Below are 71,138 nucleotides of genomic sequence, written 5' to 3'. Positions count from 1 at the left end.
TGCTCAGCTCAAGGCTATTTTGAACCTGTCTGATGCTTGGCCGACATTCCTGTGAGCTTCTGTCACAGAATCATCTTTGTTCTGTTTCAGCTCATCCTCGATGGCAACCTACAGCACCCTCCACCCCAAGACCCTGCTCTCTTGATTTTTAATTAGGTCTAAGTGCGATGTGGTTAAGAACAAGTAATGCTCACACCCAATTCTGGATAAGTTTCACATTTGTACGTTTAAAGAAAACTGTGGTAAAAACCACATAAGGTAAGGCATACACTCAACTAATTTTTAAGTGTACAACACAGTACTGCTAAGTGCATGCACACCATGGTCCAGAAGATCTGCAGAGCTTTCATCTCTTGTGCTGAAGATCTAGGGTCACTGATCAGCCACTTTCCACTTTGCCCATCCATTGGCCCCTGGCAGCCCCGATTCCATGCTCTGCTTCTGGGGCCCTGGCTGCTTTAGATATTTCGTGTAAGTGGAATTGTGCTGTATTGTGGGATGTTCTCCTCATTTCGCCGAGCATAATGTCCTCAAAGTTCATGGTGTAGCAGGTGACAGGGTTTCCTTCTTTTTAAATGCTGGGTAACAGCCCCTGTTCTTCATCTGGTCATCCACTGACAGACATTCAAGTTGTTTCTTCCTTTTGGCTATGGAGAATATGCTGCTCTGAACACGGGAGTGCACAAACTTCTGAAATCCTGGTTTTCTGTTCCTTTGGACAAAATATCCAGAAGTAGGGTTAAAGCATCACACAGCAGTTGTGTTTTCTGGTTTTGAGAACACGCCATACTCTTCAGTGTTGTAGCTGCTCCATTTTACCATCCCACCAACAGTGCACAAGTGTTCTAATCTCTCCCAGCCTTGTTGACGTTTGTCATTTCCTGCTTTTTGAGACAGTGGTCATCTTAACGGCGGGGGGGGGGGGGATAGGTGGTATCTCATTGTGGTTTTGATTAGCATTTCCTTGGTGATGAGTCATGTTGAGCATCTTTCCATGTCTCTGCTGGCCGTCAAGATGATATGTCTTTGGAGAAATGCCTATTCAAGTCCTTTCTCATTTTTTAGATTGGGTTGTTTGGTTTTTTTTTTTTTTTTTTTTTTTGCTATTGACTTGTAGGAGTTTCTTTCATTCAAATTTGTACTTCATTGCTGCCTTCATGCATCCATTCAGCCTCTGGGGGGAGTGACAGGAGGTGACAGCTAAGTCCCACAGCCAGCACCAGGGGCTGGTGCTCTGTCTCCTTCCCTTGGAAGTCCAGGGCAGTCCTCCGGTGAGCACATAGAAAGACCAAGTGGCCAGGGCCAGGGTGCAGCAGGTGGGGCCAGCTGTGCTGGTCTGGGGCTCTGGTTGACATTGATGGGCCTATGATCAGAGGCAGTGGGTTTTATATCCTAGGGGCAGGTGCACTGTGCCTGGTGCTGACACACTGGAAGCTTTGCGGGATAAAGGCAGCAGCTGTGGAGGAGGGATGACAGAAACTGTGATGACACCTTCAATTCCTTGAAAATAAATGCCTACGTAAGAGGGATGTGTGAAATTCTCAGAGGAGCATATGGCTGGAGGTTGGGGAGCAGGGTTGGGGGCGCAGGGCCCGAATTAGAATACATAGCCACAGCAGGGGGGTTTTCAGGGATGTCGGGGTAGTTCCCTTCTTCATATTGGAAAAGGCAGCTCTCCATCCAGCCTGATGGCACCTCACACTTGAAATGCTACCATATAGGCAGTAACTTACTAGACTAACATCTCACAATGGCTAAGTCCTCACTGAGCACCAGTGAGGACCTCACGGTGTCATGGATTTGATCAGAAGGTTTTCTGATAATAGGTTTGGGGAGAAGGAGCAAAGAAGAGAGTGCTGGAAGAAGGAGGGTAGGGAAGGGAATTCCTTGTTTAGCAGAAGGTAGTGATACAGATATTATTTCCCCTACAACATGTATATTTGGTTATAAAAGTACATTGATTCACTGTAGAAATACTGGAGAAGACAAAGAATGATAAAGAAGGAAATAAAAGTCTCCCATAAATTGTATCTCAGAGATAACTGTTATGGAGGCTTTGGTGTATATGGGGTCTGGAATCAGATAAACTTGCATCAGAGTCTGGTTCCAGTAACTACTGTCCTCTTTCTTCCCAGAACTTTGCCATAGGGCCTCTGGGAATCCTGTTTCCAAGGGGTAGTTGTCATTAGTGCTGGCGTCCAGATGTTGCTGGGACTTCTGTCTGCAGACACACTTCACAGCTCCCTTGCCATTAAGTGGGACCATGTATTTAGTTTTGACCAGTGAGTCGTGAATGGAAGTGACGTGTGTCATTTCCAGGCTGGAGCTGTAAATTGCCAATGTAAGGCTGTCTAGAATTTTCTTCTCCTCTATAAGGTTTTGAAGCAACACACAGATGGAAGCTCCTCTGTCACCTGGACTCTGTGAGCAGGCTCCCCTGGTAGCCACATAACAGAAGCAAAAATTAATAATCATCTGTGTTCTCAAAGCCCTGAGCTGTTGGGATTGTTTGTTATAGCAGCAGAACCTGGTTTACACGGACTGGTAAGCCAGTTTCTCTAATTTACATCTACTCTCTAGAACTTGGTTCAGCTGGAACAACTGAGTGGCTTGATTCCCGCTGCTGTCCCTGGGCTGTCTCTCAGCAGCCTCTGCTCCCTTGGCTCGACTCTACTGTCTACTGGACTGCCTTGCCTACATGCCCCAGGGACTTCTCAGATACTCTGGCCTATCACCCACTCACCTCTTGCCCAAGGAGGCAGCATCTCTCAGGCTTTCCCATCTCAGTAAATGGTACCTCCATCAATCTAGCTGATCAGATCAGAAACATGGCCATCATTCCTTTCATCTCTTCTTGACCATGATATCCAATCAAACACCTGGCTCACTCATTATGGCTCTGTAATATCTCGATCTGTTCACTTCTCCCAGGACTACTTCTGGGTTAGGATATCTTCGTCTTTCACCTAAAGAGACTACAGCCTCCTTGTTGGCTCCTTCCTTATGGCCACGTCCTCCTCAATTTCTGTTCCACTCTGCAGACATAGCTGTACGCCATGACTTTCCCCTCCCCAGGGCCAAGCCCAGATTCCTTAAAACATCATTCAGAAACCTTTGTGGTCTCACCCTCTCCTCACCACATGTTCATCTTTCCTGCCCCCTGCCTTCCCTTCCCTGTGTGCTCCGGACACAGACTCTGGTCCAGGTGCTGAGGTGCAGCTGTGGGGCACACCCACCGGTGTTTTGTGAAGCCTGCCCACATAATTGTAGTGGCAGCCATTGCTGAGAACTATTGCTCCAGCCAAACCACACCATCTCCATTCTTTTGTAGACATCACAGACTTTTTCAGAGCCCAGCTTTTAAACATGACAACTGCCCTGTCTGTTGGAAACATTCATCTCTTCTTCCATCCCAAAGTCCAAACCCTGACCCTGTCATGAATCCCAGTCACACCTCAACATTCATTTAGCAACACCTGATCACTTGTCCAATGACAAGCCCAGGTGGTCTTCGCAGAGCCCTCCACTTACTCAGACATATTGCCATGTCTCTGTCTCCCCCCTTCTCATGTGCCATAATCCCAGAAACAGAGGTTGCCCCTCATTCAGCCTCTTAGAGCTATGTTCAGCATGGTGTCTAGCACATACAAAGACTTAGTATATTTGTAAAATGTATAATTGAAGAAAGAGGTTAACCTTGCGTGGCCTGTCCTTGATGAGCCTGTCCTTGGGTTCCTAGTCAGCGTCTGAAAGTGCCCCGGGGCCACTGACCTCTCAGTTAGCTTTGGAATCTAGCCTCAGATTGGCACCACATTTGCTGGCACCCACATATGAGTTTTTTTGGGAGGTAGGACCACCACTTAGCAGCAGGGTGGCTCAGGGAAAATTACTGAGCCCCCTGTACCAAATTTCTTTCTGTGTAAAATAAGGATGATGATAATATCTGCCTTGTAGTGTTCCTGAAAGGTTTATGTAGCATAAACCACAAAACCCCTTGGCAGTGTGTCTGGCCCACAGGAAGAGCCCGTGTTGGTTTGCAAACTGGCCCCACATATGGAGGGTCAGGAAAGGCTGAGGAATGAGGTGACCCACACCAGATTGGCAGGGATCGAATAAGCCAGGGAATTTGCATACGAGGCTTGTCTGGGGCGGCCACATGATGAGTAGGTCTTTGTGTCCACCCTCCAGAATCTTAAAAGTTCATAGAGACACCTCACTGGGTCCATCGTACCTGCCATCCAGATGGCCCCAACCCCACATCACCATGTCACGTCTATGTCCTCGGACACGGCTTCCACTGTGGGGACAGCCGGCAGAATGTCTGTTCTGGGGGCAGGAGCGGGTGAGGAGCCTTCAGCTGCCTGGGTCTGGCTCACCATGGGCGGGTGGTGTGTCCTACCGCCGACCACCCCCCACAGCCCGGCCGGTGCTGCCTGTGTTGTTACTGACCCCTGAGGAGCTTGGCCATCTCACTTGCAAAGGTTCTCAGTTGCAGTCACCAGTTGCTGAGCTTGTTCTCGGAGTTAGGGGTTGTGTTAGTCAGGGGGACGAAGGCTTCTTGTCCCACAGGGATGCCTCCAGAGCAGGGGCAGCTGTATGTGTAAATGCCTTGATTTCCAAGCAGGTGGTGAGTTCTGGGGCAGAGAAGTAAACAGACAGAGGCTAGGAGCAGAATCCAGATTCCCCGGCCCCACGCTGGGCGGGGTTCATGTAGCGTCCACCTGCCTGGCTCTTTACTCGGCGATCCTTGTGTGTCTCTGCTGACGGAGCTGACGTGCAGCCAAGCTGCAGCTCACCAGTTCATCTGGGCTATTTTTGGCGTGGCTCTGTAATCGTTTTGCTTCTAGGGGTGCAGGGAAAGCTTCACAAATGTCTTCCCTACCCGACACTGTTCCTCCTGAAGTACCCAGTGACACTAATTGGATGCCAAGTGTTCTCTTTCCTGCTGAAGGAAATGTCAGTTTCTAATAATATTCTGTTATTAGGCCACATAAGTTCCTGCCTGGACAATTTATCACTGGCCTTCCTGCTTCAAATGCTCTCCTCAGTGGCCTGTCCTCAACACCGCCACTTTAGAATTGCCATTTGTCCACGCTGCTGGCCTCACTGGCTCCCTGGAGATGGGCCAGGAACCAGGATGGGAGAAGGAGCAGTCTTGTTGATGTTACTCCCACTGCCCCCCTGGGGGATGGGTGTGTCCCCTTCACACAGCTTTGGGCTCTTGGTGTAGAGACCTTGCCCTTTGGGTGGGGGCATTGATGCTACCAGGGGCTGTGACGAGTTTCATTAAAGTTCAGACTGCTGCTTGGTCCCTGGGATCGTGATGCTGACAGGGAGAGAATGAAGTCACCGTCCCAGCACGAACCATCAGGTGAATACAGGCTGCCTGCACCCAAAGGGATAGAGGAGATCATGTTTGCCCCAAAGCGATCAGCTTCAGTAACCCCCATCCAACTTTGATGGAGAATGGTCAGGTGGTGGAGCCACAGCCTGAGAAGGGCTCCGACCACAAGGTCACCCACGGGAGAAGCCACTTAGGTCAGGGAAGAGGCTCACTCAGACGCTCAATGGGGGAAGCCAACGCTGAGTCCAGCTGTGGCCTCCAGACAGGCTGCAGTGGCAGAACCATATTCACCCCATTCACCCTCACTGTGTAAGTCCCCCCGGAAACCGTGCAGGAGCTGCTCTCAGGACTTGCACACAGCAACAGGTGTGAGTAACACGGGGCCTCTCCTGCCTGCAGGGCTGAAGCACGGACACCAGAAATGCCATATCTCAGCTCAGCCCCTCTTCTCAGGGACTTTCCTGGGCTGGAAAGGAGCCACACTACACCCAAAGTCCCATCTCGTTCTGGTGCAGCCTGTGTCTAATGACTGGGTGACATGGGGCTAAGAAAGTCTGGTCCCCTTGCCCCAATTTGGGAAAACTCTGGAGGGACATCTAAGCTGCAGAATTTCCCATAGGACCGGCTAGAGTCTTGTTTGGCGTCACAGTCCAACTCTTCCTCCTGCCTTCCTCCCCACACGTGCTGACCTGGAGCTCCCGTCCCAGCAAATTCCTGCATGCAAGTATTCGTCTGCAAGTCAGCCTCCTGGGCACTTGACAAGCAACAGCTCCTCCATCCCACCTTCCTTCCTGCTGCTTCGTGAACTCAGTTACGTTGGGGGGGCTCCCCCTGGTGCCATGGGGCTGAAGGCCACGCCCTGAGTTTGTTGGAGAAGGAGTCTGGCAAAGCCTGCTTCCTAGATGATGGTGGAGCTGCCATATTGGCCACAGATGGCTTCTATCCTTTTAAAGTTACTGTTATTTGGGGTCTTCGTTACTTGCAACTGAATGTTAATTCAGATGCAGATACCCGAGAGCACCCCAACACCCATCGTAGCCACACCTGCCCCAGGCTTTCTGCTCCTGCAATACTGAACCGCTATTACCACTTCAGCGCCCACCACGCTGTTCTGGCTCATGTGTCCCCCTCTGCCAGGAATGCCTTCACCATGTTCACCAGCTGACTTCTACCCACCATCGTGTGCAGCTTCATTCTGGTTTCCCCAGGAAGCCCTCTCTGACTTCTCTGGCCCTGCTCCATCTCCCAGGCAGTGTTCGGAGCTCCTCCTTTGCATGACCATCAGATCTCTCTCCCAGGGCCCATGACACTGCTTTGAAATTGCATCTTCCACCAAGAATCGTGAGCCTCTTGGTGGCACAGAGTGGAACACTAGTCCCTGTACCCTGAGTGGTGTATGAAACCCATGAGGTGCCCTATAGTCATTTATGGAATAAGCAATTGTTCACCACAACTTATATGGCTTATTTAAATCTCCATCTAGTTAGGAATCCCATAATCAATCCCTTTATTAGGCAGTCCTGTGTATTTACCAATTTTACCTAAAATGCTGAACCCACAGAAGTTCTTTGCAAGCCATAAGCTATCTGATGCGCTTGAGGTCGTCATGGGGTCAGGATAATGGCGTGGCCACTGCGGGTCCTCTCTGGGCTGGCCGCTGAGCCTCGTCCCAAACTGACGCGGGTGGCTGTCCCGACACCTGCCAGCTCATCCCCATTCCTACCACAAGAGCACCTACATTCGGTGTTCCTCATCCCCCCACCCACACCTTTGAAACCTCTTCTTGGGAACAGCAGACTCTGCCTCCCACTCCAGGCAGGTTTCTGTGCTAATCTTAATTTGGAAATAATCACTACAAATTGGATTTCTATTCAGGATCTCCCACGCTTCCCTATTAACTCTAGCACGTTAACAAATACCAAAATATTCCTGTAAAAATATTTCTCCCTCAGCGAACATTGTTCCTCATTCCAGATTCCTCTGTTTAATGCCATCTGATCCGAGCTGAATCGACTTAATTATACTTTTACTGAGACCTGCCGTGTCTCTCCCTGTCAGACACGTGGTGAGAAGAAGCAGAGCCGGGCCTGGGAGACAGGTGCACAAGGCGGTGCAGAGGAGCAGAACCTACTTCTCCGTCAACATAGTAAGACACAGTGAGGGAAGACACATCAGCAAAGGATAAGGTGGTCATGTCCAAATAAAGGGAGGATTGCAACCTCCAGAGGTGTAGCCAAAGATGGAAGTTTCTCGAATTCAAAGCTGGGGCTTTCTCCACCACTGAGAGCAGCATGTCTGCCACACATCTCACTCTGACACCTCTATTTGGAGGGAACAGATGGGGATCGGTGGGTGGGAAGCCCAGAGAAAGGTGTGGAATGTACCTTCTAGATCAGGGATTCTAAGCGGGGGAGATTTTGTCCTGCAGCAGATGCACAACAGTGTCTGGAGACATTCTTGGTTGTCGAACCCCGGGGGATGGAGAGGGTTGGGAGGGGAGATGCCACTGGCATCTGGAGGGGAGAGGCCAGGGATGCGGCTCAACATCCTGCAGTGCCCAGGGCGGCCCCCACAGAGGATTATCTCTTCCAAAATATCACTGGTGCTGGAGTTGAGATCTTGCTGCAGATGCTCTGACCTTCCTCCCACAGATAAGTTGTATTCACTGGGAGCAGAGGAACAATTCTGTTTTCCTCTGACCATATCTCTGTGTCTAACTGGTTATTGAAACAATATACATTAGCTCAGTGAAAAACCAGTGATATGCTATTTACAAAAAAAAGAAAAAACAAAACAACAAAAAAACCCCCAAAAACCTCATCTAGAAATGGCCATTAATTCAGGTCAATAAATGCAAACAAAACCAGAAGTTGTATATTAATACCAATAAAAGTTTAATCTAAGGTGAAAAGAGAAAGACTGAAAGGGGGATACTTTACAAAGATAAAATTTACAATTGCCCATGAACATATAGCTTTTCTAAATCCTTAAGTACTAATAAAATAATATCAGCATAAAATTCTTTTAAAGCTAAGAAGAGGCACAGAACAAAGATAAAATTTACAATTTATTGTAAATTTTACAAATTGTAAAATTTACAATTGCCCATGAACATATAGCTTTTCTAAATCCTTAAGTACTAATAAAATAGTATCAACATAAAATTTGTTTAAAGCTTTTAAAAATTCTTTTAAAGCTGCAAAAGGAGGTGGGAGCCTGAATAGAAACAAAATAGAGGCACACCTCTTCTTTTATTGTGTTTTACTTTACTGCATTTCACAGATATCATACTTTTTACAGACTGAAGGTTTCAAACTATTCATCATTGTTATATTTGTGATGGTGATTCGCAATCCATGATTACCACTCACTGAAAGCTCAGGTGATTTTTTAGCGATAAAGTATTCTTCTAAAAGATTTTATTCTTTTATTTGAGAGAGAGAGAGAGAGAGTTAGAATGAGAGTGAGAGAGAGAGAGAATGAGAGAGAGCGTGAGGGGAAGAAAAGGCAGAAGGAGGAGCAGACTCTCCGCTGAGCAGGGAGCCTGATGCCAGGCTGAATCCTGAAACTTCAGGGTTGTGACCTGAGCCAAAGGCAGATGCCCAACCATCCAAGTCACCCAAGTGCCCCAACAATAAAGTATTTTTAAATTGAGGTTATGTACTTTTTTTAGACATAGTGCTATTGGACACTTAATAGACTACAGTGTAGTGAAAACATAACTTTTAGGCACTGGAAAACCAAAAAAAAAAAAAAAAAAAAGAAATTTCATCTGACTTGCTTTACTGTGAAATTTGCTTTATTGTGGTGGTCTGGGACCCAACCTGCTACATCTCTGAGGTATGCCCACAGTAAGAGGAGATGTTCATGTAGTTCACGGTAGGTGGCTTTGCAGGTGGATCCCATATCGATGGAAAATAGGGAGGCATGATCTTTTAAAGGTTGTAAGGTAGAGAAATCAATTCAGAAAATTATAATAAAGCCACTTTCATTATGAGTCTGTAGGCTTCATAGGTAACTTCTTTCAAATGTTTAAGGTACAGATAATTACTGTTGCTTACTGTTTCCAGACACAGGAGAGTCTCACCCAATGTCTGAACAAACCTGATACAAAATGGAGAAAGAGAAAGAAAGAGAAGCATCTATAGGTCAGTCTCCATTGTGATAACTCACACAGAAGCCCTAAATAAGATATCAAAAAGAAGAACACAGAAGATATTAAAAGAAAGATACACAAAGAGAAATGAATCCCGAGCATGCAAGGATGGTTCAATCTGAGAGCCTCTTATGCATACGGATGCACTGCTATCAACCAAGCTTCATTTTAGTCTCCTTAACTCAGTGAAATAGACACTAGTGGGACTTCCTTTACACAAGAAGACATTATAATCCCTCGCCCAGAAAGCTAGTACGACTTCATGTAGGAGGTCGAAAGTCTTCCCATTGAAGCCAGAAGTAAAAACTCCCACTGTCATGTATTAGAATGACAGAAGAGGCACAGAACATGTACAGGAAGATGTATAGGGTTTTTACATTTATGCCAAGATCAAACCTTTACTATATTATGAGAAAACCAGTGAGAAAATCTGATATCAGAGAAGATGCCCTTTACAATAGAAACAAAAAAAAACCTAATGACAAATGCACTAAATTTTAGGGCTCTGTGCTATAAACTTGAAATTCCTACTGAAAGCCATTAAAATGGTTTTAGTAAGTAAAAGCTTCCCTTGTCTCTCTTTGGAAGACACTGCAGGGGGGAAACTTTCAACCCCTGAGTTTAATCTCTGAATTCAGTGTGTTCCCCATCCAATTCCAACAGAATGTTGTTTGGAATATGATAAATTAAAACTAGATTTTATCTGATGGAATTAACCCAGGATTAGGATCAGATAAAGGTCTGACAGAGAAGAATAATCATTAGACCATGACACTATTGGGTATTAAAACATTGGTTAAGGCCACAGACATTTTAAATAATATAATTTTAGAGCAGGAGAAACAGAGAGATCACATAGGAGAACAGGGAGTCTAGAAATGAATCAAGTACGTCTGGGAATTGAGGATTTGATTAAGATGGCATTGCTAAATTTGTCTCCAAGAATGGGTTATTTAATAAACCTTTGGGGAGCCTCATTAGTTATTTGAAAGTAAAAATTTGTATTTCTTGCCTTATTCTTTGTGTGCAAATAAACTTTACATAGATCCAAAAGTTAAATATAACAAATAGAACCATAAATGCTAAATTAATTTTTTAAAAAATTTTTAACGATTTATTTTTGTTTATGATAGAGAGAGAGAGAGAGAGGCAGAGACACAGGCAGAGGAAGAAGCAGGCTCCATGCAAGGAGCCCGATGCGGGACTCGATCCCGGGACTCCAGGATCACGCCCTGAGCCAAAGGCAGGCGCGAAACCGCTGAGCCACCCAGGGATCCCCCCTAAATGCTAAATTAAAAGAGTGATTACAGAGGACTCTGCATCACTCCATGCAAACAGATTTGAACACAGATTAAAATGAAGGTGGAGTTACAGTCTTAAAAGGGAACCCCTCCAAAAAAAGGGAAACCCATTTCAGGTGTGTGGTGAAAGCACCAGGGGGTGATTGTCTCAGAAGCCTATGGGGTCAAAGGCCTACTGCCAGGTGAACTCTGAAGCCCAGCTGAGGTCAGGGAGTGGGCAGGTGGGAAGTGTGCTCCAGGACAAGGCCAGGCTCTGAAATGCCCTCCCTTCCATCACCCAGTGTCAAGGCCACCTGAGCAGAAAATGCAAATAATAATGATCAGGTCCCCAAACTTGGCAGTATTCATATGCAAAGACACCTTAAAACACACAAACAAATCAGCTGTCAGAAATTACTAGAAATGAAGTGGTTAGGAAAGTGGTCACCGATGGACGCTCAGGACACTGGACGACCACCACGGTCTGGTAGGAAATCCACAGCAAGTGAGATCCCAAGCGCGGTAACAGAACACAGCAGGGGCTTTGGAACAGAGCCGACATAAGATGCCTGGGACCTGGGCGGAGACTGCTGGTCATCGAAGGAGCCGGGACAGAGGGAGGCAAGCAGGAGTTCCCTCCTGAAGATATGGGTTCTCCAGGACACCTGAATGGCTCAGTGGTTGAGCGTCTGCCTTCGGCTCAGGTCCTGATTCCGGGATCCAGGATCGAGTCCTGCATCAGGCTCCTTGTAGGGAGCCTGCTTCTCCCTCTGCCTGTGTCTCTGCCTCTCTCTCTCTCTGTATCTCTCATGAACAAATAAATAAAATCTTTAAAAAAGAACAAAAGATACTGGTTCTCCTTGCATCAATGCCTGGGTGGGCGGGGTCTGGTCACGACACATATGGTTTTACCGTTGCTGTTCTACATCTGGAGCACCCTTCCAGCTGCTTCCACGCAGCCGACCAGGCTACCAGCACACCTATAATCCAGAAATGAGAAAAGGTCACCTTTGAGCAAATCTACGCTTCCTTAGTCCAGTAGTTTTCAAATTTGGGTGTGTGCCAGAATCACCGGAAGTTTCTGACTCAGACCTGGGCCAAGCCCAGGGATTGGCTTTTCTAACAAGTTCCAAGAACTGCTGAAGCTGCTGGGCGGGGGGCTCCACTCTGAGACTTACTGGATTCATCAAGTGTCTCAGGGCCCAGTGTAGCCAGAAGCTGGCAGAGCAATTCTAGCTCTGGGGGTCCCCTGGACCTGCCCATCACTAGACCAGTTTCCAGCTTCATCCCCAGGACTTTCCTTGGGAGGCAGGCCTGGCAAGGGATTGTATGTGGGTGACAAGTGGCTGCCATTCTTTACTGCCTTCTTCCTACACTTTATTTGTGGGTGGTGTTGGAGGGCAAGAAAGCAGGAGGGTTGGCCCTGTGAGTACACGTGTGGTCTGAGTCCTGGAGATATCAAAGCTCATGGGATCTAGACACAAGTTCCTAAAAGCCAGTGTTAGCCCAGCAAATCCTAATCTGAAATTCCAAACTTCTTTTGGAACTTAACAAAAGAGCACAGCTAGAAGAATAAATGGCAAGAATGATAAAGAATTGGGGGAGGGGGGCACGGGGGGGGGCGGAGATTTATCTGCCTTGCACAGAAAATGATTTTAGAGCAATAGTGATAAAACACTGGAGTGCAGTTATGGAGAGAAACCACCTGCCAGCCACATAGAAGATGGTCAAGAACGAGATCAAAGAACCAGAAAGATGATTGTGTGGTGGACCCAGCACCAGTGAGCAGCACGGAAGGGAAAGGTTAACAAACTGTCCCATCAGGAACAGAGGATTGAGTTTGAAAGAGGAATTAGATTCATACCTTCTTCTACTCACCACAAAATTAAATCTCTAAGAAATCACAGAGGAAAAAGGAACAGTCAGAAATTGCCCTTGGCCAAGCTTCTCTGGAAGTAAAGGAGGAAGAGGGACCTGCACCTGCTGAGCCCCCCTGTGCACCACAAGGATGTTTCCCTGTCTGGTGATTGCTTACAACAATCCTGGGAGATGGGTGCTATCCCAAGCTTTCAAGAGAGGAACTGAGGCACAGAGAAACCCAGGTACTTTATCCAAGTCAGATGGGGAGCAAGCAGTGGCACCTCACCCTGTCTGACTCCACGCCCTGTGCTGCCCGACGACTGCCCTCTGCCCAGGCTGCAGGGGAGATGGGGCTGCCCCATTTAGAAGACTAAGTTCAGTGCTGGTCTAATCCTAGACGGTCCTGGGATGGTGGCAGTGCCACAAGTTAAAAGCGAGCTCCAGCACTGGTCCAGCTGCCCCATGGTACAGACCTGATGAGGCTGGCCAGGAGAGGAGTGGCAGTATGTGCATCCCAAGGCCACCCGCCTGGAATGGGGACAAGGACCAGTAGCTGGGTCCCAGGAAAGGTTGGGATGGTTGATGCCAGCACTTGCTCTTGAAGCCTCCAATCCCATCTGCCACATGTAGCCCTCGCTCTGCTTCCCAGGGAGCCTAGAGAAGTGTCGTGGTGTTATTGGGGTGAGGACACTCGGGTTACCTGTGGTCCTGCCACCTCCTGTCCAGTAGCCTCACCCCATGAGTCTTAGTTTCCTCACTTGTTTCAGGAAGGCAAAGCCCACCTCACAGAATTCATGTGCGGATTAAACGAGACAGGTCAACCCACTAAAGTGTCAGGTATGACGGATGGCGCAGTGTAGGGAGTCAATCGGGACCTGTTGAGTGAGTGGATCTTTTGATTTGCTCAATGTCTGTATTTACTTGTTGGCTCTGAAGAAAGCTGGAAGCCCATAGAAGGGAGGTCTATGCAGCTTGTTCTGCTAGGAAGACAAGAATTACACATTTTTCATCTGTCGTCGTTGAAACCTTCCAATTTGGGAAATTGGGTCAAGCCACATCATCATGCATTAATTATAAGTTGTGGTTCTAGCAACCTGTGGAAAGACGGGAACAGAGTCCAACGGCTGCGGTCTCCAGCAGCAACAGACGGACCTTGGGCAACAGCTTCATAATCACCAACCCCTCCAGCTGCATGGGTGCAGGCAGCTCACAGAGAACGGCTTAGCCTGTGACTGCAAGTGACACGCTTGCAAGGAAGGCTGTGCTATCCCATTTTCTGGGTGAGGAAACTGAGGCTCCAGAAGGTAGCACACAGGCTGGAGGTAAAGCTCCTCCTTTACTTCCAAATTTGCCTTGTCAGATTTGAAGGACAAAGCCGTGGGGTGTCCTGCCTGGTTCCATCTGCCTGTCTTCCCTGAAGCCCTTGGGTGAGGTTCTGAGGTTCCATAGGTAGGATGTACCCCATCCCCATTTCAGAGCCGGTCAGAAGACAAGGAGCTCAGCAAACTTGATCCCATAGGCTCATGAGGCTGTGGCAACTATGCCCATAAGACCCTTGCATCCCGGGATGCCATCACTTCCTCGAAGCTGTGGAGATCTGGCCAGAGAAGGTAAATCCAGTCCAGCCCAGGGCTGGAGGTGACGGTGTCTACCTGAAGGGACAAGATGTTGCACATGTGGGGGAAGATCCTGCTCTCTATTGATCACCTACTTTGTGCCATGTCCGTACATGATCCATGAAGCCTGTGGCATTTAGCGATACCATTACTATGGTTCCCTTTACACCTTGGGTGACCAGAAGCTTGGACAATGACGCCTCACATGGCATCTCAGAGTCTCAGACAGCCCGCTCGGTTTACTATGATCCCAGGCCTTTCTCATCAAGGCTTCTGTGACAAGATGAGTCACAGCCTTTGTTTGGGGCTGCCCCTGGGAAAGCAGGAGTTAAGCGGGATGCTCTGGGTCCAGTAAGGGAATTCTGCTTGGTACCGAGTTCCCATAGATGGCCCATGTGGATGGAGGAGGGCCACTTCTGGATCCCTCATGTGTGTAGAGGGGAGGACTATCAGGGAGTCTGGAGCACCAGCAACTGTCAAGACCCTGTGGGGACCCCACATGAGACCCTGCACCTGCGATGTCCAGGGACAGGGTGCCATGGGCTCTTTGCTCCCAGAGGAGCTTCCATTGCTTCCCAGCCTGACCCTCACTCCTACTCCTGCAGAGGGCAGAGGGGAGAGGCTGATCCACTGGTGATTCACTGGTGACCCACTGGTGATCCACTACTGGCCCTTCCCAATGTCTTCCCTTGGACCCTCTGGCATATGGGCACATGCTTTCCTCCTGGTGCCATCTCTCCCTGCTGCTGGCTGTGGCCGGCTGTGCCCTGGGTAAGACGTGCTGGTCTACAGTTTGAGGATGGTATGTCCAGTTCAGAGAACAGAAAAGAAGAGGGAAGCCAGACAACGGCCCCCTGGGCCAGAGCCTCTCCCAGCTGAGCACTACTAGCTGGACAGCTAGCTGGCACTCCCAGGGAGAGAGGCCCAACTGGCATCCAGCTCTGTGGCCAACAGAAGCTCTGACAGCCCCACGTGGGCAATGTGGGAAGAGAGAAGGAGCCAGAGGTGGTGCCATCAGGCATTCAAATCCTGTGGTTGGCCCTAGCTCCCTGCTCTGAAACCCTCACGGCTTCACCCACCACGGTGGGTGAAGCAATGAGAGAACCCAGGGGAGGTATAGGACATGAGCCCTGGTGGGAAGGGTTGTGGGGGTGAGGATGGAAGGGTGGGGTGGCCACTGGGCTCCACGTGGTGGTCACTTGGCTCCAGGCCAAGAACTCTCTCATTGCCCTGGGAAGCCATGAATGATGTCACGAAGAGCAGAGCCATAGTTGGATCAGAAAGTTCACGGGGGTGAGTTGTGGACAGCTGGTGAGGGTGGGTGTCCCAGAAGCCCAGATTGAAGTTGGAAGAGGGTTCAGGCACTCTGACTGTACAGGTAAGCACTACACAGGTGAGTGCAGGTGAGCTCTATGCAGGTGAGTGAGGGTGAGCTATACCCAGGTGAGGAGGGGGAACATTTAGGAGGAGACAGGGTCAGGACTCAGTGTTTAAGGGTGATGTGTGGCTAGGGGAGGATGCCACCCATTAGGCTCTGGATACAGGGACAGTCATGGAGACGGGGATCTCAAGAGGAGAGTGGCTTTAGGGGAAAATGCTGGGTCTGGTCCTGGATGTACTGTTTGGGTCCAGGACCTCCAAGTAGAGACATCTCCAAGGCAGAGGGATACAAAGGTCTGGAAGCCAGGAGAAAACGTGGTCTGGGGAGAGATATTTGGCCATCATTCCCTGCCAGGTGGGTGCCTGAAGCGGGCAGATAGAGGATGTGAGTGGAGAGGGAGGCTCCAGCCCTGGGGTGGGGCGGGGGGCGGGAGGCAGGGCTGATTTTCCACTTCCCAGAGGAGGGGTCTGTGGTCTGGGGACTCCACCAGAGCCTTGGCCGGGGTTGCGGTCCTCAGAGTGCATGAGCAGTTGGATCCCGGGGAGCCATCTGGGAGGCCTGTCCTTTCTTATGTGACCCAGTTCTAGCTAAGATGACACTAATAATACCCAGTCACCTCTCAGGACTTTGAGGCACTGGAGCAAATATATGCACTGAGCTCATCATGCAAATGCCCTGTCCGCAGGCCCCAGGACTCTGGAGTTTTCTGCAGCTTCAGCAGGAGCCCGTTCTTCCTCCAGGTATCCCAAAGCCTGTGTCCTAGCTTTTCTTGTAAACCATGATCTTAATTGGCAGCACTGTCTTCAGACAGTTCTGGCGATGGGAATGCTCATTTAGTCTATTTCTATCTCTAATGAGAAAAGCTCATAGAGAGAAAGCAGTGCCCGGGGCCTCTGCAGGTGGCCGCTGTGTGACTTAGGATGTCTCTGTCTCTGAATTTCTGTAAAATGGGAATGTCTGTTGGGCAGGATGAGCTGTCCAGACCCAGCCCATCTGATTCTAGTCAACACCGGCATACCATGGTCTGCCAGTGCATGAGTCAGAAATATTAACATGTACTTCAAAACAAGGAGTTAAAAATGATAATTTTCATGAGCTTGCTTATTCATTCAATAAATGTGTCTGGAACACCCACTAAAGGTCGGGCACTGTGCACGCTGCGGGGGAAGCAGCGGGGAAGCAAACATTGGACAGGCCGTCCCTCTGAGGACTCAAGGGGGACAGGACAGGCAGGAGCTGACAAGTGTGAGGTGAGACAGAGCAAGAAGGAGGCAGGGAGGCTGAGGGGAGGCTGTCCCAACTGTCCCAGGCCCCGGGCTTGCAGTTTTCCTGAGGACATGCTGAGTCTACCTCTACGTGCAGAAGAAAACCTGCAGAATGCCTGGAGGGAGGGTGTGCTGCACCCTGTCCCTGCACCGGGAGCACCTGTCCTGGGAGGGAACGTGCCTGCTGCTCATCCTCCAGCCTCGCCAGGAGCTTTCCCAGCGTCAGTGAGCATTGACTCCTCAACTGGCGCCTGAACTATTTTTAACTGCCCGTCGCCATGGCAGCGTGAGAACCGCTGGGAGAGATGTGGCCTCTGTGACAGCACTCAAGACGCCTGCTGCCCTGTCGTCTGGAGCCCCTGCATGCCAGCGCCCAGGGAATCTGTATTAAACCCTGCCTACAACTGGCAGAGCTAGAGCAGGACTTCTCTGCGCTTCTGCATCTGCAAAGGGGCGCTTTTAGTTCAAAGGAGCCCAAACCAAATACAGCTGCCTCCCTTCCTGAGTCTGGGCTGGGGGTCACATTGCCTCATTAATGCCAAATCTTGTGGCAACACCAGGACCCACTCCGGCCCTTCATGTCTGGTTCTGGAAACACAGACAATATCAGGTACTTCCTGACAGATGGTGATGTCCTTGCCCACATATTTGCCCTGTTTCCAGACCGCTGGGCACCCCTGCACCAACTCCTGCATCTGCCTCCCCAGGAGAGGTGGGCTTGGAGCCCTGGCCCCACCTGGTCCTGACATCCCCAGCATCCCTCCCTCCGGGAGCAGGGACTGCAGTCTCCACCCTCCCCAACCCCCACCCCCACCCCCACTCTGCCCCAGCCTGAGGATGGAGACACACACTTGGTTCTGTTCACTGTCAGAAGAAGGGAGGGACACCAGGGCCAATGGGAGTCAAAGGTGGTATGTGATTTATGATGAGAAATACATATTTGGTCTTTGTCCTGTTCCCAGCACAGAGCTCCTAAAACCCTTGGAATTTCCTAAGTGGTGGGCATGATAAAGCATCTGTTGTTGTGTTAATGAGGTGACCTCTGTGGGTTACCTACAGATGGGGGCAGTCACCCGAGAGACCCAGCGTGATTGGAGGATGTCTTCCCATCCCCACTTCAGAGAGAAGGGGCTAGAGATTGAGCCCAGTGACCAGTGGTCAGTGATGTAATCAATCCTGCCTACTCAGTGAAACCTCCAGCACAACCCAACAAGGACAGGATCCTGAGAGCTCCCTGCTTGGGGAACACCTGGCACTGGGGGGGTCACAGAAGCTCTGCCCCCCTCCCCACACCTGGCCTCTGCACCCCTTCCATCTGGCTGTTCCAGGGTGGCAATTTTTATAATAACCCAGTACTCTAGTAAGGGAAATGTCTCTGGGAGCTCAGTGAGCTGCTCACAGCCCCGGGGTGGGGCCAGGGGTCAGAGGCACAGGTAACTACTGGGACATGCAAGTAGTGTCTGAGAGGGGACAGTCTTGGGGGACCGAGTCCTTCCCCTGTGGAATCTGATGCTGCCTCCAGGTGGGCAGTGTCAGATCTGAGTTTGGCTGTGGGGAGCTGCACAGAACACAGAACAGCCCCCCTGCTGGGACAGGGCACAGAACCATAGCAAGCCAGGGAGGCTGTCTCTGGGAGATGCTTCCCCAGAGAGACAGGACTTGAGTCAGGGTGCAGAGGGTGGAGGGAGAAGGAGGAACCGCTGCCCCAGCACCTCTGGTTTAATCCTCACCATGTCTGTACTTCACAGAACAGGAGGCTGAGGCCAGAGGGCATGAAGGGGTGGCTCCTCCTTCTCCCTCTATCCTCCAGCCCGGCCACTGGCTGGCTGGTCAGCGTCAGTGAGTGGCTGAGAGACGTGTGCAGTATTTGTGCTTTGGCTCCGAAGCTCTGGCTCTATTCTCTCCACTTGGCCCTCTGGGAGGCGAGGAGGCATTGCCAGAGGAAGGAGGACAGGAGTCCAGCTTGGCCATAGCAAGCACCACCTTGAGTGCAGCAGCCTCCCTGCTCAGCAGTGCTCCTTGTCCTGGGCACAGGATCATGGGCATGTGTGTAGCAGGTGTATCTTGCAACGGGCCTTCACCGGGTGCTCTGAGGAGTCCTGGAGCCTGGAGAAGCACCCTCACTCTGTGGGCAGAGCATCATGGGAAACCCCATAGAGCCTGGCTCAGAACAAAGATCACAAAGTTGTGATGTGCATGTGTCTTGGGTCTTGTGCCCTCCTCCTAGTGTGAGGACGCCTCCCCCTGCACAGCCAGGTGTCACATCTCTCCTCCCACCTGCTTCCCACTGGCCTCTCACTTGCTCAGATGGGCCTACAGCGGGTCAGTTCTCATACACCTGTGTTTTGATTTTCTAGTTCTCTCAGAGGACAACCAGAAATTCCTTCTTTTCAAAAATTTTTTGCTGGTAGAATTATCCTTTAAGATAATTATTAATAATTATCGTTATTAAAAAATAATATTTGAGCAGCAGCAAAGGCTTACCTAGTAGCTCACTCTAAAATTTCCAGCTACAAAGATCGGCCTTAGAGGTGATGGATGGAAAGAAGGAAGAAGCATTTCTGACCTGGCCTCTCCCAGATGATTGCAAATAGGTGGAAGGCGGGGTCTGGGAGCGCGCACCTGCTTTGGCAGGAAGTGAGGGCTTCCTCGAGAGAAGGAGTACTACCTGGGAGCACAAGCCTGGGGTGGAGGGGCTGCAGGTGTGGCGTCATGAAGAACCCTCTGGCCTGAGAGCTGGGATCACCACGGCTGAGCCCCCTGGAGGGGCCCAGGAGGCCTTTGATCCTGGTCTTGGTTCTGCAAAGGGCCCAGGAGGCATGTCCCCAACCGAATGCAGGAGCACATCCAGAGGGCATGCATCTTCAGTGGCTTCTGGGACACCACGGGGATACCTGGTGGGATAGATTGAACGGGAGAGGCTGAGACCCTGTGTCAGGTCCCCTCGGAGACGGGACGGAAGACTCAGACCCCAGGGAAGATGCTCCAGGCTTCGGCGGGTACCTCAGAGATGGACTCACCCCAGTCCCAGGGCTTCCCAGGATGGCTGCACTTGAGCAGTGGTGTTGTCAGATTCACGCTTCAGCCTGGCCTCCCCCAGGCCTGTTTTTAAAAATAACTCCTATACACAAGTAATTTACCCATTGGAGGAAATTTAGAAATACAGAAAGGCAAAAAGGAAAGAACCAGCTGTAATCCCATCAGCCAGAGATAACCGTTCTTCACATTTTGGTATCTAGTCTTCTCTGTGAATATCACTATGTACTGTACATGCACACGTATGTGTATTGACATGCACTAATTATGGAAATGCACATTTATGCAGTGTTTTTTTTAGCAAAAAGCCATCATATAATGGCTGAGAGCTCCGCCTGCAGCCAGACAGCCTGCAATCTGATGCTGATTCTGTCAGGTGCTGGCTTCATGGTCTTGATCTTAACCCATCTGTGTCTCAGTTTCCTTACCTGTCAATAGCTAAATTGAGGGATGAAAACTAGAATCTCATCATTGGCTGAAACTGTAGTTTGGCCGGTTGATTGTGTTTCTTGTAATTTCTTGCTCATCCCGTCCCTCTGAGGGTTTGTGTCCTGTGTGTGAGACCCCGCACGATTTGGCCATCCCCCAGCCTGAGGCTCGAACCCCAACCTGTCTGCTTCCTCAGCCTCTGGTTATCCACCACCTTCGCTGTCTCTTCAACTTCTTTCCATGCATCGGCTCCTTTCTACCCATCAATATAATCAATTAACATGCTGACTTTAAAACATGCTAAGTCTTTCCCATTTAAAAAAAAGAAACACGAACTCTTCCTGAACATGGTGACCTCCTTCCTTTGTTGGCCAGACTTGCTATGAGCCAGTTGGACCCACCATCTAACCACTAGGCTAGTGTGGTTGCTGCCTCACCACTGACCCAAAGTGCCCGGGCAAGGTTACTGGTGGCCTCCTGGCTGCCAGGTCCAGCAGACACTCTTCCATCCTCGCACTTGGCTCTATACCTGCTCCCTCTCTCCTCGTCCTCCTGGACTACACACTCTCCTGCTCCCTGATCTCCCGCCCTCCCCTCCGCATACACTGTACTAGTTTCTTTCTTCCAATGGGGTTGGTGGGGGGAGTTCCTTCTGCTCCCCAGGAACCTGACCAAATTCACTCACACCCATCTCCTCACTATGGTATAAGTGGACGATTCCTGAATCTCTCTTCAGTCAGACCCCTCTCCTGAACTGCAGATCCATCTACCAAACTGGACGCTTCCATTAAGACGTGCCCAAGCCATCAACCTATGTGTCTTAAATGAAATGAAACACCTTTCCCCCAGACCCATTCCTTCCGTTTCACTTCTATCTCCAGAAAGGGTAAGACTCCTTTAATAAAGTGTCAGGGACTCATTTCCAAAGGAATCAAAGCAGTGGTGACATTCATGGCTGAATTTTTGGAATAAGAAGATGGGGGGTGGAGACCAGTGTCGCTAAAATCACAAATGCTGCTGTGCTTTGTATTCTGTAGGAAGCAGCCCTGGTGCTTGCCAGACAATCAACACTTAACAATTATTAAACCAACAGTTCATGGAACTAAGAGTCATCGTGTTTTACAAAGCGGATTAGCTGGAAGCTCACAAAGATGATTGGGTCCAACTGCAGCTGTGGGACCCAAGGAATTTAACAAAAATCCCCTACCCCTGGACAAGCAGAGCAGGACTAACTCCATTTTGTGCTACACCCGCCATCTCATGTAAAACCCCCACATGACCTGCTTATTGCTTAAGGCACTCCCCCACCCTAGTCAAGCCACTGAGCACACCCTTACCCCTAACCGCCAAAGAATGTAAACCCCGCCTTTTGCCCGCCAAACCTGCGTGCCAATTCTGACCAGAGTGATAGGCTAGTTCAAACGGTCACTATAGGGTAAACTGTAATTCAATTGGCCACCTGCGTGGACCCACATGACTATGCAACTTTCTGTGTGTGTTACAATCTCATTGGCCACTGGCCCCTGTAAAACTGCTACGCCTCTTAACCTCGGGGTCCAAGCCCCTGCTCCGGTGTGTCAGGTATACTTGGACCCAAGCTCGAGCTTGCAAATAAACCCTCATGCACTGTGCTTGCATGGGTGTCAGCTCCTTGGTGGTTTCTCAGATTCACAATCTTGGGACATATGATGACAACACAGCCAGAGAGGGGTCTGTGGTCCGCAGTGCATTTCCAGTGGTGCAGAGAGGCATCCTCAGACCTCCCCACATCCTCAACATGGTGATTGCTCTGGGGCGACACGAGGCCATCAAGGACACCCTGCAATTAGCTGAGAGTCTTGGGCCAGGCTGTAGGTTTTGACCAGAGACTGTTCCTCTCACCCTCCAGGTCTGCGTCCTTAAGAGTGGGAGCTGATGCTGCTCCGGCTGGGCTCCTGGGCCCTGAGGTCATGGGAGGGAACGTGCTGGTGTGTGCTTATCAACGTCCTAGGGAGGGGAGGGCTCTCTCTCCTCTCTCTCCTCTCTCTTCTCCTTCTCCTTCTCCTTCTCCTTCTCCTTCTCCTTCTCCTTCTCCTTCTCTTCTCCTCCTTCTCCCTCTCCTTCTTCTTCTTTTGTTGTCAGCCTGAGCAGGGCGCTGGGGTCAAGCAGCATCTGAAACCATTACCTTCAGCTAGGTGAAATAAATACTTCTTACTTCTGAAATCTGTTTGTTGAGTGTTTGGCTCCCTTTGTTCTAGCCAATCAGCGGCAATGATATATTTCCTGGGTTTCTTTTGTTGATGAATTTGGGTGATGATACATCTGATGCTGTAAGTTAGTACTTGATAATTAATGACTCAACCTCTGTGTGGATTTCCATCTTATCAAATCAAACATTTCTATTGTTGCTATTCTACTTTTATTTAGCATCATTTTATTTAGAATTCTATTTTGTCTAGTCTGGGTGTTGCTACACATAACTGCCTCAATTTTATTATATTTTGTCCCATCCATAAGGTGGGACATCTTTTTTCTTTCATTTAGTTTTAGGTGTGCTTCAAGGAAACAGCAAGGATTTGAGTTTTGTTTTTGAGTTACATTTAACATTTATTTTGTCTTGTCTTAGCTTTACTAAGAACTTTATAGTAATTTTATGTTTTGAGGCTTTTTCTTTCTTTCTGTTTCCCACCCCCCCTCCCTCACTCCCTGGCCTCTGAAAACCACTGATATGCCTGGAAAAAAAAAAAAAAGATGAATTATAGATAATTTGAAGAGAAAGAATAGTACAATAAATCCCCAGTCAACTTCAACCTAACCCTGCCATGTTTGCCTCCTCCCTCGACAGGATTGTTCTAGATTGTGTTAAAGCTGTGTTTCTCAAACTTTTTGTTTTCAGGACTCCTTTGCACTTTAAAAAAATGTCAAGGACCCCAAACAGCTTTTGTTTGTGTGAGTTAAACTTTTGGTACTTACCATATTATATATTAAAGCTGAGAAACTAAAATATTTACCTATTGATTCATTTAAGCAGTACAACACACCCATTACATGTTCACATAAATGACCTATTTTTTAATGGAAAATAACTATATTGGGACTCCTGGGTGGCTCAGTGGTTGAGCGTCTGCCTTTGGCCCAGGGTGCGATCCCAGGGTCCTGGGATCGAGTCCCACATCGGGCTCCCTGCGTGGAGCCTGCTTCTCCCTCTGCCTGTATCTCTGCTTCTCTCTCTGTGTCTCTCATGAATAAATAAAATGTTTTTTAAAAAAAGGAAAGAAAAATAACTGTATTTAAAAAACAGTAAAAAGAGTGACATTGTTTTACATTTTTACAATTCTCTTCAATGTCTGGTTTAAGGCAACTGGACTCAATAAAAGCTAGATTCTTGCTTCTGCTTGTATATTCTCTGGTTACATTATGTTGTTTGATGGAAATACAGAAAGGGAATCTGGCCTTGTACAGATTCACAGTTGGAAAATAAAGATATATTTTGGCAGTCTTTTGAGACCTTTGTGGATATTCTTTTTTGATATATACCAAAACTTGATAAATGCTAGTTTTTAGATGTTAGTTGCAAGGTGGAATCTGACATTACATCTACAAACTTTTTGTACTTTGTTACATTAAAATCCATTGTTCTCCCTTGATCCACTTTGAGTGGGTCTTTCCCTCATACTTTTGTTTCATCATGCCTTGGTCATTTGGAAAACATTGGTTGCTAAGTTATGTGGATCTTCCAAATGTTGACATATTTTATTACACAATATTGAAAAATTGCTTTGGGAATATCATTACTAGTTTCTCAGAATATCCGTAGATTCTGGCAAGTTGGGAGATACTTTTCCTGAATTCTAATTTTCATTTGAAAGCTCAAGTTTTGGGATCCCTGGGTGGCGCAGCGGTTTAGCGCCTGCCTTTGGCCAAGGGCACGATCCTGGAGACCCGGGATCGAATCCCACGTCGGGCTCCCGGTGCATGGAGCCTGCTTCTCCCTCTGCCTGTGTCTCTGCCTCTCTCTCTCTCTCTCTGTGTGTGCCTATCATAAATAAAATAAAAAAAAAAAAATGAAAGCTCAAGTTTTATGATTGGCAACACATTTTGCCAATTTTTTCACCTAAAGTGACAGCTGACTGTTTTTGGGCAAATGTCTGCCTAATACCCAATAGGACCAAACTGACCATAATTGAATTAACCATAATTTAACCTGTTAGTTTTTCAAGTAAACATCATGCTCTGTGGAAGAAGCAGCTAGTTCAGCTCAAAATGTAAATAATACCACAAGTTCTTTTCCTTGGGATTATAGCATTCCTGGGTACAGAGCAGAAGGTGCTTGCTTGATGGGCACTTGAAACCGAATAAAGGAAACCTGTTAATAATTAGAGCTGGACGGCCAGCGCAGGGAGCTCGGACACCTGCCGCTCCCACAGCCCTTTGCAGACCCAGTTTAGCACCCCGCAGAGAGTGCGTTTCCTCCTCCCCCAGCCACAGCCCAGCCATGGAGAAGCAGTGGCTTGGAGCTCCCAGTTGACTCCAATGGAATTTTAGTTTATATCAGCCCCTCCCAGCCCTGCCCTGTTTCTTCTAGAAAAGAGCCTCCTCTGCTATGCTCTCCCGGTTGTCTAGGATGCAGCCTCCAGCTTGGTCCTTCCAGCTGCTCTTCCCAACCAAACCCATTTTGCTGGTGAAATAACTGGCTCTTTTAAAGTCAGAGGCATTTCACATTTTATCACAGAGAATATTAAAAAGATGTATTCTAAAGATCAAGATTTAACAAAGCAGCTTTTATGGCTTCATATAGTACATTTTTAAATTAAAAAAAAATTTAAATTCAATTTGCCAACATATAGTATAACACCCAGTGCCCATCTCATCAAGTGCCTTCTTTAGTGCCTGTCACCCAGTCACCCCTTCCCCCCACACTGAGTAGGACAGTTTGGTGCCACTGCCTTGATGTGTCCCAAAGCACCCACCATTTTACCTGCTGTCACGTCTGCACATTCCTAGATGAACCTCAGCGGACCCCCAGGGGTCTGTGGATCTCACACTGAGAACTGCTGGTTTTTTTTTTTTTTAATATTTATTTATTTATTTATTCATGAGAGACACACAGAGAGAGGCAGAAACACCGGCAGAGGGAGAAGCAGGCTCTCTGCGGGGAGCCCACGTTGGGCTCCGGGATCACTCCCTGGGCCAAAGGCAGACTCTCAACCACTGAGACACTCAGGTCCCCTGGGAACTGCAGTTTTTAAGCAAATCCCAGATGTTATATTACATTCACCTGTAAATAACATGTATCCCTAACAAATGCAGACATGGAAACACATATCTCAACATTGATATCATATGTGTGACACAACAAATAATATGCTCCGAGTATCACCTAAGATACTGTGTCCAGCCTGTGTCCAAATTTCCCCTAGTGTTTCAACACCTTTTTTTTTTTTTTTTTTTTTTTACAGTTGCTTTATTTGAATCAGGATCCAAGATATGGCCCGCCTTGCAGCTTTGGTTTTGTTTCTTTGGTTTTTGTTTCTAAAAAGTCAACTTTTGAAAGTTGAAGTGTCTCTTCCTTCTCGCATTTTTATTCCATTTATTTGTTGAATAAATGTGATTTGTGCTGCAGAATTTTCAGCATCCTGGCTTTGGCTGATGGCATCCTCCTGCCCTCATTTAACAGACTGCTTGGTCTTTCTGTTTCCTGTGAACAGGTTAGATCTAGAGCAGGACTTCTCAGCCCTCCACTGCTGATATGTTGGACAAGAACATTCTTTGCTGGGGGTTTTCCTGGCACAGGGCGATGTTTGGCAGCATCTGTGGCCTCTGCACACTGGCTGCCAGGAGCATCTTCTCCCCACTGTCCCTGGGGGATGAGGCACCCCAGCTGAGGACCACTTCTTTCTAGAGGCTCAGTTAGATCCTGGTTCAGCTTTTATTTAGGCAAGAATAAGTCAAAGGTGGTTCAGAGCGTTTCTCATTGCATCTTCTCAGGAGGCACATAGTGATTGCTTGTCCCACTTTCGGTGATGGTAAGATTGGTCTATGAGTTCAGGCATTGCCTCATCCTAATCCTCCACCTGTAAAGCCCCTGCCAGCCCTCCTAAAGTTTTACCACCACTGATGGTTGTGGCCTGGATCAGCTATTTCACTGGGGCTCGAAAGTGATGATATTTTTTTCTAATTCAATCATCTGCTTCTGTCCTTATTCACTGGACTACTTTTCTAAAGAAGAATTTTTCCCCGATCAACTATTTGGTTACCCTGAAATACTGTCCCTGTAGAATGAAGCTGCATAAGTGTCTTATTTTTTTCTCTTACTAATTTTTGGAATGGTGAGTTGGTGCCTGTGGTATAAAAATATATATGTTCTTTGTCCCTGATGGTTCCCAAGGGATGGGAGTGTCTTTTGTCCTAGATCTCTGGTGGCACTAGAGTTGAGGCTAATGAGTTGATCTGGGGTGGGGGCCCCTGCACAGTCTTGGGGAAAGGCTTATACCTGAAAGTGATTACAATGGGGAACTTCCAGCCCCACCTAACAGCCTGGGGCCAGTGATCAAGCTCTGGAAAGACTTTTGAACAAAGAGATTCCAAGAGCTTCTGGGTAGATGTGCAGGAGGATGGCGGGAGGACATGAAGCTTTGGGCTCCCCCACCCCAAATCTGACCTTGTAGATCTCTTCTGTGTGGCCATTATGCAATGGCATATATAGTCCAGCTAGGATCACCAAGTCCCCCTCCTGGGCTTGTGTCATTTTGCATCCTCACGGGTCATCTGTGAGTGGTTTTCTGCAGCCTGACATTGGCAGCTATGACTCAGCATCTGTGTTTGCATGAATATAACAGGTAAGAGAAGTCATCTCAGTGTAGATGTAATTAGGAATGCCCTTTCCTGCTTTGTCATTTCCTTCCTTCCTTCCTTCCTTCCTTCCTTCCTTCCTTCCTTCCTTCCTTCCTTCCTTCCTTCCTTCCTTCCTTCCTTCCTTCCTTCCTGTGTTCATCACACATCCCACACTGTGAGCTCATGTGCACAGGATGTTCTGACTGCTGTTTCTAGGGTCACACATGCCAGGTCTAGCTGCGAACAGGCAGGAAAGAGTCTTGTTGCCCTGGCATTGACTTTCTGATGAGGAGAGACAATTAATTAATGCAGTGGCACTAAATACGTGGTGGGTGGTACGCGGATGACAACTGAAAGAGTGAGTGACAGGTCAGTCAGTGGGCAACACCTGTTAGTCCATTTGCTGAGTCTCATAGATTAGATGCCAGATGCTGGATAAGGACTAGGGCTTTCTTGGTCAAGGCATATCCAGAGTCTTTGATGAAGATGGTGGGGTAAGGTGTGGACTCGGTTGGTCACTAGGGCAGCAGGGACTGGCTGGCACGTGTGTCATGGACCCTGTGAACACGGCAAGGATCCGATGTGGTCTTTATTCCAGGCCAGTAGGACAGGAAGATGTGAAATCCAGCCACACCATGAGCAAAATGCCTTCATAGTGCAGTGGGAATGTGGAAGGCTCCCCAGAGCATTCCCCAGGATGGCTGAGGGAGTGGGGAGGCCACACAGGGCTTTGGAAGGTGGGTGCTGGGTGAGGCAGGGGTCCCTCCCTCAGGTGTCAGGTGGAGCCAAGGAGGGGCAAGGGGCTCCTCAGGGCAAGCCCCCCATTATCTTCCTATTTGCCCATCGGCACAATCGTGGGGGCCTGGTAGCTTGTGATCTTGGGCACTTCACGTCTCTCTACACCTGTCACAGGCACAATAATGGCCCCCAAATATGTCCATATCCTAAGCCCTGAAGCCTGTGAAATGTGTGGCCTTCCACAGCAAAAGAGACACTGCAGGTGTGGTTAAGAGTACCCCAGACTACCTGGCTTAGTGTGTCAGAAGGGTCCTCAGGAAGGATCAGGGAGGCAGGGGTCAGAGAGAAGGGGAGCCACCAGGAGTCAGGAGTGTGGGTAGCCCAGACAGGCTGAGGTGGTGAGGCGCCAGTTCTTCCCAGAGTCGCCACAAGGCAGGTGGCCCCTCCGGTGCCCGAATTTTAACCAAGTGTGACCCATTTCTGACCCCTGCCCTCTGGAGCTGTAAGATAAATTTGTGTTGTTTTAAGCCACTAAATTTGGTCATTTGTTATGGCCACTATTGGAAACTAGCACAACCTCTTGGTTTCCTGATCTTCAAAATTGGGATCACAACACTTTCTACCTGGGGGCGTTGCTGTGATGATCTGTACATGGTGTGCATAGGATGCTCCCAGTGCAGAAGAGACTCACCTGTGTCATTCCTCCCCAGGCTCAGCTGACTCACCCCAAGGCCTCCATTGTCCCCATCATGCCTGCCTCACCCCTTAAACTACATGAGAAGGTTTACAGATGGCCTTGGGGTGCACAGCCTGCCGAGTGGTGCCATTCACCTGCTCTATAGCCAGTGGCTGCGGGTCAGAAGGGAGTGGCCTGGGGAGGGCCCACGGTGTGGGAAGGCAGAGCCATGGTCCCCAACAGAAAACTGAAGCTCGTTGTGATGACAGGCATGGGCCAGCAGTCAGGGACACTGAGCCGGCCACTGGTCTGTGTGCCCCCAGGGTTCGCCATCCCCACCCACAGGCCTCTGGTAGCACTGGGGCAAGAGCACATGGTCCCCGAGGCCCTTCATCCCAAATTCCTATCAGTTGACACAAAGACTGGGTTTCCGGAGGAGGATCTAAAGTGTTGGGGGAGATAGTTGGGGTTCTGCTGACGTGTAGACATGGCCCTTCTTGCTGAGGACACTTGGTGACAAGGCCTGGAGTTGGGGATGGGTGACAATCCAAGATCAATCATGTGGTTTCTGCCAAACACAGTACGCTGTTCAAGGGAACATGGCTGATCCCAGACAGCTTATCAACTGCTCTCGGCACCTGACAACACAGCATCATTTTGAGAAAAAGGTTGAGGATCTTTACACACCAAGTGTGTGCATGAGAGTATCCTCATCTTTCATTGAATATGTGGGAGCACACACCTTTCTGCATCTCCTCCAGTGATGTATGAGCAGGTTTTCTTCATTTTAAGCTACATCCATTTCTCTTTATTTATGTATTTATCTATTTATTTATTTAAGCAGACTCTATGCCCGGTGCTGAGTCCCATGCGGGGCTTGAGATCCACACCTGACTTAAGATCAAGACTCTGACGCTCAACCAATCATGTCACCCAGGTGCCCTTACATTTATTTTTAAAGTAATTTAAATTTGTGTTTAGTTATCAAATGCATGTTCATTGTAGGAAAACATTTCATGGAAAATGTAGAGGAATAGAAGGGAAAACCACCAAAACACCGTCACATGGATAGAGCTGCTGTAATTGCCATAATTTTATACACACACATTGTTCAACATTACAGATCATACATGTCAGCCCATATTTCATATTTCCCTAACGTCAGGTTTAGTGGCTGCCTACATTTCAGTTTAAAGGAAACTATCATATTAATATTAATGTCATCTGTGAGCTTCTGATATTCAGGTCTTTTCTTCTTTAAAAATTTTTTTTAAAAGATTTTATTTATTTATTCATGAGAGACACAGAGAGAGGCAGAGACACAGGCTGAAGGAGAAGCAGGCTCTCTGCAGGGAACCCAATGTGGGAACTCAATCCCAGGACTCCAGGATCACAACCTGAGCCAAAGGCAGACACTCAACTGCTGAGCCACTCAGGTGTCCCTGTCTTTTTTTTTTTTTAATTTTTAAAAAGTGATCTCTATACCCAGTGTGGGGCTCGAACTCATGACCATGAGATCAAGCTTTGTGTGTTCTGCTGTCTTTTCTTAATTCTTGCTTCTGTTGGTTCCACTCTGGTCTTCAGATCCAAGGACATTGAGGTCACACGATTCTAGAGTTGAGGGACATGTGTGTCCCCTGCGCATGTGGGGACCGTCCTGTGTCGCGTGTGGGAGTGCTGTCAGCAGCAGCGGTTGAGGCAGCTGTGCGCTGGGGCCAGACCTCATGGTTTGGCAGCACCCTGGCTGGCTCCATCAATCCCTCACTGTCCATGAAGCCCAGGAATCTGCTGTGTCAAAGCCAAGAAAGTCAGGTAAGGATGGAGACAAGAGAGCAAACAGCAAGTCAGAGCCTGGGTGGACGGGTGGGGGGTGAGGAGGAGCCAAGCATGAGAGAGGAAGGACCCATGGAAACAGTCCTGCCTACGAGCTTGGTCCTGCTGAGCGGTGACATCCTGACAACACATGGCCCTGCCCAGATGAGGTGCCTTAGGGACCAGGTGGTGTCTGGAGGGTTACGCTGCTGCCCGGCTCCCCAACCAGGTGGTCTTCAGTTGTGTTCTCAGAGCTTCAGGTTGGGAAGTTTGGGGCCTCGCATAGCCAGCGTGGCTAACCCTGTGCCCTCTCCTCCCCTGTCCTAGGTCAGTGACCCATGAGGCCTGGCCCTTGTGCTCCTGCTGTTCTTAGCCACCTGCCCCAGCCCGACTGAGCCTGCTTCCAGGAGGGCAGCTCACCAGGTGCAGGACAGACAGCATTACTTGCTTCTGGTGCGACATGTTGCAGACTTTTCCAAAGCGAGTTTTCCAAAATGGTGGTGTCAGGACAGCCAGGATACTGCTTCTTGGAGGGTAGCTCTGGGCCCAGCACAGGACCCAGAGAGTCAGAATGTTTGGTTGTAAACTGACATTCCCCGTAAGCTGGGCAGGTGTTTCCTGCACACATCAGGGTTGGAGCATCACAGGAGGGGTGGTCCCCGCCCCAGCCTCCCCCAGGAATTCGGGGGACTATGCTTCACCATGGTGTGAATTTCTGTCTGCTTCCCTTTTATCACTATTCTTTCCCTCTGAAAGGGAAAGAATACACATGTGTCCTACACATAATAAACCCACAACAGCTGTTGAATGAATGAATGAATTGATTAATTAATGAGTGAATGAATATAATGTAAAGTTAACAGATTACAATATAAAATTGCACCTGCAGGAGCTCCTGGCCAGCTCTGTCCATGGAGCCTGTGACTCTTGATCTCCTGGATGTAAGTTCAAGCCCTGTGTAGGGTGCAGAGATCCCTTAAAAATAAAATCATTAAAAAATAAAAATAAATAAAAGCAAAATAGCCCCTGTAATATAATTGCAGTTTTATAAAAAAATGCATGTAAAATATTCATAGTTTTTTCCCTAAAAGCTGTTACAAGACAGGCATTTGCATGTATTATTTTTCCTCCCTTGCATGTGAAGGAGTCTTCTGCTTCCCCACCCCGACCTCTAGGGGAAGGAAGGAGTCCACATGCCTGGACTCTCCCCAGGGAACTGAGCATCAGTTCCAACATCAAGAGAAAGGAGAAGCTACAGGGTGTGAAGCAAGGCCACCTAATCTAATGTTGAGAAGGGATCAGAGGCTCTCAGATGAGAAAGAGAGCCTTGGGGCACCTTCTATCGGGGTTGACAGGCCACTGGCAGTGGCTTGCAGAGGGACCAAGAGCACTTTGGGGCAGCCACAGGTGTGCAGGTGCACAGGTGTGCAGGTGGGCAGGTGCGTAGGTATGCAGGCACGCACGCAGGTGTGCAGGTAAGTAGGTGTGCAAGTGTGCAAGTGTGCAGGTGCGCAGGTGTGTCGGTGTGCAGGTATGTAGGTGTGCAGGTGAACAGGTGTGCAGGTGTGTAGGTGTCCAGAGGCTGGAATGGGAAGGAATGTTTAAGAAGTGCATCTGTGGATTATGAATTGGATTCCCTTTGATTTTCTTTGAAGATCTCCAGTGAAGATCCCAGTTGCTTTTGATTGCTCTTAGGAAGTGGTTTTTCAACACACATAACCGGGCTGGGGCTGGACTGCGTGGACTCCTGGCTTTTGCAGGAAGGAAACACATGGCAATATTACAGATGGTTTGTTCAAGGCAGTGGCGTCACGTGGGGGTTTAACTTTATTCTTTATCTGCTTCGGTGCCTTTCACATTTCCTCACCATAAATGTATTCCCTTTATAATAAAGAAAAACAAGCTTTCATAGTTTTCTTTCCCTTGATCCCTTAGGGAGTGTCTGTGTAGCAGCGAGGAGCTGCCTGGGACATCGGCCCCCTGCCTGCCTGTGCCGCAGCCCTGGGTAGGTGTCCCCGTGGCCCTCGCTAGGTCCCTCTTCTGACTCCCAAGCGACTCCCTCTCTGGCTGGCTCTGCTTGGGCTGTAACCCAGGGGTCCAAGTAGCCGACGGCTCTAGGGGGGGGCCTTGCATCTTTACCCCGGGATCTACTGTGTCTCTCCCCAAAATGAGGGTTTTGTTAATGGCTGTACCAGTCTGACTCATGTACATGAAACTCTGTTTGTTTATCTGTTTTAATTTCAAGTTTTATAAAATTCCATCATGATACTCAGCAGAGGCTACTTTTCCAGATCATAGGAGAGGTGGCTTTGGGCTGCCACCCAGGGTGACCAGTAGTTCTGCTTTGCCCATGACCGAAAGGGGTTTTGGGACACGGACCTTTTCGGTGTGGAAACAGAAACTCCCTGACACATCAGGATGAGCCAGACACCGCTGCCACCATCAGGCACCCACCTGGACTTCAATGCTACCTTAGTCCTCGGCTGCTTCTGGTGGTGTCAGGGACACTTGTCCCCCTGGAACGACAGATCTGAAAAATGCCCCTTCCTCTCCTGGATCACTGCAGGAATCAGATTAAAATGAAGGAACTTCCCTCTATATGTTGGCCTAAAGGAAGTGACCAACTGTTGGAGCCAGACAAGGGGTCTTGGAAGAAAGGGGGACATCACACCTGCCCACCGCACCAGCAGAGACACCGCCCAAAGGAAACATCTCCGAGAAGTTCCAGCATCTTCTGCTCAGGGGCTGCCCCTGCTGCAAGCCCATACGCTGCTCCCATGGGCTCTGCAAACAGGGGCTGTGTCCCCACGACAGGTGGGCCACGGGCCCCTGTCCTGGATCCTGGAACCCTGCACATGGTGAAGCTCCTCCGAGGGATGAGAAGCGTTTGGAGACGAAGAATCACAAGACACTCACAGGACCCAAAGCACAAGCTGACAGCTTCTAACTAGGTTAGCTAAACAAGGCTGCTCCTCGGAGGGAAGTGCCAGCACGGACTCTATTTTGGGCATTTCAGAGGAACATTGGTGATCATGACTTACACTGGATAGAGTGCCTATTTAGGGACATTCGTTTCACTGAAATATTTGCTGAGTATTTTTATAAAGCACTTCAAATCCGAAAAGATAAAAACAATCTCCGCAGGAGCCCTCAGAAGAGGGTGGTGAGGACACCGGCGATCACAATGCTGTAGCGTTTATGGTGCAACGACACTTTGAATACCACCTCTTCAGAGCCAAGTGAGAAAGAGCAGAGCAGAGGTGGCAGCAGAAATTGGGCATCAAACGAGTGTTGTGAGCTCAGTACCTCTGCTGATTTTCCCATAGCTCCCACTTTCCCCAGAGGACGGGAGAGTGCTAGGAAGTTCCAAGGGGTCCTCACTCCTTCCCTTGGCAGAAGGAGGGTGAGCTTGGGGAACTGTGGATGTGCTCACTTCCAGCCACCCACAGGTGTAGACAGCTTCACCTTCACCCTGCTTCCAGAAAGACTCGGTGTCAGCAGCCTCGGGTGTCCACAGTGACATTCTGGCAAGGACAGTGTACCTGAAATTCTTAACCCCGGGCATTAAATCACCTGGAGTTTATTTTCCTGAGTCAGCAAGTCTGGAAGAGGCCTGAGATTTTGTGTCTTGAACATGCTCCCAAGTAATGCTGCTGCTGCTGGCACCACACTTGGAGAGCAGGATGCAGAGCCAAACATGCTGGCCCAGTTGCTGGGAAACGGAGGGTTTCTTTGATGGTCACTAGCTCTGGTCTCGGGTAACCCTAAGACTGCTGCTTCTCCAACCACATAGGATGTGCGTGGACAGTGTGTCATGGCTAACACCTTTCCAGCCCAGTCGTTCCACGATCACAGGGGTGTGGGGCAGCAGAGCTGGAGTCAGCTCACGAGAACTGGTAGTTGCAGTTCCTGGAATTTTTTGAGCCTTTGTCAAACATAAACATTATTAAAAATTAATATATAAACTTACAATTAAATTCCATTAAGAAACAAAGGGGATAAATACTCAAAATTTATCCCTTCCTAATTATTTAATACCTCTTACTATATTATCTGTGCTCTTGAGGTTCTTTAGCTTTGCTGTGTCGGTATGCTGGGAATACTATATAGAGGTTTGTCTCTCTTCCCAACTCTGCATTCGGTGATAGCCCAATGGCAGCTTGGAATAGGCCACATGGAAGAATTGGCACAACCCAACTGGCAGGTGCAACAAACCTTATTTATTGATTTATTGCTTGACTGATTGTCTACACCAAAGAAAGTACCTAACAGGAAAAACTTATAATAATGCAGATCAAACATAAAGTTAGTGTGGAAACTGAAGCAGATTTCCGTTTCACGAATGTAATTTGTATGCGGTGAGAAACAGTTGAAGAGTAGATCCCATGTCTGACGGGATGACAGTACATTTTGGGGGGAAGGAGTAGGTGGGCTGGGATGCAGCTCCATTTGTGAAATTGTAGTTGGCTTGCATTCATAAACTGGGGATATAAAAGTTTGTTAAAAATCGATGAACCTGTTCTATGAAAAACAATTGATTGTATGGAATTTACAAAAAATAGATTGTATATTTTACTATTATTTGTAAATACCATGCTACATGCCACTTATATTAATCAGGTTTATTTATTTATTTTTTTTGACAAGCTTTTGTAAAGATTTTTTTTTGAGAGAAAACACAAGTGGGGGAGGGGCAAAAGGAGAGGGAGAAGAAGACTCCCCACTGAGCAGGGAGCCCAACACAGGCTCTATCCCAGGACCCTGAGATCATGAATGACCTGAGCCGAAAGCAGACACTCAATGGACCGAGCCACCCAGGTACCCCATTAATCAGGTTAGGAATAAACTTTTATATGTATGTCTGTGTATATGTACATATATACATATATATACATACATTTATACAGATGTATATATTTACAGATATGTACATCCATTTTCCCAGCAGAAAACCAGCTTCCTTTGCCAGCACACAACTACATGCAAAGATGCCAGTGTTCCAAAATATCTTCCCAAGTTGCTTCCCAGGTGACAATAACTTGGAAGTCACAATTAGAGATAAGTTTTGGAAAAAAAAAAAAAAAAGTTTTGAGAGGCACAAGTTCCTTAGAGTCTTGTCCCAAATTTCCACTGAGGTGTTTAGAGTTGATGCCAGAGCCTTTGTGACGATATACACTATACATAGATGTGTGACACATATATAGATTGAGTGTATATATATATATGCACATGTACACATATACACATGTACATACACTTAGACATATATAAATCTATGAGTCCTCATTGAGTACTAACTTACATCAATATTAGTGCTTTACATAGGCTGGTGCCCAAAGTTTTGAGGGGTTTTGGGAGGGTCTCACTGCCTAGGAAGTCCATGCCCTGATGCTACCCCATGATGGTTGCTTTGAAGTATAATGTCCCTTAGGAGGCGTATTGCCATCACCAGAGTGCGTAATCCAACCAATCTTGCTAAATGTTTCTATGCTTATAACACAGACTTGAAGAAATAAGAACATGTCTGGGAGTTACAGTCAGAAAATACCTCTGGTTTTTCTAGGAATCTTATCCAAAGAAATAAACTATGAGTCTTGTGGGGAGAGAATCATCAATGAACAGACTCAGATGATTGAACTCAGCATATGGCCAAATTCATGTAGATTCTCTTGTTCTTGGGCTGCCATAACAAGATACCATAGATGGTGTGGCTCAAATCACAAACATTTATTTCTCACAGTTCTGGAGTCTGGGAGGTCCATGACCAAGGCGCTGGCTGTTTCAGTTCCTAGTGAGGGCCCCTTATCTTCCTGCTGTGTCCTGATATGGTGGAAAGAGAGGAAGCAAGGTCTCTGTCACTTCTTATAAGGGCTTTAAGCCCATCATAAAGGCTTCATCCTCATGGCCTCATCTTACCCTAACTACCTCCCAAAGGCCCACCTCCAAATACCATCACACTGGGGGTTAGGCATCAACCTATGAATACTGGGGAGAGGGGAGACACAATTCAGTCCATTGCATATAGCAGCCTGGAGGCTTTTGGGCTTCTCTGTGGAGGTCTTCAGGGCAGTTCTACACGAGACTGTGGCTGAGGACCCCAAGAAAAAATGTGAGCTTTTCCCCTGGAAATATGGAGCTCATGCTTATTTTCAGCAATAAGAAGATGGTTCAGTAGTGTCATAATGATTAGAAAAAAGACACTATTTGATCAAAAATGTATTTTTTAGAATCTAAGATGATTCCAAAATTAATCTGAAAGGGTAAATCTGTGGTAAAAATCAGGAAGTTTGGGAGAAGTAGTTTAAAGAGAAATCTACACCATTACATCCAACACTGTAACATAAGCTTATAATAACCAGAAAGAAGGGACATAAATAGAGGAAGAGGTACATCAATTAACTAGAATGGGAAGTTCACAAATAAATTCAAGTTTTTATAGCAATGTAGCCTGTGATAAAAACACCATTCAAGAGCAGAGGGGGGAAAGAAAGATTCTTCAAAAATTTCACTGGGGTAATTAGTTTGTCATTGGAAACACAATTAATCTCAATGCACATCAAGTTAACTGCATGAACTACAGATCAGGAGAAGCAAACATCTGACTGTGAAATATCAAACCCGAAGAGCATCAGTAGGAAGCTGGTTTTTTGTGTGTTTTTGTTTTTTTAATTTTTTTGTTTTTAATTTAATTTATTTATTTGAGAGAGAGAGCAAGAGCACGAGTGGGGGCGGGCAGGAGAAGCAGACCCCCCACTGAGCAGGGAGCCCCATGCAGGACTTGATCCCAGGATCCTGAGATCATGATCTGAGCTGATGGCAGACGTGTCACCAACTGAGCCACCTGGGTGCACCAAGGCAGGGTTTACATCTTCTAAACATGATGCCTTAAAGGCAAGAAATTTAAAGGAAAATAAAGATAGATTTAGACAATTTAGAAGTTAAAGACTCATTTATGACACAAACAACGCAATAAAACTAAGATGCAAATAAAACACTGGAAAATATTTGTAATATGTGTGACAGAGTAAGAACATAAACATAATATATAGAGAAAGTTTCAAAAATTAATAAGACAAGTCAAATAGAAGAATGGGAAAGGATGCCAGCAATCAACTCACACACATGCACATGCACAAAACATAACATAACATGCACAACACAACATAACAAGTGAATCAAGGTGATTAGTAGCTAAAGAAATGCAAAAAGAAGTTTTGTTTTTTTTTTTTTTTTGCTTATTAGATTGTAGGGATTAAGATGATTGATGCTATCCAGAACCCATGAGGGTGTAAGACAATGGTTAGTCTCATACTCTGTTTAGGGAGTGTAAATTTTTATAATCTTTCCGGAAGATTGTCTAGAAATATTTATTAAAACTTTTAATATTTTCTCCATATCATATATATATATATATATCCATCTCAGCGATTTATTTTGTAGGTATTTAAGAGGATGGCTGGGCAAATATACTAAGGTATGATAGTTATTTATCACAGTGAAAAATTAGAAAGACTTATGATGTGCATCTCCTATAGGTTGGTTAGATAAATGACAATGTATTTTTTTAAAGATTTATTTGTATTTATTTGCGGTGGGGGCAGAGGCAGAGGGAGAGAGAATCCCAAGCAGACTCCCTGCTGAGCACAGAGTAAGAACAGGGGCTCAGTCTCACAACACTGAGATCATGAACTGAGTCGAAATCAAGAGTCAGATGCTCAACTACTGAACCAAGCAGGTACCCCAATAATATCTGTATACAGTGGACTCATTGAAAGTTATTGTGTGTGTTGCATTCACTAAGAGAAAAACATTTTCATTATACAGTATATTGTTAAAAGAATGGTAAGACACCATTTGCACAAAATTTGTATGTACATTTATAAGACAAAATTCTGGAAAGATGTTCCCTGAAATGTTAACAATAGTTAACTCAAAGTTGTGGACTTTCAAACGATTTTCTGGTTTTTGTGTGAGTGTGTGCTTTTCTGTCTTCTTTAAAATTTCTGATATTACTAAAGTGTCATTTTTTTTCAAAAAGTTATTTTCAGTTTGAAGACAACAAAAGAGAAGGGGATTGGCAAAATTGTGCCCTGAGGATAATTTATATCCTTAAAGGAATTCAATTGAGTGCAAAGGAGAGTAAGAATTAACCATGAATTCAACTCAAAAAAACAAAATCAGGAAAACAAGAGTAAGGAATTAATAGGAATTAAAGGAAAACTGTAGTAAATTAGAAAAATACTACAATTAGCAAATGTCAAAGATTTGTGTGTGGAAGACAAATGAAGAAGTAGATCAGGTCTGATCGGGTCTTAGGAAGGAAGAAGAGAAAAGAGGCCCCAAATAGCCAACCCTGGGAATACCAAAGAAAGCTAGAATCACAGAAAAGACTTACAATCTTGCCTCTCCAGTGGCACGTATTTTTTAAAAATAACATTATTGTAGGTAGGGCCCATGAGGGTGTATCATGAATTTGATATATTCTTACCACATTTCAGAGAACAATTTGACAATTATTCGAAGCCTAAACATTTTTGCTATCTATGGACTCAGAAATCTGACTTTTGGCCATTTATTCAAAGGAAATAATCATAAGATATTTAAGTAGATAGATGTGAGACGTGAGAGAGACAGAGACAGACAGAGATAGAAACAGAGAGATACAGAGACAGAGAGAGACAGAGACAAAGAGACAGAGAGATAGAGACAGAAACCGAAAAAGAGAAACAGAAACAGAGAGAGAAGAATATATAACCCACATGAACCTGCATGAGCAATGAGTAATAGTGATCATCTCTGGGAAATAATAAACAATCTTCTTTGCTTTATTCCATTTTCTATTCAAGTGTGAATCACGAACACCAAGACAAAATTTAGAAGATATAAATGAGCAATTTACAGAAAAATCAGCAATAAACATTTTTTAAAAATTCAACCTGACTGGTAATAAAAGAAATACAACTGAAAACAATGACCTGATACATTTTTAATTATCACATCAGCAAATTTCCTTAATGATAAGATCTCACGTGGTTGAGGATGCACTTAAATATGACCAAGGGGTGATGAAAAATGGTGCAATCTTCATGGAGGATGCATTTGAAATATGTATAAAAATGACAAAATTTTGCATACCTTTTAGTCAAAAACCTCAGGTATTTTGCTCTAAGGAAATAATTCTGAAATTTGAAGATTAACTAGAGGCTCTTCACTGCAGTGTGATTTACAACAGAGAGAAACCATGTGAAACCTTTACATCTTCAACAGAGAATTGGCTCATGCATGTACTTCAATATACTGTAGCCATTAACAACGAAGCAGAAGAGTTGCATGCAACCATGTGGAAATAAGTCATAGAGCAAAAAATTATCTGACTTGATAGCTTTATAGCAGATTTCTTAAGGAAAAAAAGAAGAGATACAAGATTAATACAATGTACTTTATTGTTTAATTCTAGTTTTATAAATTATACCTATATATTATAAATATTATTGATTGCCTCTTTTTCTTGCTCCTCTGCATTTCCCAAGGGCTTAATAACAAGCACTGTGACACTCACATCATTCACTTCCTATTTGTTTTCTTGCTAAAAGAATTCTATTTCATTTGGACTGCCATTAGACCAGACCAAGGAAAGGACTGGTTGTGGTCTGAACCAATCACAGCACTCTGGCTTTCCATTTTCCTAGTATCCCTCACATGTGCCCCATTTTGAATAACAAGATTCGAGGAGAACCTGGCTGTGTGGTGTATTTACTGCTGGGGCAGGTTTACTCCCCCAATAAGAGGGACCCATGTGATTGGCTGTACTCCTTCCTCAACATTTGTCTGGGATGTGATGTTATGGCTTGAGCTGATGGCAGCCTTCTGGTAAACTCCAGGGAGATGCCACAAGCACCACTGCTGGCCCTGGAAGTCTGGAGCCTCTGATCCATCATCATTCTGTTATGTAAGAAGAGAAGTCCTTCTTTGTCCATTTAAGATGGATTTTATGATACTTGCAGCAAAAACTTCTCTGATTTAATTGTGGAGTTTATAAAAGCATTTGAAAGAAACCATTACTTAATATTAAAAGCCAGAATGTCCATATCTTATCCATGTTTTCTAGGTGATACCTATAACATACTTGTAATAACAATCTAGTAAAAGTTATTTAAACATTTATAACAGTCTGGAACACATCCAGTCCCACGAAGCTGATCCCAAGAGGCCAGGTAGCCTAGAACTAATGTGCTGTGTGATCTCAGGAAAGCACCTCATGGCTCTTGAACATAGCTTCCCAGAGTGTGGAAAGACTGTGACTCAAATGACTTTCGGCTTCTTGCTAAGAGCACTAGCTAAGCCACTCAGTAGTGACCTCTGAGTCTGTCTTCCCTAAGGACAATGACTGGCTGGAAATATACTCTGTGCAGGGAAACTGCTCAGGAACAAGAGACAAGCACTATCCCTCCCCTGGCTTAGAGCAGGGTGTGTATTGGGTGGGCACTGAGAAGAGATGGGTGGTTACCGGAGGCGGATGGAGAGGCAGGCAAGACGGAAGAAGGGTAAGTAAATAAGTCATGGGAATGTAAGGTATAGCATGATGACTATGGTTAAGAATAGGTACTATATTGTATATTTGAAAGTTGCAAAGAGAGTAGATCTTAAAGGTTGTCATCACAAGAACAAAATTCTAACCTGACGGTGATGGATGTTAACCAGACTTACCATGGTGATCATTTTACAATATATACATACAAATACTGAATCATTATGTTGTATATCTGAAACTAATAGGTTATATGCCAACTGCCTCTAAAAAAATAGAAAAACAAAAACAGAGTGCACGAGAAGCAGGGCACCAAGGGTCACTTCATAATTTTCTTCGTGGTGTTAGAATACCATCTGATGTGATTCTCCTCTGTTACGAGTGGAGCGAACCCTTCCCCAAATCTCCCAACCAGAGCCTTAACTCTAACACATTCTAACACCTTCTTACTGAGGTGCCTACTATTTCCCATGGTGTGCATTCTCCCTTGCTGCAACAAGTAATAATAATAATAATGATAATATAATAATTGGTGTGTTCCTCGAGGTCTATGGCTAGAAGGTATTGACAACAGTAAGGATTTAAAACTCCTTATTGCTACTATTAGTCATGATTATTTTTGAAAAATATAGTTGTTATTAATCAAATGGGTCTAGCATATGGGTCCATCTCTGGGGAAGGGACTGAGATTCTACTGGAAGGCAGATTTGGAAGAGGCTGTAAAATATTTACCCATGTTCTCTTGCATGAAACAGGTAGGATGCAACAGCAGAACACTGATTCACACGTACGCTAACACACCCAAAGAGATGCTGACAAATATAGATGTTCAGAAGGTCCCACCATGAAAGCAGAGAACTTGTCTTTCTTGTTCACAGCTGAATCTCCAGCACATCCCCCAAAAATGCAGATCTGGTCACACAGCCCAAACTCAATAAATTTTTCTTGAATAAATGAATCCGAGCATCCTGAAACACTTTAACAGCTTACTTTGGATATTAATGGACCAGATAGATGCACATAGCTAAGACTTATACAGTGCTTGCCCTGACCAGGCAGTGGCACTAACACTGCACATGTGTTAACCCAGTTCCCTTCTCTCTGGTCCCAGGAAACAGATCCTACCTGACACGCAATGTTACATTAGCTTCAAGTGTATGACACGATTCAACAAGTTTATAGTTACCTTATGCTATGCTCACCGTAAATGTAGCTACTATCTGCAATAGATGCTATTATTCATTCCATTTTATGGAGGTGGAAACTGAGGTACCGGCCAGTTTAGTGACTCACCAGAAATCTGTGGCTGGTAAGTGGCTGATTAGAATTTAAATGCATGCAGACTCTGCTCTTAACCAATACACTAGTGAAGATACAGATGGTAACAACATGCAACTAACTTTACAGGTGTATTTGTATGTTTATACCCCAAAACACAGAATGTTCATTTTTTTCTTTCATTGAGTAAGAGGAAAAATGGTTTTTGAGTTTAAATTGGTCATTTAACAGGCAACAAAATAGAAATTACATAGATCATATAATTTGATGATGGCAAAGTAACGTTACACATAAACACCAAAAATAAGAGGAGGGAAATGCAACAATATCAGGAATGAAAAGGGAATGTAAGAACAGATTAGAGGAGATGAAAAATTAAAAGCTAATGCTCATTGTAATCTTGTGCCTGTGAATTCGAAATTCTAAATGAGATGGACAATTTTGTAGGAAAACCTAAATAATTAAAATTGATCTTAGAAGTAGGAGTCAATTCTTTCTTAGGAAAAAGGACCCCGTGTGCATGTTTACCTGGACGGGCTATACAGCAGGGCAGTGGTTGGTATATGCTGGGCTCCCCGGGGTGGGGGGCTGGAAGGTTCCCCCCACCTGGAGGGTCTGTACAGTAGGACAGTGGTTTGTACATGCAGGGCCCCGGGTGGGGGGCGGCTGGAAGGTCTCCTGCCCTGCCCTCCTCCACCCTTCCTCTCCCTTCCACGCTGTGGACGAACATTCTGGATTGGGGGAGTTTGGCGGAGGAGGAAACCCGAGCAAGGCAGGGCCACGTGGACAGCAGAGGAGACGCAAGTTCGAATCCTGAGTTGCGTCCGCACGTGTGGCGTAGACTGGGGGGGCAGGGGGGGGCGCCGGCCCTGCTCCTGCCCCGGGGCGCCGCGCCCACCCTTGGCCCCCCACCCTCACCGCCAGCTCAGGCTGGGTTGTGTGGCCAGGCTGACCCTGCTCTGGGGTGCGGGTGCGGGTGCGGGCGGGGCGCGGACGCCTCTCCCCGCCCCCGCTGCCCCCGCGGTGCTCGCTCCTCCCAGGCACACACCCCACGCAGCCTGCCAGCCAGTGCCGCGGCTGGAGACCTGGAGCCGCCAGTCAGCCCTCGGCCCGGCCCGGGACCGAGCAGAGCGCGGAGCGCGGGGCGCAGGAGACCTGCAAGACTGAACTGCGCGCAGCTCTCCTCTTCCACGCCTCCTTGTTTCCCTTAAAAAAAAAGAGAGAGAGAACTCTCTTGTTCTCACTCGAACTTGGCGGAGCCAGGGAGGGATCAGAAAGGCACTGACGCAGAGGTTTTATTTGACCAAGTTCTGGGCAAGTCACAGGACCCACGAGGCCGGAGTCATCCCAGCTCCCGGCGCTTTCAGCCTGGCAGTGCCCTTGGGGAACCAGCTTGAAGCCGAGGGCGGGAATGCCAGGTGACCCTGGACTTTGCTTTTGGAGTAATGACCCTACCGGTGGTCTGCGCTCAGGTGGCCTGGTTCGGTGAGCGTCTCCGCCAGGTAAGAGCACCCCAAGGGTCTCCCCCCCGCTGCAGCCGGTGGGAGGGATCTTGAGCTCCCGAGAAGTAAGTCCACGATGTTTAGCCCAGGCAGGAGTGGGAGGCTGGGAGAGGCTGCTTTTATCACAGGAAATTGTGGGTGAAGGGTGTGGAAGATAGATTTACATTTTTTCTCATTTTTGCACTGACGCGTGGGGGTGAGATGCGTAGGGGCCTGGGTTTTTGTAGGAAATGGTTGCGGAGTGGTGCTGGGTGATAGGCGTCTGAATTCCTGCAAGGACTGAAGGGGGAGCAAAGCCTACATTTTTGCAGAAACCTGTGAGGATCGGGTTATGAGAGGTTATGATCCGGAACACGTTTGAGAAATCGTAAAGAGTTTGAATGTGAGCGTTTCAAAGCAGTGATGGAGAAGCACTTACCGCGCTGCTTGCACCTGACGCCACGCTTGGCCTTCGCGGAGATGCCCGCGGACAGCGGCGGCCCCGGAGCGCTCACCGCCGGCGTCCAGCACCTCGGACAGCGCCAGCATCGCGCTGAGCCCCGGGCTCCCCGCGCCCCGCGCCCTGCGCCCCGCTCCCCGCCGCCGGGACCCGCTGCGCATCGCCGCCCGAAGGCCCCGGAGAAGGGACTCCTCCTGAATCGCTAACGCTAACGTGGAGCTCAGCTTCTGATCCGCCTCTGACTGCTTCCCGTGGCTGCGGAAGGAAGAGGCGGAGTATAAAACATCCCCACGCTTCCGCGAATGCTACTCCGGAACGGTGTGGCCTCCTGCATTTTGAAAGGCGTACCCAAACTCCTCCAAAATCTAGTATTTTTTGAGCGCTCCTCTGCTCCAGGGCCCTGTGCTAAGCGCTCTCCATGCGTTCTGCTCTTGTTACGCACAGCCCGCGGCGAGCTTGGGTGCTATTATCTTCCATCGATCGATCGATGGAAAACCGCAGCAAGAGAGGCTCAGTAGCCCTTCCCATTCTATACAACCGGCTAGTGCTGTCCCGCACCTGTAAACCCCACCAGGGGCTGCGGTCCTGGGGAGGTGTGCCTGAGTGGGTGAAATTCCCTCCTGAAAGCTCCGGGCTTGGGTTCAGAGGAGCAGAGTTTGAACCAAAGCTGTACCACTTACGAACGTGTGCTCTTGGGCAAAATCACCCAACCTGTCTGAACTTCAGGCTCAGTGCCTGTAAAATTAGGATAATAATGCTTCCTTTGCAAGAGTGCTGAGGAAGATGATCGAAGAGATCATGGATGTGGGAAAACTCTGCAAACTGCAGACTGTGGTTGGGAAGTGGAGGCCAGAAAGGGAGGAGCAGGTGATTGGAAGAGGAAGAGGGTGGGTGATGAATGGCAGTGGCACTGGGGTGGGTGCTGGGCACCCCAGTGGGAGGGTTCAGAGGGAGGATCCTGGATGAGTTTAATTCAACATAATAATTCCTTATTTACAGGACTTTGTAGGGAGTGTTCACATATTGCCTACATTTGACCCTCATAACAATCTTATAAGGCAAAACTGAAGTTCTTTGGCAAAATGATGCTTGCCAGCAGCTCCACAGCTACCTAGTAGCTGGGGGCTGAGATTAGAATCCAGGTCACCTGCCTCTCTACTCTGGAATCTTTCTGCCACAGTTGTCCATCCTTGGGAGCTCAGACTGTGGAACAATTACAGAACTAGGGTCCATTTAGAGAAACACATAAATATCAGGACAAACCATGTGAAAGAAAAGTGATTTTTAAACCACTGTTTGACCTACAGAAACAGCAAATTCATATAGATTAACCGAATGCATGCTCATTGAGTCCATTTTATTTTGTTCCACAAAGACTTGTTTTAAAGATTTTATTTATTTATTTGAGAGAGAGAGAGAGAGAGAGAGAGCAAGTGACCACAAGCAGGGGGAACAGCAGACAGAGGCAGAAGGAGAAACAAACTCCCCGCCGAGCAGGGAACCCAATGTGGGGCTCCATCCCAGGACCCTGGGACCATGACCCCAGCCGAAGGCAGATGCTTAACTGACTGAGCTACCCAAATGCCCCTCTACAAAGACTTTAAAGCAATTTATAAAGATCCACAAGGTGTTAGGTTGACACATATCAGAAGTAGTTGAGATTCATTAAGATTTAATTGTGTGCAAACTTATGTGTGCAAACATAAGAACAGCCATATGCTTATCTCCCTGAGACTACCACTGCATTGAACTCGTCCTTCAGCAACAACAGAAGAGGAAGAAGAGGGGGGGAAGGATAAAGGGGAGAAGGAGGAGGGGGAGGGAGAGGAAGAGGAGGAAAGGAGGAGGAGGAAGTTGAGAAAGTAGGCAAGCAACAAGATTAAGGCCATAACCAGAAGTAAGATGAATACAAAGCATGTGCATTAGAAAGTCCTAGAGACTTGCTCTGGGGCACTGAGTACAGTCCTGTGTATTTCCAGTCCCTTTCTTGGGAACATGAGGCACTATGTAGACGTTTGCAGGACTCAGTTGGCCTTCCTCCTTTTGCATCATTTTTCCACTGGGGTCAAACACAAATGAATGCAATGCCTCAAGCCTCTGATTTATCTTGGTGCCAAACAGGGAGTTTAACTGGAAATCTGATGCCCCATGACTCAAGGAAGAAGAGATTAAGCAGATGGTATTTTATTTGCACTGAAGTAATTTTTTTTAAAGATTTTATTTATTTATTCATGAGAGACACAGAGCGAGAGGCAGAGACACAGGCAGAGGGAGAAGCAGGCTCCATGCAGGGAGCCTGATGTGGGACTCAGTCTCGGGTCTCCAGAATCATGCCCTGGGCCGAAGGCAGGCGCTGAACCTCTGAGCCACCCAGGGATCCCCGCACTGAAGTAATTGTTGATTACCTAGTTTATAATGGCTCACAGAAGCAAACCATACTTTAAAGTTTATGAAAAGGGCTTTTGCATCTATTAGCTCACTGGATCCTCCTAACAAACCTCTAGACAGAAGAATCTAGGAAGTGATGGGAAAAATGAAGCATCATGACTTGTATTCCAAGTATTTTACTTAAAAAAAGAAACTATTTTATTTATTTATTTGAGAGAGGGGGTGGGTGGAGAGAGCACAAGCAGGGGGAGCTGCAGACTCCCCGCAGAGCAGGGAGCCCGATGTAGGACTCTATCCCAAGACCTTGGAATCATGACCTGAGCCAAAGGCAGACACTTCACAGACGGAGCCCCCCAGGCACCCTCAAGTATTTGACTTTATATCTAGTGTCATAAAACCACATCTCTGCAGAGGTAAATGGCCTGAATGTGTGAATCAGGCCAGTGGTAAGACTACAGAGAATGGCAGGGCCTTTGCCAAACTGAACAATGAATGATGCATCTTAAAACCTTCAAATTAAAAACATTAAAACATGGTGCCAGTCAAGCAAGATGTCCCTGGGGGCCACACTTGGCCCCCAGCCCTTTATTGTACAGCCTTGATCTACGCTGCTCAGGCTAAAGATGTGCAGAGGCGCAAGAGCTTGCATTCAGCAAGATAAAAGACTCTGTCTTTAAATTCCCTATTTCTAAATGGGGAACAATTGAATAAGATGGCTCCTCGCAGCTTCAAAAGTCTTAGACTTTCACAATTTTGTGGACAGTAAAATAATGCAAGGGCTTCTGGACAAAACAGGCAACTGCTTCCACCCACCCACTTCATCAGGGAAAGCATTGATTTGTTTTTTTTTGGTGTTGGTGATGTTTTAGTTTTCAGTGTTTCTCTTACAGTCCCTGGGCTTCTGGGAGGTGTGTTCGGTCCATTGTGCTGTGGTTGAGGGAGGGAGGAAACTACCCTGAGCGGAGGGGTGGCGGGGGGGCAGGGAGCAGGGAAGGAACCCAGAAAGTTTTGCTCACTTTTTTAAGATTGTACTTATTTATTCATGGGAGACACACAAGAGAGGCAGAGACACAGGCAGAGGGAGAAGCAGGCTCCCTGTGGGGAGCCCTATGCAGGACTTGATCTTAGGACCCCAGGATCATGCCCTGAGCCAAAGGCAGACGCTCAACCTCTGAGCCACCCAGGCGCCCCAAATTTTGCTTACTTCTCACTTAACTCTGTTTCTGAAACATGTGAAAAAAACCCACTTTGGGGTTGCTAATTTTAAAACATGATGCCTAGCAGTTGAAACGCTTGGGGTTTCAAAATTCTGGGCACATGTCAGCTCTGTCCAGTCAGAATTGCTTCCTTCCGCCGGTGATCTGAGGAACCATGAAGGCATCTGATCTTTCCTGTGTCCGGTGCTCCTCACATTCTTTCTCTACTGTGCACAATGGGAGATAAATTCCCAAATCAACATACATTTGATCTTGGTTGACCCACCATCCAGCGGCTCACTATTCAAATCTACCTTTAGAATTCCTCTCCCGCGCAATGCTTCCTTGACCTCCTTGAACTGGTGCCTCTGACCCTCTTCATCCCTCAGAGGCTCCTAGTGACCTCCAGCCTCCGGCCAGACTCTTCCAAATCTGACTTCTACACATTCCTTTGTCCTTAATGTTGAGCATGTATACTGACATCCAGTATATATTTGATGGTGAATGGATGAATGGATGGATGGATGGATGAGCAAGTAATGCCAGGGTGTCAGTCATGGTTTGCTTTATTATAAGTGATAGAAATTAATTCAAGTTTCCTAAATAAAAACATGCCAGTTTATCAGCTCTTTATGGGGATATCAAACCCTGGGGAGTAGGAGTGAGGAGAATGAAAAGTAGAGTGAAGAAGGAGGAGGAGCCAATAGAAGGGGGACATGGAGCCAGCCGCGCAGACAACAAGCTCACTGAGAGCTCAGTCTTGTGGAAATCAGATCCTCTACCACATCCCGCCCAAATCCTTGAAACCCACCGCCCACAGGCTCTGGGGGGAAGAAAGGGAGAGGAGACTGCCTGACATCTCCTTCCTACCCTGCCCCCTACTAGTCAATGTCTGCTCTAGAAAAGGTTAACTTGCCCCCACTTCTGTGCCCAGTGGCCTCACTGGGGAAACCATGGCTCCTGATCAGTTGAAACCAGGGGCTCGGGCCACCTGCCCCCTGTAGCACTGATCTGAGGCCATGACGATGGGAAAGCCAGGTGAGTGGCCACCGCTCTGAGATGGATAGGTCAACGTGAACTTGTCGGTCTGGGGGAGGCAGAAAAGTGAATGGCAGGACTCCAGTCAGCTGGCCTCGGATCAGTGCTGCAAGGGTCAGCTCAGGGTCCAACTCTGTCCTCACTCAAAGCTCTTGCATTTTTGTCATTCAGGAATGCCAGTTGCAAGGCTCACAGTGGAAAAATGGTTGTGGACAAAGAGAAAAATCCTCCCTGCACACAGAGGGTGTTGTGCCCATGGATGGGCTGGGAAACAACCCAATGCTTTGTCTGCATTCTGTTATCTCCTTAGGAGCTAGGATTTGGGACGAGGCCCTAGCTCAGGACAGCAGGTGACCCCTCATTCCAAGTGAAGGAAGAGCTAGATATCCCGTCCTGTTCCCTCTCGCCCTTCCTCCTTCCTTCCCTACCCTGGACTTTGGAGTACTCTGGAAGGTTGGGATTGCCCCGAGCATGTGCCACAGAGGGATCACTCGACAGTCCATCCTCATGTCCTCCCCACCCTCCGTTTCCTGTCTCTTCCTCCTTCCCTTTGACTTTTCCTTTATTCTTCTTTCAACTGTGGCACAACTGATGAGGGAGAGAAGACCTCATTTCTCCCTTGGGGGCTCGGAGGGGGCAAGGGGGCTCAGTGCTCTGGGGAGGACATTGCCCAGGAGATTAACAAGCCAATGCTCAGCAAAGAAGCTTGCGAAGTATCTAGGAGCCCATGCAGCATCCAGCTTTTCTTGTGTTGTGTTGTGAGTGTGGGCTGTGTGTCTCTGTTGTGTGTGTGGGTAAGAGTCTGCGTGCTGTGTGTGAGTGTGAGAAAGAGAGCGAGAATGCAAAGATGTAGTAAAGCACTCCAGCGTGTGAATATACTACCGTTTCTTCATTTTCTTCTTGGGGGGCTGTTTCTAGGTTTTATTTTTTATGAATAGCGCTGCTGGGAACATTTTCATATATGTGTGGCTATACAGATTTATTGGTAATTTGCTGATATGAACAAACCTTCCCAAAATGAAAGGCTTAAAACAATAACCATTTATTCATGCATATTTCTGCAGTTTGGACTAGGTTCTGGAAACTTCTACTGCCCCCACCTGGGTTCCCTCCCGCAGCTGTAACTAGCTGGGGGCTGGCTGGTGGGTCACAGGGTGGTGGTCAGCCGGGGTGGTCAGCTGGGGCTCCCTGTGTCCTTTCTGCAGGACAGCTGACACATCTGTCTGAGGCAGCTTGGCTCCAGACAGCACACTGGAAGCTGTCAGATCCACAGAGGCCTTGCCTGAAAGTCACTCTGGCTGCATTTTATTGGTCGAAGCAGGTCACACGCCGACTCCTCCTCTTGACGGGAGGAGGGCCAGTATCTCCTTGCACACGGGGTACAGGCAGGGGTGGGGGGACTCTGTGGCCAAGCTTTTCAATCTACCAGAAGTGGAAGTGCAGGCAGGGAATTACCGGGGTTGGAGGGCTGGTCTGTGCCCCGGCTGCGGGCTCCTGTTGCCTTCTACCCTCGTCCATCCCTGGTCTGGTTTTCGGCCCCGCTGAGTTAGACACCAGGTGTGGTGCTATCTCATTGTGCTTTAATTTGATTTTCTTTGACTACTAATGAGGCTGAGCACCTTTTTATGTGCTTACTGGCCATTTGTGCATCCTCTTTTGGAGGAAGTGATTTGTGGGAGTTGTTTCCATAGCCTGGGTGTGAGTCAGTGGTAATCTCATGCCGCCCTCCCGCTTCCATCTCCACCTAGTCTCCTCCTGATTAAAAAGGAAGTAACATTTGAGCTGAGGTTTGCAGGCTGATGAATAATTAAAGGTCAGGGAGGCCTTACATTTAGAAACATGAAGAGGGCTACAAGGGACAAAGTCGGGCATGTGAGAAGCAGCCAGATTTGAGGTCCACAGTGTGTGTGTTGGGGGGGCAGGAGCCGCAGTGGGTGGTGCCAGGGAGGCTGGGCCACAGACAGGGGGCAGGAGACAGAGCAGAGGCGACCTGCTCCTGGCTGCTTCCGCTCCTTCGCCTACGTGTGGAAACCCTGCTTCAGGTGTCCAGAGTGCAGGGAGGGCACCCCTAACACGGAAGACCTCAGGAAAGTGATCTGTTTGTGTGGGACCAGAGAGGAATGGTGATGGTGGAAACAGAAGAGAGGCCATGCCTCATGAGCACACACACCCACGCTCATACCCTCCATATCCACACGTGCGCACACACCCACATGAACACACTCCCACACCCACATGTGCACACACATCCACATGTGAGCACACATGCACACATGAGCACACACACCCATACCCACATGTGTGCACACTCATGTGCACACACCCTCAGAATCCACACATGAGCACATATCCACGTGTGCATACCCCCACATCCATTTACACTCACACACGCGTGCACCCCCACATGATACCCACATCCACATGTGCACACACACTCCCACACACATGCACCCCACGTGTGCACATACATGTACACACTCACATGTGCACACACATCCACACCCCCCACATGCATGCACATCCACATGCACACCCCTCACATCCATGTGTGTGCATACCCACATGAACGCACACTGCATATCCACACACACCCCACATTTGTGCACACACACACACACGGGAGCACATGCACAACCACTCACATATGTGCACACCCAAATGCGTGTACACACCCATGTAATCCACATGAGAGCACACATGCATGTATACACATGCACACACCCACATGTGTGCAGACACCCACACTCACATGTGCACATACCCCACATGCACACGCACACACATACATGTGTACACACACGCATGTGCACACACTCACATACGCACATATGTGTGCACACTCACACTGCACACACATCCACAGGTCAGCAGGAACCTTTAGAAGGAGGAAGCAGAGAGATAGGAAGACATAGACTTGCACACATAATTAACAGCATGTGGTCCCTGGGTGGAAACATTTCCAGAAAAGATCTCCTGGGAACACAAACAGAACTGCAACAAGATCCTGCTGAGATGTAGCTCTTAGAACAATGCTTCCTTAGACCTTTAGACATAGTCGCTTCTGAAGACAGTGGCTTCAAGGAGGCAAGTGTGTGTGTGTGTGTGTGTGTGTGTGTGTGGCATGTGTGTGTGTGTTCACACGCAAGCATAAGGAGAGCTCTTCTTCACATAATTATTATTTTTTAAATGTTTTATTTATTTATTCATGAGAGACGAGGAGAGTAAGAGAGGCAGAGACACAGGCAGTGGGAGAAGCGGGCTCCATGCAGGGAGCCTGACAGACTCGATCCCGGGTCTCCAGGATCACGCCCTGGACCAAAGGCAGGTGTTAAACCACTGAACCACCCAGGGATCTCCATTCTTCACATAATTAAATGTGGTTTGGGCTTTTAAAAAATAGCAAGTATCTATTAATGCATTACAAATGTATAAAGGCTATGTATCCATCTCTCAGCTTCAGCCAGGAAAGGCTCCTGACTTCCAATTTAATAGAGGATCATAAACTGATCAGTAATGCTTGAGGTGGTAAGGTGGGGGGCAGAGCTGTGGCTGTTTGCTCAGCAGGACCCAGGGGGCACAGGGTCCATGGGGAGGGGCTGTGATGGCACAGGTAGGGGCCAGGGAGGGACCCATGGGCTGGCAGGGGTGCCAGTGCCCGGGCCCCCACCTCTACTTATCTGTGGGAGTCCTCTCGAGTAACACCCAGTTTGGAGGCTCCAGGCGCAGGAAGTGGGTGATGGACATGGGGACAGCCAGACCAGAAAACCTAGCTTTGACAGGCTAGGTTGAGGAAGCTCCTGTGCAGGCAGGCGTGCAATCCATTGGTCCTCTGCTCTATACCTGTTTATGGGAAGGATGTGGTGTGGCATCATTCTGGAAGACTGGGAGGAGGATGAGGAGGATTCTGACATCTGCTGGAAGAGCAGAGACTACTACTACCCAGATAGGGGTAGCTCTGTAATGATTTTTTTTTCTGATTTTGCCTTATAATGATTTTTTTTTCCTGATTTCTCCCCTGTTACAGTGGTAATGCACACTTATTTTAGGAAGTACAGCAAAAAGAAGATGAAGGCTGCCCATAATTCCATTACCATTCTGGTGTGTTTCCTGCTGGAAGAACAATGCAGCAGACAATCATTTACGAGGTGACATGATGTGCAAATCGCTGCTAGATGTTGGGGCTGCAGAGCAAACAAGGGAGACACACACCTTTCCTTGTGGGACTTGATGCCAGTGGTGCCTACGGGCACGAAGCAAAGTTTCCTATACGACAACTGAGGTAAGTATGGAGCAGATAGCCCAGTGACGGCAGCTTGTCCTGGTTACTAGGTGTAGCATTGTGTCAGCTGCTTTACTGTGCTTAAGGGTTTTCTGTGTGTGCTCTCATTTGATATCCATGCTGGCTCTATAGCACCTGCCACCCTTCCAGCCCTCACGCAGTACAGATGAAGAAAAGGATGCAGACAAGCCAGGTCACCTGGCCAAGGTAGCATCACTCAGGATCAGCTGGGGTTTGACCGCATCCAGCCCTGTAATAGCCGCACCACTCAGATCACCTCCAGAACACACGACACTCTTTCTCTCTTCTTCCCTCGCTAGGTCTGATCGCCACGGTGGCCCCAAGGCGCTGGCGCCAGTAGGATGGATGACGACACAGAGCTGAGGACTGATGGAAACTCGCTTCTAAAGGCTGTGTGGCTGGGGAGGCTCAGGCTGACCAGGCTCCTCCTGGAGGGGGGCGCTTATATCAACGAAAGCAATGACAAAGGGGAGACGGCTCTCATGGTGGCCTGCATCACCAAACATGTGGACCAGCAGAGCATCAGCAAGTCCAAGATGGTGAAGTACCTGCTGGACCAGAGGGCTGACCCCAATATCCAGGATAAGTCTGGCAAGACAGCTCTTATCCATGCCTGCATCAGGGGGGCTGGCGGAGAAGTGGTCTCCTTGCTCCTGGAGAACGGAGCTGATCCCAGCCTTGAGGACCGCACTGGGGCTTCAGCGCTGGTCTACGCCATAAATGCAGATGACAAAGACGCCCTGAAACACCTGCTCGACGCCTGCAAAGCCAAAGGGAAGGAGGTGATTATTATAACGACAGATAAATCATCATCAGGCACGAAAACCACCAAACAGTATCTCAATGTCCCTCCTTCACCCAAAGTGGAAGACCGACAGCCACCTCCACTGTGCATGTCGCCCTCGGATATTGAACTGAAAGCCCCAGGCCTGGGCTCTCCACCCAGTGAGAGGGAAGATGATTTCTTCAGCCTCCAAACAGGGCATCTGAGTAGTTGCAACACTGCCAAGGCTCTGAATGAGCCTGGGTCACCCACCAGGAAAGCAGGGAACCCCAAGAGGGCCCGCCTGCCCCAACTGAAGAGGCTCCAGTCTGAACCCTGGGGTCTGATCGCGCCGTCCGTGCTGGCTGCCAACACGCGTCAGGATGAGACCTACGGTGCTAGCGCAGATGGTGAGGTCATCAAGAGCATTAGTGATATGTCCTTCCCCAAAAGGGGGCCACTCTCCAGAACCAACAGTATCGATGGCAAAGACCCCACCCTCTTTCCCACAGTCACAGAGCAGGTTCTCAAGATCCCAGCCTCCCCGGCACCAGCATCCTGGAAGGCAGTCTATGAGAAGGGCCAGGCTTCCCACCCTCGCCTGGCCCGAAGAGGAACTCTCCCCATCGACCAGGAGAAGGCTGGTGTCAGTGCCACAGGGTCCCCCGCTCTCAAAGATTCAGTGTCCCTCAAATGGCTAGAGAATGACCTGCATGACTTAGATTTACAGGCAGCAGCGGAGCAGCTCAGCTCTGTGTCCCTAGAGCCAAGCAAAGGACCCTTGGACAGGAAGAGGCTCAACGGCTCCCACCTGGCCCTCTTCCATGGCTCAAGGGAGTCCCTGGACGCTGCACCCAGCACGTCCCCCAGCTCAGCACGCCGCAGACCACCGCATCTTCTGGAGAGGCGAGGTTCTGGAACTCTGCTGTTGGATCGAATTTCGCACACCAGGCCCGGCTTCCTCCCGCCTTTAAATGTAAATCTGAACCCACCCATCCCAGATATCAGATCTAGCAGCAAACCTCCTTCTCCACTTGCTGGCGGCTTAAAATCCATGGTTCCTGTTGCGCCAAGTTCACCAAAGAGAGTTGACTTGAGAAGTAAAAAGAAGCTCCTCAGGAGGCACTCTATGCAAGTGGAGCAGATGAAGCAGCTATCTGACTTTGAAGAAATCATGACCTAGAAGCTTTCAGAGGGGTTTTGAAAAAAGACTGTAGTTAATGAAAGGCTCTGTAATCTTGGCCAACAGAGCCATGCAGACCCTGTGCATCCCGTTCATCCCTTAGGGCTGGTGGAAGATGTGGAACAAAGTGCTGTTTCCTTTCTGAAATGGTCTCTGGGTTTTTACGGGCTTACTTGAAGAGAGCTTGGAATAATTGGGTTCTAGACAGGAAATCATCACAAAAAAAAAAAAAAAAAAAATTCTCCAAAGGAAGAAAGCCTCCGGGGTTTGGAAGGAGCACAGCAAGCACAATGATCTAGGCTCAGTTCTCCTCTGCCAGACAGACAAGAACTTAGAGCCTACAACAATATTCAAAGTATGCCCTTTGTAATAAATCTATAAAGTGCCTACAAAGAAGATGAGGCTTTCATATTTGTCGGGATGTGCGAAAGCTCCAAACCAACCCTGAAGCCAGGAAATCTGGTAGCTGTGCTCTGTTGGAAGGAGAAGTGAGCTCCCCTGTCAGGGGGCTCTAGCAGGTAGGGCACCATCCAGCACGGCACACTTGAGATCTTTCCAAACCCCAGTTACACACTGTGTTCGCACGCATATCTGGATGTGCTTCCCCAACTATCATAACATGTCCCCCAAATTCTGATGTGCCACACTCGTTGATGCCTCCGAGAGACAGTCCTGCCTCCCTCCCGCCCCGAAGCAAGCTCTGCGTTGAAAGCTTGTGAAAAAACAGTCAGGGTCTGTTCATTAATTTGGAATGTGTTGAATGTGATACAATTTCCAGAATAGACCTGTTTCATGCTTGTTCTTAAGAAAACTTGATGAGAGATCCCCAAAGCCAGAGCGGTAACTAATGATGGGGTATATACAGATGAAAAGCACAAGTGGGTGGTTCTCAGGCCAGAAGCAGTGGGGACTGGACTGAATTATATAGCCTGAAAATGCTAAGGGGTGCAGACTGTCATTTCAGCTACTCTTGTAGAGGTAATTCAAGAAAAATCCAGTTTCTGCTTTGCCTGAATTTTCCACGTGATAGGGGATTTGTAAAAATAACCTCCCTGAATGACCCTCTCCAGCCACGTTGCACTCACCCCAGGAGGGAAGCAGAGACTTGGTACATTTGGAGGATTGTAGCTGTGTTTCAGATGAAGGTGTTCCTGGTTATCTCCCATCTACTTTTCTTTTCCTGCTGCCCAGACACATTTGCTCTAGGGTTAGAAGAATTTGGTGATCCCTGGGCATCTCATCCCAGGAGGAATGAGTAAAGGCTCTGAGATTTGGGTTTGTATCCTTGTTTCATCATTCACCAGCTTTGTGATTTTCCTAAGCCTCCACTTCCTCATCACAAAAGGGGGTTGACAGTGTTTCACCTTGAAAGGGCAAGGGACAGTGAAGTGCAGTGTGCCCGAGAGAGCCTGCTGCCATGCCTGGCACGGATAAGTAAGTGGATGGGAGGTAGCTAATTCTGATTCACATCTTCAGACCTCTGAGGCTTCCCCATCTCACATGATGCATGATATCCTACACAAAATGGACTAAAGTCCAGCTGAAAAATTCAAGTGTCTCCTTGAGACTCCCAGTGATTCCATAATACTGAGCTCTCAGTATGTTGGCAAAGTAGAATATATTTGGCCACATCTGCCAGACATTTATCCCAAACAAAAATGCTGATGATGTTTACAAATAAATCAAATATTTATTTTTTAATCATTCCGTTGGGGCAGGCCCATACTCAACCTTGGCACTACTGAAATTTTAGGCTGGATAATCCTTTGTTATGGGAGACTGTCCTGTGCATTGTAGGAGGTTCTGCAGCAGCCCTGGCCTGACACCCACCAGACACGGGTAGCATCTTCCTCCTACATGTGACAACCAAATACGTCTCCAGACATGATCAGACATGTCCTGGGGGCACCATCACCTCGGCTGATCACCACTGCTCTGGGAGGCTGACAGTGCATCTGGCAGAAATATGTGGAGACCAACAAAGCTGCATGGAGGTGTGGGTCTGGCTGGGTCAGCCCTCGCATGGACTTGAAGCCAATTGAATTGTGCTTTTGTAGGATGATTAATCGATTCATAACTTGGGCCCTTAGGATTCTTGGCAAAATACAAATGGGTTGCTAGTGGCCTCTTGTACTTTGCAGGGGGGAAGAAAAGCATGTAAACTAGTGAAAACAGAGCTCAGGAACCTGGTTTAGCGTGGACAATCCATATGCTTCTCGGGACCACTGAGTCACGAAAAGTCCTTACCAAATGGACATGATTACAGGCAAAGAAACAACTCTCCAATGCATTAGAGAGAATCACACAGACAACCATTGTTCTCAGCAGCTCATTAAATACCCATACACACTCATGTGCACACACATGCTACACACATACACTCCAATTGTCGTTAGTGCCAGGGAAAACTAACGTCTGCTAGTAGATCTAGTCGTGGGGATCTCATAGACCTACTAGATCTCTGCTAGTAGATCTACCACTGCACATGTCCATTTCCCCAAACCTTTAGCTAAGACTTGAAAGCCTAATTTATCCTAAATAGTGAGTGAGGCACATTCATAACAATTAGCTTACATGAGACATGAAACGTGATAGCTATTTATCCAGAATAACCTGTCTGTCCCACGAATGCCTACAGCAGGTGCTCTCAGGGCACTCACAGCCTGCCTCCATCAGTTATGACCTGTCCATTGGCCTTTCTCTGGACAGTCTCCAGGAGAGAACCTTCTTTCATCCCTGTTTAATGATGCATTAGCTGGATTAGACTGTTCCAAACCAGTGCGACCAAAACTCTTTATCACGGTTAGTGCGTAAGTAGGTGATTTTGTCCACGTTGACAGACCTCACAAGGATGCTTCTTAAAAGTGTACTTTAGATTCAACTATGTTTTCTAGACCAGAGATTAGCTTTTCTTTTGGAAAACTACTATCACTACAGAAGTTAGCTGCAAACTGTAGTTGTAATTACCCATCCACTTAACTTTCTGGAATATTTATCAAAATATATTATAGAACAGGAGCCTAAAGTTTCAAAGTCTGGAAATTCAGTTTAGTTTCTAGACACTCCAAAGCCAGTTTTTGTTTGTTTGTTCAAACCCATTGTCAATTATTCTAGAATTTCATCAGGTAAACAGTATCTTGCAAAATGCAGGCTGTGTCTGACCTTCCTCCTTTGTGTGTGTTGGTGCTTTGGACATATCGTGTGTTGCTTGAATCGGTTCTCTGTGGCATTATACTCTAGTCTCAAGCTGACAATGTGCTCAAAGATATTTCAAAATGCAAGTAATGGAGCTTTTTAGGTACCTCTAACATGTCAATAAAAGATATATTGCAATCCTTCCATAGCCTGCCCCATTTTTTGTAGTGAAATCTCAAGGACAGATATTAACTTTTCCTTACAATGGGGTTGACATGACTGCTTAGGAACATTAACCTCAGCAGACACCCAGTATTTTATGCATGCATAACTTTATTTTATTTTTTATTTTAAAGATTTTATTTATTTATTTATTTATTTATTTATTTATTCATGAGAGACAAAGAGAGAGAAGCAGAGACATAGACAGAGGGAGAAGCAGGCTCCCGGTGGGGAGCCCAATGTGGGACTGGATTCCAGACCCTGGTTTCACAGCCTGAGCCGAAGGCATATGCTCAACCACTGAGCCACCCAGGTGCTCTGCACGCATAATTTTAAAAATTAATTTTTTTTTACTTACCCAAGTATTATAGTTTCTCTCTTGGTTAAACAAAAGGCAAAGGACAAGAAGGTGCACTTCATGGTGAGAGCTGGTGTCTGCTCTGCCCCCACTGCTTGGGTTTCCTGGGGCTGCACCTGTCACCCAATGCAGCCACTGGCTCTCCCTCCTTGAGGCCTGTGTCTAATGTCAACCAGTGTTAACATAGTCTCCCACTTGAGGGCAGAGCATCAAGAGGACAAGCCCTCGTCTCTTAAAGTACAGGGCTCTGTGATTCACGTTGCACCCACAATCCCTGATTCTCTGAACATTTCAAACCTTTCCTTAGGTTCTCCCCTAGACTACTGAAATGAATTATGTCAACACAAAGGGAAAGAAAGGGGGCAAAAGACATGAACAGAAATCTCACAGAGGAAGACATAAACATGGCCAACATGCACATGAGAAAATGCTCTGCATCACTTGCCATCAGGGAAATACAAATCAAAACCACAATGAGTTGCCACCTCACACCAGTGAGAATGGGGAAAATTAACAAGGCAGGAAACCACAAATGTTGGAGAGGATGTGGAGAAAAGGGAACCCTCTTACACTGTTGGTGGGAATGTGAAATGGTGCAGCCACTCTGGAAAACTGTGTGGAGGTTCCTCAAAGAGTTAAAAATAGACCTGCCCTACGACCCAGCAATTGCACTGTTGGGGATTTACCCCAAAGATACGGATGCAATGAAACACTAGGACACCTGCACCCCGATGTTTCTAGCAGCAATGGCCACAATAGCCAAACTGTGGAAGGAGCCTCGGTGTCCATCGAAAGAGGAGTGGATAAAGAAGATGTGGTCTATGTATACAATGGAATATTCCTCAGCCATTAGAAACGACAAATACCCACCATTTGCTTCAACGTGGATGGAACTGGAGGGTATTATGCTGAGTGAAATGAGTCAATCGGAGAAGGACAAACATTATATGTTCTCATTCATTTGGGGAATATAAATAATAGTGAAAGGGAATATAAGGGAAGGGAGGAGAAATGTGTGGGAAATATCAGAAAGGGAGACAGAACATGAAGACTCCTAACTCTTTGAACTAGGGGTGGTGGAAGGGGAGGAGGGCGGGGGTGGGTGGGGGTGAATGGGTGACCAGCACTGAGGGGGCACTTGACGGGATGAGCACTGGGTGTTATTCTGTATTTGGCAAATTGAACACCAATAAAAAACAAATTTATTATAAAAAAAAAGGGAAAGAAAGGAATAGGTTCTGTATATCTGTTCCCCACTTCTATCTTCGGGAAAGGCAGGCCCAGGTCATCTCCAAATCCCTGAGGGAGCCTACAGGGGTAAGGGAGAGAAACTGATGGGAGTGATGGGGGAGAGGTGATGAGGGGCAAGGCCACAGTGGCCCACCAGAGGGAGAGGATGCATTCCCAAGATTGATAGAAGGCTTAGAAGTTTGGGGTCCCTTGAGTAGAACTTGTTCCCTTCCAGAGCAAAACCGTAGAGGGGAGAGGCTACGTGGTGCATCCTGGGAGGCGGGTGGGGGTCAGGCTGGGCAGGAAGGACTCTAAGCCACTTGCCCTGACGGAACATTCCAGCTTGGACAGTGTATACCTCAGCATGGCTGGTGAGCAGGAGGAGGAAAGGCACCCAGAGCCTGAATGCTGTGCACTGTTGAAGACTGCCACAGAATGGGGCCAGGGGGCACCTGGGAGTATCTGGTGGGCTCAGCCCGTGAAGCATCTGCCTTCGGCTCAGGTCATGATCCCGGGGTCCTGGGATGGAGCTGTGTCAGGCTCCCTGCTCAGTGGGGAGTCTGCTTCTCCCTCTCCTTCTGCCCCTCCCCCCACTTGTGCTTTCTCTCCCTCCCTTCAAAATAAATAAATAAATTCTTAAAAAAAAAAAAAAAGGAATGAGGCCAGGAGAGCTCTTCCATGATTGAGATGAACATTCTTATCGTCTTTGTTAAGGTCGGGGGTGGGGGACCAGATCCATTTTAATTTGATTTAAGAAAGTGAAGAAGTGTGATGTTTCTTATATCCAAAGGTCATGAAATTTGTAGCAATCCTTGCTCTATAGCACAGTGTCAGAAGGAAGACACCTACATCACACCTGGAACTTGCCTGGGGGAGGTGGTCAAAGGCGAGGAAAACCTCAGGCAAGACAAGGGAGGTGGCTACTGTCCAGCTGTAAGGATGCCAGGTAGGGTCCCAGGGAGGAGGGTTCCGAAAGTTCTCCGTGGGAATCCTCCGCTGACAGTGCTTCCCTGATCTGACGCTAGTCGCTAACGATGGATGTGGGGTTTGAAATCATACAGTAAAAATGTAGCGCCACCCGCTGGAGAAAAGAAAGGGTCAGCATTGTGAGGAAGGACAAGGAAGGAAGAGGAACAGAGGGGATGAGAAGGAAAGGGCAGAGAGGTCGAGGTCCTGCAGGTGGGTGGGAGCCGACATGGAGAAACATCTCCTGGATCTCCATCCGGGAGTCCTCAGCCTCCCTTGGGGTGATGGACCCAGGAAGCACAGACACCCTTGATCTACAGCAAAAAGGATTTCTCATATGGGGAGAGCTAAGGGAGCTGAATTGATTTTGTAATTATCCCATTAGAATTTAATAAGTATTTAACCCCCCCCCCCCCCCCACCGCCCCGGCCTCCACCTTTTGCAACTGTATGCACTGTTGGTTGCCTGTCTGGTTCGATTTCTCCCTTCTTGTTTTAACAAACCTGATTGTGTTCGTGTAGTTGCTGTATATCCCTGCCTCTCTTTTGACTGAAGCAAATTTGCTCCACCCCTAGTCACCCCTAGGGAAGGCCTGATTGGTCACAGTTAATCAGAACAAGTCCATTCTCCTTATCAGTCCTTGGCTAAAGGATCCAATCTAAACCAATCTCCATGGGGCTTCCCTCGCGTCAGTGCCTTAGGTCCAGAGACAGATAGGTTGCCTAATTGGACCAGTTGGGCTGAAGGTAAGGACATATGTCCCATGGTTGAAAGATTTGCTGTTCCTTCCATTAGACATGACCAAACAAACATGTTGTTTCAAAGCTTATTTGTTCAGTTTGATGACTCTCTTTTGAGCATAGAGTCTAAAGATGAAGCCAACATACAGAGGAGGGTAGCACTGGGAGGAAAGTGGAGCCTTGATCCACTTTGATCATGCTATGTCTGCAGCCACTCACCTCTGAATTTTCTGCTACATGAAAGAAGATATCCTTGTATCCTTTAATCTAATTAAAGTTGGTTTTTCATTTCCTTTGGACACTATGTGAATTGCTTGCTTATCTAGTCTCTGCTTGAATATTTTAATGATGAAAAAAACCAGTATCCCTGTTCATTAAGCTTTGGAAAGCCCTACTTGCCAGAAGTCCTTTCTTATATTGAGTTAAAGTGCACCTCACTGTCAGACTCATGCTTTGTTCCAGGTTACACAAGATGGAACACGCAGGATAGAAATGCCCTGAGGTACAGGTGGACACAGTGTGTTTGGGAGGCATGTTGCCTTTAGAATCAGGCGCATCGAGTTCAATTGCTGGCTTAGCCATGAATAAGCTGAGTGAGTTTGGGTGCTATGGCCGCTTGTTCAGTGGCCACAAATTCCTGCCGTTCCAGTATGCTCCTCCTCTGAATGGGACTTAGAGCTGCTCCCATCCAGAGATGGAGTCTAATTCTTCACCTTGAATCTGGGCTGGACTTGGGACTTGCTTTGGCAAAAGAGACACTGGGGTGTAGTTTTTTTTTTTTTTGAGGGGGGGCTTGCTGTTTCTGCCCTGGCCTCTGGGATGCTACCCTGAGCCTGCTATATAAGGAAGTCATGTAATTGCAAGAGGTGACAGGATGCATGAGGGCTGAGCCTTCTATATAGGAAGTCACATAATTGCAAGAGGTGACAGGATGCATGAGGGCTGAACTGCTGTAGCCAACAGTCCACATCAGCTGGTGCACACGTGAGTGGGACCATCTTGGACTTCCAGCTCAGAGGTCCTCCAGCTGAAGGCAGGTGCATGAATAAGTCCAAGCCAGCCAGCTGAAGAACCATCCAGCCAACTGATGCTGTCTCGGAGAAATTGTAAATCATTGTTGGCTTCAGCCATGGGTAGTGTGTTACACAGCAAAGGCCGACAGAAGCGGAAATGTGATTTCTTTACACATCCTGAGCTGCTGTTTCTTAATCATCAAAGGGGGAAGATAATATTTTTTGCACGATTGCTAGTGAGGATTAATTAATGCAAAATATGCAAAGTGCATACGTAGCTAGCACTGCAGGAGGTGCACTGTATTTGCTAAGTAAATGGTAGCTGTTATGCAAACTTATTTTAATTTTTTTAAAGATTTTATTTATTTATTTATGAGATACAGAGAGAGAGAGAGAGAGAGAGAGAGAGAGAGAGGCAGAGACACAGGCTGAGGGAGAAGCAAGCTCCATGCAGAGAGCCTGACATGGGACTTGATCCTGGGTCTCCAGGATAAGGCCCTGGGCTGAAGGCGGTGCTAAACTGCTGAGCCACCGGGGCTACCCCTGTTATGCAAACTTTTAAAGTTATCACTTTCCTCATTCTTAGATTTTATTCTCTGAGGTTAAATCCTGTTTCCTCGGACTTCATCTGGTTTGAGAAGCGTTCCTGGCAATTTACTATATATACTAGCCCCCTCCTAAAGTAGTATGACACATGTACTCTGATCATCGCCTGGGACCAGGCAACAGTGGCCTCCAGGAATAGCTGCTTGCTCGCTGCAGGTGCTGAAACAGCTCTGCTCTTGATTCACAGGCGCAAGTCAAGGCTCCTTTTCCAGTTCATCCCTTTCTGCTGACTGACATTCTGCTACCTGTTGATGATCAGTCTCCCAGTGCTCTGACTTGAGCGGCTGCCAAGTCAGGCATCCCGTCTCTGATCCTATGCAGGTGTTTTCTTGGAACTTACACCTGGACTTCACATTAAACCCGGTGAAATTCCATTTTGTTAGTCTTAGCCCGCCAGCTGGCCAAGCTCATCTTGCTCTTACATCTGTCATTTGTTTCTTCCCTGGCTGCGTCCATATGAAATGGTTATTTCTTACATTTTTTTAAAAAATGGGTAACAAAAAAATAATGTTCAGCAGTACAGAGCCAGGGCAAGAGTCCCATGGCACAGTCCTCCATAACTTCTCTGAGTCTTGTACAGAGTCAGTAAATATTAACAACAGCATTATGCGTGATTGCTTTCACATCTGTCTGCGTGTTAATGCACCGCCCAGCGAGCCTGGTGGCAGTTCTTCCGTCATCTGAGTAGACATCTATATGGGCAGCTAAAATCTTTGCTGAAATCAAGATGCACATCTGATAATGCTGGCCTGAAAAAACCCTTTACTGAGTAGCCAGACCACAATCAGTGTCTTTTTCTCTTTGTTTTATCTGATCATAGACTATAAAACCTGTAGTAATGATTATACAAAATATCTTTTGGAGCCAATGGTAGTGGATAAGGCAGTAAATCAACTGATCAGCTTCGGGACATTTGAGACGTCAAAGGGAAAGAGGGAGGGTGTGATGCCAGGACAACCTTCACCTTGTGATGGCCGGGACTTCTGCGTTGCCCAGCCAGAGAGACCCGAGTTCCGCCTCCGTGTGAGCGCAGGTGTGCAAGCGCAGGTCGCCTCCCCGCGTCGCTGCAGCCTCTCCACCGGGAGGCGGAGGTGGCGTCCTCTGTGTTCCCAGGCCTTGTTTCTGCAGCCCCCCAGCTGCGGTGCGGGCGGGGGCGCCTACTGCTGCACCCGGAGGCTGGTCCTCCAGGGAGGGGCGGTGTGGGCCACCGTGCTTCGTGCAGCCGCTGCGACGGGTGGGGGGTGGGGGGTGGGGGGAGGCGTGCGGGCCTGGGCCGACCCGGGTGGACCGTGCACCCCGCCGCGTCTGGAGGTGCAGACAGCACCTGCGGGGCCCGCACCGTGCCTCGTGCAGCCTCCGTGGCTGGGTGCGGACCTGGGGCGCCCCCGGGGCGCGCGGCAGCCGGCGGGCCAGAGCCGGGAGCGCCCGGCCGCCCAGGGCAGGGCGTGGCAGGGGCGTGGCAGGGGCGTGACCCGCCCGCGGAGCCGGCGCGCACGCGCAGCGGGGAAGGCTCGGCGCCCCGCCGGAGCGCTCGGGTCTGCGCCTGCGCACCCGGCCGTCCGCCCCCGGAAGCGCCGCCGCGCCACGTCCGCGCCCCGCTCGCCGCACAGCGCAGCCGCCGCGGGCCCGGGACCCGGCGGAGCCCCCGAGCAGCATGGGCCGCGGGGCCGCGCCGTCCGCCTCCGCCTCCGCCTCCGCCTCCACCTCCGCCTCGGCCGCGCTGCTGCTGCTGCTGCTGCTGCTCCGGGCCGGGCGGCCGCGGGGCGCCGAGCTGACCTTCGAGCTGCCCGACAGCGCCCGCCAGTGTTTCCACGAGGACGTGGACCGGGGCGTCCGGTTCTCCCTGGACTACCAGGTGGGGCGGCCCGGGGAGCCCCCCGCTGCCGGGATGGGGGGCAGCGCGGCAGGTGCGCTGGGGCCGGGCTGCGTGGGGCGGATCCCCCGCGGCTGCCCGCGCGGCGCGTCCTCCGGGCCTCCCGGCCTCCCTGCGAGGCGGGCCCCTCCCCGGTCCTGGCCGGCCGCCGCCGCTGCGACAGGCTTGTGCCGCGGGGGGGCGGGGGGCTCGGGTCGCTGATGCGGCTTCAGCTCTGTGCGCAGCGTGAAACCGTGGCTGGGTTGCGGGGGTCCCCCAGGCGCTGTCGCTGCAGAGCGCTCATTAGGAGGCTGGAGGGGCCTGGGAGGTCACTGCAGGGTCAGGAATCCCCTGCCAAGGGCCGGTCAGCTTAGTCCAAACCCCTCCAGCCGCAGGGCGCTCACCACTCCGCAAAGTAAATTCTCCCACCTGTGCAGAGGAACTCTGGAAGTTTGGAGGCAGATGGAGGCAGTTGATACGTCCCGTGGCGGACCTGGGTTGTAGCTGTTGACCGCCTGCGTGACTTTGCCGGGTGCCCATCTTCCTAGGTTTATAAAGAGAATTTGAACTTCCGAATTTCCCGGGACCCTCTTACCTCCGACGGCCACTTTAATCTGCACTTGCCTTCTCGCACTCCCATCAGTAAGGATACTGTTTCCTAGACCCGCTCTGCAATCCACTTGAGCTTGGTGCCATAGTGTCCTCTCTGTAAAATGGAGAGGATCAAGCTCAGTGCACACTTGCAGACAGGGATTCAGATCTCAGTCCTGTCACCTTTAAGCAGTGTGACCATGACCCATTTCTCTCTCAGCTTGAGTGTAGTCCCCAGTAAAACAGAGTGTCCTGGCACCTACTTTAGAACGTTGTGAAGATTACCTGAAAACAAAAACATTCCTAAAGTCTGATGGTGGTGCCTGGTCGGCATGTATTACTGGGTGGTTGCCCCGCTGGTCACAGCGCACTGTGGGTGTCTTTGTGGTTGTCAGGTCATCACTGGAGGCCACTACGACGTGGACTGCTACGTGGAGGACCCGCTGGGGAACACAATCTACCGAGAGACCAAGAAGCAGTATGACAGCTTCACGCACCGGGCTGAAGTCAAGGGCGTTTATCAGTTTTGCTTCAGTAACGAGTTTTCCACTTTCTCTCATAAGACCGTCTACTTTGACTTTCAAGTTGGTGACGAGCCCCCCATTCTCCCAGACATGGGGAACAGGGTCACAGCTCTCACGCAGGTGAGTGGACGTTGGAGGGCATAGGCCGGCTCAGCCTTCAGCCTGTCCCTCTTCCGCTCCTGTCATGGCTGTTGCTCTGCGTCACCACCCCATCCAGCTGCAGGGCTGGAAGGCTCAGGGTGGGCTTCATTCCTCCCCACATTCAGTCCTCGAGGACACTGTTCCCCTCTGGCCCCCCTGCATTGTTTAGCGGGATCCCTGGGGTACTCTCCTCTGGAATTCCTCGGTTCCCACCCAGGCTTGCAAGCAGCACTGCTTTAGAAGTGCTGTGCTCCCCTCTCCTTACACTGTGTGTCTGCATCAGAGGCCGGGGGCCTGCTTGTGTGGTGTGTTAGTTACGGTAACAGGAGCCACTGTAGCAGGGGTGCCCCAGGTGTCGATGGCCTAACACTGTGGAAGATTTTTCCTCATTCAAGTGATAATCTAGGTTGGTGGAGAGCTTTCCTCCAGGGACTGACTTAAGAACCTGGGGTTTCTCTTTCCTGTCATCTCTCTGCTGCCCTTCAGGACTCCAGGCCCCTCTATCCCTGACCACAGAAGAAGGGGGCATGAGAAAGCCCCACCTGTTTCTTAAAGCCCCTGCCCAGAAGTGACATACAGCATGTGCGTTCCTGCCGCTCACAGTCATGTGGTGCATCTGTGTGCAGGGCAGGCTGGTAGATATGTCCCACTGGGCGGTGCACTCCTAGCAGGGGCCCTATACTCTGGAATCGGGGCAGATAGTCCTCTCCCATGTGCATGGCTCTCGGGGTCAGTGATAATCTGATCCCAGGCTCCTTCATCTGTTTCCCCCCACCCCTGCTGGTAAAGCTCCTCTCACGTGGAGGCCCCCAGCTTCCCGAGGCCAGCGCTCCATGTCATTTACCTTGCTATCCCCTGCATCCCAGTGCCTGGAGCTTGGCAAGGAGTATTTGTCCAGTCACTGAGTGACAGGGCCCAGGGAACCCTGCAAGACAGGAATGGATCATTGTGGCCACTGTTCTTGGACCAGAGCCAGAGCATCTGAGTCTCCACCAGGGCCAGGTCATGTTCTGGGCTGCCTCTAGGTGGCCCCTGCTCCTCCGTGGCTCTGCCCATGGGCTCCTCTGCCCTCTCCGAGTGGTGGAAGGCTAGTGGTGCGCTGTCCAGCATACTGGCCAGGCTACACATGGCTGTAACAATTTAAATGTGTTAAAATTAAATTTAAAAACCCCTTCCTTGTTGGCTCTCTAGCAGCATTTCTGGTGCTCAGCATCACAGGTGGCTAGTGGCCACGTATGGAGAGGTGTGCTGGCAGCACTGGCTTTGAGCCTGGCTGTATGACTCTGGTAGAAGATGCAGCCTGGGCAGGTTCTGTGTGGGAGCCTGCACAACCTGTCAGCTATGTTAGCAAAGGAATCCATACTAGGATGAAAGAGCAGGATCCAGAGTGACCGAGGTCCAGGCCAGGGCTGGAGGCCACGGGGACTTGGTCAGAGGCCTGGGGCTGCCTCACTGGTGGTCTGGGAGGATTAAATGTTTTCCTTTGCCTGCTCTGAGGTCAGCTCGTGCTTCCCCATCTTTGAGTTCTTGAAGTCTGTAAAGAACCAAGTAGTCCTGCCAGTGGAGGACTTCTGGAGGCGAGGCCTGGGGGAATGTGCTGGTGGTCACAGGCTGAAGGCCTGAGCACCACCAGGTGGTCAAGACAGGATGACAGTGGGCAGTGGAGGAAGGGGATGGTCCTGGGTAGGGGACAGGTCAGGGTGTCTCCAGGGACCAACTGTCACGATGGAGCAGCGACCAGGATCCTCGTCGGGGGGCTCTCAGACCCTGGAAAGCAGTTAGGGCTGGTGGTCTTGGCAGAGCAGAAGGCTGCACTCCACCCTGCAGGCCGCATGGCTCTGGGAAGACAGAATGGATTCTGCGGGCAGCTGGACGGATTGCCCAACTGAAATTTTGTGGTACCAGGCCGAGGAGGTGCCTCTTAAACCAGCACCGGTGGAAGGTCCCTGTGGATGGGATGGAGTGTGCTCTTGTGGGAGGTTGACGCTTCCGGGTATGTGCCATCGGGTCTCCTGTGGGGCTGTGCCAGGTCCTAACTAGATGCCAGGAAAGCTGTGTTAGCACCTGCTGTGGCTTACCCTCTGGGACCTGGCCCCCTTCCCTGTCACCAGTTGGATCTGAGACTTTGCAGTTGCCTCGGCTCTCTGCCCAGAACTGTCTCTGGCCGGTATCTGGCCCGTGGCCTCTGACCCAGGGCTCAGGTGGTGCCTCTCATGGCATATCTCTGATGTGTCCTCTACACCCATGACTTCTGAGTCCTTCCTCTTCCTCCCTCCGTCTGCCCCTTGGGCACTCCTGTGGGAAGGGTGCCTCCACCTCCCCCTGTAGGACCAGCCCTGGGTGGTCCCACCATGCTACACCCCCCTGGCCAGCCCCATTCAGGGTGCATCCAGTCTTCTCTATTGTCCTTTAATCTGTGAACTTGTGGCATCCAGGACTGGCCTGAGCCTGCTCTGTGTTTGATCCCTGGGGCCTAGCACAGTGCCCGGAAGCTGGTGAGGCATGAATCGCCGTACACGTGAGTGAATGTGTTAGTGGAAGTCCAGACTGTGAGAGAACAGCCAGCACCATTGAAGTTCTTGTCTCATTCCTACAGGTGCTCATCTGCAGCCCTCACCCCCCGGCAGTGATTCGGGTCTTGCAGGGATGGGCAGGGCAGTGTGAACGCAGACCCTGTTGACTTTTCACATCTTCCTGCATAACAGGGAGTGACCAGAAGTGAGCACTAGGGAGGCTCCTGGAAATGCCATGTCTTGACTTGACCTGGACGCAGGCTCCCAGAGCATAAGCCTGACTGTGCTGCTGCCCCTTCCCTGGTCCTTCCCAGATTGGTACCCTGTTCCCTCTGTGACGGTGGCTGTGCTTTCATGAGCTCTAGAGGCATCGCCAGAGGCCTGGGGGGCAGAGGGGAACGTGCCTGCAGAGGCTACCATCACCTCCAGCACAGAGGTCTGTGCCCAGAGTGGTCCTGCTGAAGGCTGTCATTGAAGCCAGTTGGCATTGAAAGTCCCCTTGGGGACCAGCTTCTTGACATCAGGATCCCTTCTAGGATCAGCTGGCTGTTTCTCAACATCAAGCAACAGTAGGTACGAGCTATCTACCCAGTGCCGACTACTTTGGCCTAGAGATTATGACCCAAGATGGCAGGGCCTGCAGGATGCCACCCAGAAAGCAGTATAGAGGTACCCCTTGGGCAGCCCATTGGAGGCCACACAGGCTGTCCTTTATTATGGAGTCTGCCCACAGGGTTCTGTGAATTCCATCTGATGCTTGGTGACCTTGTCACTACTCCATCTGTGTGGCTCTTCCCACCTCTTACCCACAGGCCAGAGGAGAGGGCCAGCCATGTGCATGGAGGAGACCCGTGGCCCTGGGAGGTAGGCTGGTTGTCAGGCGGACCCAGGACACAGCCTCCTGAATACAAGGCTGAGGGGACGCCCTTGTCTTTCCTCATGTGGCCCAGAGTCAGGAGTTCCCAGCCAGAGGAATAAGCCAATGGCACTTTTTGGCTGGAGTCTCCCATTTGTCTCCTGGGGACGGTTTAGTTTGTGAGAGAGAGGAGGGTCTTGGGGGTCAGTGAGGTGGTGGCGCAGTGACTCGGTCTCCCCTCCTTATGCTCACTGTGTGGATGGTTCACCTCTGCAGTCTGGGGACCGAAGCAGGTGAATGTTGGATGCTTTGCAACTGCTGCAGCCCGAGAACGTGTTGTTGGGATAGAACTTACTAGGTCTTGGATGAACTCACATGTTAGAGATTGCCTGTGAGAACTCATGACCACAGATGTATGTACATGAGTTCTGATCACCATGCACCTGATGGCCTCAAACCACACCCTTTTATTACCTCCACCCCGCAGGTGGGAAGTCCGGCCACTCGGCTGGGTCTGGCTGGGGTCCTCCCAGGCTGGGTCAGGGCGTGGCTGGTGGGACCTCATCACGGGGCTCTGGGAGGCTGTCGGTGGATTCAGTTCCTTGCAGCTGAAGGACCGTGGCCTGATTTCCTTGGCTTCGTGCACCAGCCCCAGGCCTTCCTCTGGTCCCTGCATGCGTCTCTCCATCCTCAGGGCCAGCGGTGGCACACCTGATCTACTCCTTGGGAGGGCTTATGGGATCAGGTCGGGCACCCTGGGTGGTTGCCACATCGAGGAAGGCTGTGCTATCCAGAAGGAGAGCTCATCCTGTCACAGGCGCTGCCATCAGGGCCGGGCGTCCTAGTGCTGCTGGGACGGTTTCAGGATTCTTTATGGCAGGTATAGTAAACCCGTGTGTGTGATGTATATGAGAGGCACGTGTTCCTGTGTGTGTGTGTACAGGACACTATGCAGAGATTGTGTTCAGCAGCGGAGCCCCACACGGTTGTCATTTACTTCCCTGCTGCTTGTTAGCTGTGTGACCTTGGGCACATCACATGGCGTCTCTGAGCCTCTGTTCCCTCATCGGCACCCAGCGTGGTAAGGGCCATGGGCCCTGCCTGTCGGGTGTCAGGAGTGTGAAGAGAACACTCTTGAAAGCGTTTGGCTCGGGACTCAGGTGGTGAGTGCAGGCCTGACTGCCACATGCCAACCTGCAAGGGTGGCCCAGGTCCTTACCCTCCCTGAGCCCGTTAGCTCACCTGAAGATGGAAGTGAGGTGCAGATGCCCTTCGCACAGACACGTGCTGCCAGGGTGTGGGCCGCCTTCCTCTCTTGGGGGGAGTGTGACTGCCTCTTTCTTCCTGCGCAGATGGAGTCCGCCTGTGTG

At 48.8% G+C, this 71,138-nt stretch overlaps 2 protein-coding genes and 1 long non-coding RNA gene across 4 annotated transcripts in view; 2 read left to right on the top strand and 1 right to left on the bottom strand.

The window, feature by feature from the left end:
- Positions 1–29,518: 29,518 nt before the first annotated feature.
- Positions 29,519–44,400, bottom strand: LOC140619185 (uncharacterized). Of its 2 annotated transcripts, none has more exons than XR_012019111.1 (3): positions 44,133–44,400; positions 31,290–31,381; positions 29,519–30,382 (listed from the first exon to the last, which is right to left on the bottom strand). It is a non-coding gene; the product is annotated as an uncharacterized lncRNA (long non-coding RNA). The 2 variants fall into 2 exon arrangements; XR_012019112.1 differs by having other exon boundaries at positions 29,519–30,379; positions 44,133–44,397.
- ANKRD34C (ankyrin repeat domain 34C) lies at positions 43,237–58,360 on the top strand. The gene is made up of 3 exons (XM_072802155.1): positions 43,237–43,714; positions 52,800–53,054; positions 53,375–58,360. Exon 3 carries the CDS (start codon positions 53,417–53,419, stop codon positions 55,019–55,021), a length of 1,605 nt encoding a protein of 534 aa, XP_072658256.1. The 5' UTR covers positions 43,237–43,714; positions 52,800–53,054; positions 53,375–53,416; the 3' UTR covers positions 55,022–58,360.
- A 6,558-nt stretch (positions 58,361–64,918) lies between these two features.
- TMED3 (transmembrane p24 trafficking protein 3) overlaps positions 64,919–71,138 on the top strand; it is a 6,876-nt gene continuing 656 nt past the window's right edge. The window contains exons 1-3 of the mRNA XM_072802148.1: positions 64,919–65,146; positions 66,130–66,378; positions 71,121–71,138. The exon at positions 71,121–71,138 is cut by the window's right edge and continues 656 nt beyond it. Of these exons, the coding sequence (XP_072658249.1) occupies positions 64,946–65,146; positions 66,130–66,378; positions 71,121–71,138 (468 nt within the window). The 5' untranslated portion in view covers positions 64,919–64,945. The remainder of the gene's footprint in view (positions 65,147–66,129; positions 66,379–71,120) is intronic.

The sequence above is a fragment of the Canis lupus genome, chromosome 2 (genome assembly GCF_048164855.1).
Source record: "Canis lupus baileyi chromosome 2, mCanLup2.hap1, whole genome shotgun sequence".
In the NCBI taxonomy this organism is placed as follows: Eukaryota; Metazoa; Chordata; class Mammalia; order Carnivora; family Canidae; genus Canis; species Canis lupus.
Note: the sequence above shows the minus strand (reverse complement) of the source record. Positions and strands in the feature narration are given on the sequence as shown.

Bases quoted from the DNA above. Each gene is read 5' to 3' on its own strand.
- ANKRD34C (XM_072802155.1), top strand. From the start codon at position 53,417: ATGGATGACGACACAGAGCTGAGGACTGATGGAAACTCGCTTCTAAAG.